Source organism: Pelobates fuscus, chromosome 4, assembly GCF_036172605.1.
Source record: "Pelobates fuscus isolate aPelFus1 chromosome 4, aPelFus1.pri, whole genome shotgun sequence".
In the NCBI taxonomy this organism is placed as follows: domain Eukaryota; kingdom Metazoa; phylum Chordata; class Amphibia; order Anura; family Pelobatidae; genus Pelobates; species Pelobates fuscus.
The window spans coordinates 66,971,035-67,026,989 of record NC_086320.1 but is presented as its reverse complement, the minus strand read 5'-3'; the positions used below and the strand labels follow the sequence as shown (position 1 = coordinate 67,026,989).

Genomic DNA, 55,955 nt, shown 5'->3' with positions numbered 1-55,955 from the left:
ACAAGGAACGGGACATGGCTAGCTTGGTATCCAACCTTGTGCAAATGGGGAGTTTGCGGTTGTGCAAATGGACTGTTTGCGGTTGTTTGCGGTGCGTTAAATGGGGAGTTTGGTCTGTCACTGTGAAGCGGGCGTAACCCTTACACTACCTGATCGATACAACATCATACCTGATGTTTTAAAGCACATTATTCCAAACAATTTAGGAATGTTAGGTGATTATGGATTAAAACCAGACTCTGCATCAACTATGTAATTTTCCATGGGAGTTTTGCCATGGATCCCCCTCCGGCATGCCACAGTCCAGGTGTTAGTCCCCTTGAAACAACTTTTCCATCACTATTGTGGCCAGAAAGAGTCCCTGTGGGTTTTAAAATTCGCCTGCCTATTGAAGTCTATGGAGGTTCGTCCTTTTCGCCCGTTTGCGAAAATCTGCGGAATTTCGCGTTCGCGAACGGAAAATTTTATGTTCGCGACATCACTACATATGAACCTTAAAATATATTTGCACCATCATACTTTAGATATTTATTAAGTGTGAAATGTCTGGGTTTTTTTTTCCTCCAATACTATGTAAAAGCACCATTAATACATTTTTTTTTTAATTCTCTCTTTTTACATGAAAAAAAAAAATCACATTTACTAAAAGGCTTACACACCTGTGGCCAAATAAATGTTTTAATTTACCAGATGGGATTTCCAAGTTAAATGCAGACACGTATTAAAAATGATTTAAGGACTGCAACCAACCTACCACAGCCTTGAAGTCAAGTTCTTTGATGCACAGTTTGAGGTGGCACCCAGATATCCACACAATCATTGAAAACCACTACCATAATTGGTGCATCAAATGCTTGTTCCACCTAACTGATATTTAAACTTTTGTAAATGTAAGTTGAAAAATGTTGGCCTCAATTTAATATTTTTGGACAAACTTTTCAAATTGACATTAATGTATTGCATGTGTAACTGTGGGGCTCAACCCCATCTGCATTGCACACTACCAATACTGGACATGTCCCCACTGAATAGGGAATACCCAAGCACTAGCCTTGAGAACTGGGTTAAAGGCATTACATACTGATGAATACTGATATGTTTGTTGTGAGGATGTAAGTCGTACCTTACTTATTCCAGAGTCTCCTTTACTAGCTGAACCCCCTGCCACTTCTGTTCTGGTTTCAGATTCAGTTTAACCCCTTAAGGACACATGACGGGTGTGACACGTCATGATTCCCTTTTATTCCAGAAGCTTGGTCCTTAAGGGGTTAAAGTTTCAATTCAGAGTGTATTGGAGCTCCTATATTTTTAACATATTGACACCATTGCTATTCATGCCTAAATTGCTAAAGGTTAAATGTTTGAAATGCATTCTATAGGTTTCCATGGTAACTTATTTCTCTTTAGCATTCTGTTCCAGAGTATCATTCATCTTTCCAAAATGAATATGGCCCTTAGTATGTAGACTGAGATGCTGGGAAATAGTTATCAAGGTGTCCTAAAAAGTACCAAAATACTAAAATTGGGACAATCACTATAAAAACCATTGGAACCAGCCGGCGTATTTCACTGGTGACTCCTCCCTTTTACATTTTTGCATCACTTTTTCAAACAGTACACTTTGATAAATCCTCCATATTATTATGTTGCTTAGATGAACTGCAATTAAAATAAACACAGAAAGCAAACAGGCCTATCTGAGCCAGCGACAGATGTATTAAATGCGCAGTCCAAGCAACCAGACTTTATAGGTGTTAAAAGTCCTTCATAATGTAGGTTCCTGCAGTGAAATGGGGTAAATCCCAAACCGTGTAGCTCCACTTTCCTATTGGCATAGGCATATCAGCTAGGCAGTTGCAGCTAAGTGCGCTTGTTGTTTTAATTTAGCTTTGAGTTACCAAGAGAACCCTTACACCTGTTACTTAGAGAGGAGAGTTCGTTTCAGCTAGTAGTATCAGCATATGTGCTACGTGTAATATATCCCTGTCCTCTTTTCACCCTTATTGAGTGGAATTTTAAAAGCAGAGAGAGTGAAAATATATATTTTTTTCTTTCGCCTTTCATAGGTCCCAGCTTATTTGTGTGAATTCTAACACCACGTGGGGTATTTCAGGTGATATCCCTGCATGCAGACAGCTAGGCTGTGTAATACAAGATGCAGGGTTCACACATACTGTGCTCTGTATTAACCCCTTAAGGACCACATTTCTGGAATAAAAGGGAATCATGACGTGCCACTCATGTCATGTGTCCTTACGGGGTTAAACTGCTCGTGTAGTGTATGGAGGAGCAGGGAGACTGGTTCTGCAGCATGAAGCATTAACACACACACTTACACCATCAGGGTAATCAATCTAAGTGCTGCTTGGATGCCAAGTACTGCAGGTGGTATTAGGAGTGCAAGTGGGTAGTGTCTGTATGTATAATGCCACAGAGTATGTGAATTATGTTTTTCTGCTTACCCCTGCAGCACTAGTTACTCCAGAAAATACATTTACTTGAGTGAGAGAACAGGGTAGTGTCACTATTTTAAAATCTAAAAAGGTATTATTGCCCCCTAAATACCCCACTGGAGTGAGTAGAACACACCTTAGCTAAGGATTTAGGTCTTATTTAGGATTATACTATTGTTGTACTGCTTGCAGCCAATATGATTTGTTATTACCTTTGGATTGTGGATGAATAGCCATCCATGGGCTTTACAAAGCTTTCTGACCTGCGTCAGGTCTCAAATTTATTGCACAGAAAGGTCCATTTCCACTTTGCTATTAAGAAGTGCATTATGACAGAGGCTACAGAGGTACCTGCTAGGTGCTAGTTGGCTAGGTTTTATTTCTTAAAGTAAAGATTATTTGCAGACCATAGATCCATACAAATTATTCTGTCCTAGCAAAAATCCATGTAAAGTAAATTTCTACAAAACAGCAGCTCAAAGGATCTAATTCATTTTTAAAAAAACAGCACTTTTATTTAATTAATTTTCAAGGAAAACATGCACAAAATATAACTATATGTGTGAATATTTCATTTGTAATGTGTGCAGTATTTCTTTTATATAACGTATAATAAACCGTGAAGTGATTAATATACCCATGTTCATGCAAAATTTAAAAAAAAGTATTTTTTTTGTATAGCCTATAGTAATGCCTAATACATTTTGCATTTTTTTTGTAACCCCCTTTCCCTAACATACCTTTTGCAATCAAGTTAAATAATTTCAAATGTAAGCTTAGTGTCAACACAGTCTAAGTCAAACCCTGACAATGCAGTGTCCTAATTCACTCTGCAGTCATCGTTCATGGGCACAGAGTTGGAAAGGCTGGGGGCTGAAATTAAATGTAAACACTGGGTCATCCCGAGGAGATGGCTGCTTTGGGGGGATGCGGAATTCAAATCTTTGGAGAAGGGAAGTAAAGAAGACAAATAGTTCCATTCTTGCCAAATGCTCTCCAAGGCAAATACGCCGACCTGTTAGAATGGACAAGAAAGCAGTAGAATTAGTATTTCAGTCTACTTCGCCAGAAAGGGGGTTAGCAACAGATAGACAGCTCCTCAACTGATGAACTACACTGTTTGACTGAGCACAGGTAAGCTATGGATCTTTCGAGTTGTAGTGAAACAATTGTCTAACTATCACTAATTTTAAACTTTTATTTTAAAGAAATATTACAACACAGAAAGTACCACCCCCAGCATTTTTGGGTTTATTGACACCCTTCTGTTATCTTCATATTGTATAAGCATCAGTATTAAATCAAGGGTGCAGCAAAGAGTTTAAAGCTGCAACTGTGCTATGTGTGCCATAGCTCTTTGGAGATCTTTACTTTGTTGATCAAGCTTGGAGGATGGAGAGCTTTGCCATAGGTAATTTGGTGGTCTTTTCCCTGCATAATTCTGGCAAGCAATATCTGAGAAACAGCTACAGTGATCATCTGTCAGCATAACCTTGGCATCTCTGTTACACCGTGAAGTATGCCAAGAAAAAGCAGAAAAGATATAGCCAAGTTGCCATGGGCCTCATTCTACTGCTCCATTCCTAGGCCATCATCGATACCACACCGCTATACCCCACTCAAACAGAAAAGGAAAAATGTTATTCAGCAGTAATGGGTTGGCCACCAATATATTCTGAACAAGGAGTTTTGTTCATCAACACTGTACATAAAACACACCAAAAAACAAAACAAAACATTTATTTCTAAATATAATATGAGGGCAAATTTTGTAAGGTCACTCGCAAACTGTATGTTAGAAAGGCTGACTCTTCATTTAAAACTGTGTAATACAGTGTAAAAACTATATAAAAGGTTTTGCCAGGGAAGACACAATAAGTGTCCGTTAGTAGCATAAGTAGAACGGTATGACGTTTACATAAATATAAAATCAATGAAAAAGTATCTTACCAGCAGAAAATGGAATAAATGATTCTCTTTTCATGAAATTTCCTTGGGCATTCAAGAAATGTTCTGGATAAAACTGATATGGCTTCTCCCAGACCGTCTCATCCTTTAATACGGACATCAGATTGGGTATTATTGTAGTACCCTAAACAAACAGACACAAAAAAGAGTAAAAATAAACCATAATTATATCTTATGTGTTGAAAGATGACTACTATTCAACCAGCGTAGTAGTGAATATTCTCCAGGGGCTTGAAAAGTTCTTATTTCTAGGGAATCTTCATTAAATGAGAGGCTCCGATAATTTTCTGTACCCAAACAAGGATTGTATTGTTTGCAACCTTCACGTACCACTGGTGTCAATATACTGGAAATTATCAGTGAAAGAAATAACTGAATTAATTTGTAGCACAGCAAGTTATGGCCCACCTTGCCCAGTCTGTCTGTGGCTCACATATCACAATCTGCAGTGAGTGCTTAAAGTCATATCCAACCTTTCTTCACTTACCGATCATGCTGTGCTCCAAAATTAGATGCTGGGCAGAGGAACATGAATGCTCTCTACCTCTGTACTGCAGAGCCACACTAAAATTAAAGTAGGAAAGATTCACAAGACAGAAAGGGGAACATACAGAGAATATAAAGGGAATGGAGAGAATGGGGGTAGATATGCTAAACACAGGGATGTAGACAAACAGAGAGTAGACAGAATAAGGGGGTTGGAGTGGACAGACTGATAATGGGAGGGTGTAAGGAACAGATCAAGAATGGGTCAAGTACAGACAGAAAAATGGGGCAATAAACAGAGTATGTGTGTGGACTTGGACAGACAGAGTGTGATGGGGTTGAGTCAATAGTATACCAGTCAGAATAGGTTACGCTTTGGAATCTATAGCTGTACATTAAGTGTCAAGGGGGTGCATCCTTTGCCTTGCCAAATACCCAAAGCACGCCTCTACTCTACTCACAAAATTACTGGCAAATGGATGAAAAAAATGTTATAATAAATATTCCAAATGTATTGATTTTTTTGTATGCTAATGAAGTAAGAGTGATAACCTGTAAATCATGTACTAGAATGTAAAATGAAAACAAGTTAAATTAAAATCCCTGACTTTCTGACAATAATCTCATTTTCATAAAGCTGTTGTATGTATATCGCTGTATACTCATTACTGCCTGAGCCCCTTTAAAGGTTAGCACTGGGATACCAAGTATATTCTGAAACTGAAAATGTATCTTCACATAACCGAGAGTTCCATCCCTGCTGTTTGTTTCTATTTGTCTGCCACCTGGTGGCTCTCTGTCTAACTTCTGGTTTTTATAGCCTTCTGTGCTTAACAAGCATTTTCAGATAGATCACACCTTCCAACAGTTCCAAATCTGGTAGAGAGTTAGTACTCACGCGTTTTAATTTGGTCAAATTAAACTTTAAGTTATTTTTATTTGAAAAAAAAAATCCAAAACGTTTAATTGAAATATTGGATGAATCATAAACATAAGGTAAAAAAACAAACAAACAAAAAAGAAAACATATTGCCATAGAAGCAGAAATCTCATGGGATTGCATTTTTGTATAATGCAAAAAAGTTTTTAAGGCTGTGAAAAATATAAAATTTTCTAATTATTATTATTATTATTATTATTGCCATTTATATAGCGCCAACAGATTCCGTAGCGCTTTACAATATTTTGAGAGGGGGGGGGATGTAACAATAAATAAGACAATTACAAGAAAACTTACAGGAATAATAGGTTGAAGAGGACCCTGCTCAAATGAGCTTACAGTCTATAGGAAGTGGGGTATTAGAAACATTAGGATAGGAAATATCAAGTAGGAGTGAAGCAGAGCTGGAGGAGAGAGCAAAGCACTATCCCATAGGGACAGGTATGTAAGGGAGAGATTACTCTGGGAGGCCATACGCTTTCCTGAAGAGATGGGATTTAAGGCCCTTCTTAAATGATTGAAGACTAGGGGAGAGTCTGATGGCAGTAGGCAAGTTATTCCATAGGAGAGGAGCCGCCCGTGAGAAGTCCTGCAAGCGTGAGTTGGCCGTACGGGTGCGAGCAGCGGTCAGGAGGTGGTCGCGGGCAGAGCGGAGGGTACGAGGAGGGGCATACCTCTGGATCAGTGAAGAGATATAAGAGGGGCTGGAATTGTTCAGTGCTTAATAAAACCTTATATACATCGGTGCTTTTTATATCTGCCTTTCGGCAACAAATGAATCTGTCTTAACCACTTTTTATGACTTTTTCCTTGTATATCATGATTTGCTCATTATAAATGAATGGCCTGCAACCAAAGAGTTAGTAAAAAATAATCAAACAGATTTACAAAATTAGAAGACAAAAGAGTAATTAGAAGGAAATGTGAAATCTGCTTGCCTGCAACAGATAGCCTGTCAATCTTATAAAAATAAATAGTTGGAAAGAATAGACTTTTATGCTTGTGTGAATTTATATATGTTCCAAGATTAGCGCACTTCAGGATTTACAATTTAAATTTGACGCAAATTCATGAAAACCAAATTCCGTTCTTACTGGACATTTTTCAAGACAAAGTTAGAGTGAAAAATGCATTTAAAGGGACTCTATAGTCACCATATAAAAGCAAGAAAGACAGGTCCCCCAGCCTTCCTTCTTGCTTTTATATGAACTTTCATTCATTAAAAAAAAAAAATCGGTGTTTTTATATTAAAAACTTACCTCCGTTCCAGCGCCGAGCTCCCCGCTAGGCCGCGCCCCCTTTTTCATCAAAATGACGAAATCGCGGGGCCCAATGGGACGGCTTCGCGCTGCACCAATCGCGTTCTTCATAGAGCGGCATTGAATGCCGCCCTATGAAGAACCTGAGCGCTTTACCGCGCATGTGCGCGGAATGCGCGTTCGCGAGCTGAGCTGTCTGACTGACAGCTCAGCTCGCTTTCTAAAATTATCAATAATAATTATCAATAAAATTTAGGGCCCCCACCCGCCCTGTGCGGCGGGTGGGGGCCCTAAAATTATCAATGAGGGGGGGGACCTACTGTCCCCCCCCGGCCCCCACCCCTGAGCGGCGGGTGGGGGCCCTACAATTATCAATAAGGGGGGGACCTACTGCCCCCCCCGGCCCCCACCCCTGAGCGGCGGGTGGGGGCCCTAAAATGATCAGTAAGGGGGGGACCTACTTTCCCCCCCCGGCCCCCACCCCTGTGCGGCGGGTGGGGGCCCTACAATTATCAATAAGGGGGGGACCTACTGCCCCCCCCGGCCCCCACCCCTGAGCGGCGGGTGGGGGCCCTAAAATGATCAGTAAGGGGGGGACCTACTGTCCCCCCCCGGCCCCCACCCCTGTGCGGCGGGTGGGGGCCCTAAAATTATCAATGAGGGGGGGGACCTACTGTCCCCCCCCGGCCCCCACCCCTGAGCGGCGGGTGGGGGCCCTACAATTATCAATAAGGGGGGGACCTACTGCCCCCCCCGGCCCCCACCCCTGAGCGGCGGGTGGGGGCCCTAAAATGATCAGTAAGGGGGGGACCTACTGTCCCCCCCCGGCCCCCACCCCTGTGCGGCGGGTGGGGGCCCTAAAATTATCAATGAGGGGGGGGACCTACTGTCCCCCCCCGGCCCCCACCCCTGAGCGGCGGGTGGGGGCCCTACAATTATCAATAAGGGGGGGACCTACTGCCCCCCCCGGCCCCCACCCCTGAGCGGCGGGTGGGGGCCCTAAAATGATCAGTAAGGGGGGGACCTACTGTCCCCCCCCGGCCCCCACCCCTGAGCGGCGGGTGGGGGCCCTACAATTATCAATAAGGGGGGGACCTACTGCCCCCCCCGGCCCCCACCCCTGAGCGGCGGGTGGGGGCCCTAAAATGATCAGTAAGGGGGGGACCTACTGTCCCCCCCCGGCCCCCACCCCTGTGCGGCGGGTGGGGGCCCTAAAATGATCAATAAGGGGGGGGACCTACTGTCCCCCCCCCCGGCCCCCACCCCTGTGCGGCGGGTGGGGGCCCTAAAATGATCAATAAGGGGGGGGACCTACTGTCCCCCCCCCCCGGCCCCCACCTCTGAGCGGCGGGTGGGGGCCCTAAAATGATCAATAAGGGGGGGGACCTACTGTCCCCCCCCCCCCCGGCCCCCACCCCTGTGCGGCGGGTGGGGGCCCTAAAATGATCAATAAGGGGGGGACCTACTGTCCCCCCCCCCGGCCCCCACCCCTGAGCAGCGGGTGGGGGCCCTAAAATTATCAATAAGGGGGGGGGACCTACTGTCCCCCCCCCGGCCCCCACCCCTGAGCGGCGGGTGGGGGCCCTAAAATTATCAATAAGGGGGGGACCTATTGTCCCCCCCGGCCCCCACCCCTGAGCGGTGGGTGGGGGCCCTAAATACAAAGGGGGGGGGACCCTAGTTAACCCTCCCCCCCCCCAAAAAAAATATCTCCCTACCTACCCCCCTCACCCTAAAAATAATGAGGGGGGACCATTAACTAAAAACCTGTAAAAAAATGAGATAAAATCAACTTACCATTCAATGTTTTCTTTCTTCTAAAATCTTCTTTCTTCAGCCCCAAAAAAGGCCAAATAAAAATCCATAATAACCGACGCAATTAAAAAAAAAATAAAAAAATAAAATAAAAAATAATCCATCTTCACCCATGGAGGGCTCCGCGCAGACTGAGCTCCGCAGGGCGGGGGAAGGCTTATAAAGCCTTGCCCCGCCCTGCAATTAGGCTAAGAACACTCGGATTGGTGGGTTTAAGCCAATCAGAGTGCTCTTTGTCATTTTACAAGCGTGGGAAAGTTCTTTGGAATTTTTCCACGCTTGTAAAATGACACAGAGCACTGTGATTGGATGGATTTCAAGCCATCCAATCACAGTGCTCTGTGTCATTTTACAAGCGTGGGAAAGTTCTTTGGAATTTTCCCACGCTTGTAAAATGACACAGAGCAATGTGATTGGATGGCTTGAAATCCATCCAATCACAGTGCTCTGTGTCATTTTACAAGCGTGGGAAAATTCCAAAGAACTTTCCCACGCTTGTAAAATGACAAAGAGCACTGTGATTGGATGGATTTCAAGCCATCCAATCACAGTGCTCTTTGTCATTTTACAAGCGTGGGAAAGTTCTTTGGAATTTTCCCACGCTTGTAAAATGACACAGAGCAATGTGATTGGATGGCTTGAAATCCATCCAATCACAGTGCTCTGTGTCATTTTACAAGCGTGGGAAAATTCCAAAGAACTTTCCCACGCTTGTAAAATGACAAAGAGCACTCTGATTGGCTTAAACCCACCAATCAGAGTGTTCTTAGCCTAATTGCAGGGCGGGGCAAGGCTTTATAAGCCTTCCCCCGCCCTGCGGAGCTCAGTCTGCGCGGAGCCCTCCATGGGTGAAGATGGATTATTTTTTTTTGCGCTCGTTTTTTTTTTTTTTTTTTTTTAATTGCGTCGGTTATTATGGATTTTAATTTGGCCTTTTTTGGGGCTGAAGAAAGAAGATTTTAGAAGAAAGAAAACATCGAATGGCAAGTTGTTTTTATCGTATTTTTTTTTTCTTTACAGGTTTTTAGTTAAAGGGTCCCCCCTCATTATTTTTAGGGTGAGGGGGGTAGGTAGGGAGATACGTTTTTTTTTTTTTGGGGGGGGGGGGGGGAGAGGGTTAACTAGGGTCCCCACCCCCTTTGTATTTAGGGCCCCCACCCACCGCTCAGGGGTGGGGGCCGGGGGGGACAATAGGTCCCCCCCTATTGATAATTTTAGGGCCCCCACCCACCGCTCAGGGGTGGGGGCCGGGGGGGGGCAGTAGGTCCCCCCCCATTATTGTGAATTTTAGGGCCCCCACCCGCCGCACAGGGGTGGGGGCCGGGGGGGGGGGCAGTAGGCCCCCCCCCTTATTGTGAATTTTAGGGCCCCCACCCGCCGCACAGGGGTGGGGGCCGGGGGGGGGCAGTATGTCCCCCCCTTATTTTTTATTTTAAGGCCCCCACCCGCTGCACAGGGGTGGGGGCCGGGGGGGGGGGCAATAGGTCCCCCCTTATTGATAATTTTAGGGCCCCCACCCGCCGCACAGGGGTGGGGGCCGGGGGGGGGCAGTATGTCCCCCCCTTATTTTTTATTTTAAGGCCCCCACCCACCGCACAGGGGTGGGGGCCGGGGGGGGACAATAGGTCCCCCCTTATTGATAATTTTAGTGCCCCCACCCGCCGCACAGGGGTGGGGGCCGGGGGGGCAGTATGTGCCACCCTTATTTTTAGGGCCCCCACTCACCGCTCAGGGGTGGGGGCCGGGGGGGGGGGGAGGAGAGTAGGTTCCCCCCCCCCCCCTTCAACCACTATTGTGGCCAGACAGCATCCCTGTGGGTTCGGGCTTCAGCTGTCAGCTGAAGCCACGCCCACAGCAGTGCTGACAGGCTGTCAGCACACAAAGCGCGTTCACAGTGCTTTGTGTGCTGATAGCCCGTCTGATGCATTCACCCAGAATGCATCGGACGAGAGGCCTTTTTAGGGCCTCTGAACTCGGAAGTCCCTCTGGTGGCCGTCTGATTGACTGCAACAAGAGGTGTTCCAAGCTTCCAATGTAAACACTGCATTTTCTCAGAAAATACAGTGCTTACAAGAAAAAGGCTCCGGGTAGCTGTAGCACTCACCTAAACAACCTCATTAAGCTGAAGTTGTTCAGGTGACTATAGTGTCCCTTTAAGTACCTGTTGCTCTCATCTTGGAACTTTTACATCTGTGGCTGGACCTTTGCACAGAGGCACTGACAAGACTGGGGAGCTTTGGAGCAGGGCATACGAGTTCTTATATATTATCACATAAGTAGGAAGGGACAAATTTGTGACCCCAGAAAAAGATGGGTAAAAAACAAAACAAAACAAAAAAACAGGGGTTGAGGCGGAAGAAAAGGCACAGTAAGAAATATATTTAAGCAAATATGAGAAAACCAACAACAAAACGAGGAAGGGACATCAGAAAACAAAAGTGATCTCAACACATTTTATGGATAATCTCTCAAAGTTTGTATGTGGTCAGATAACTCTGGTCATTATAACTGTCCATGCTAATAGGTTTATGAATGTTCTCTTACCTTGGGTATATCGTAGCCTTGAATTTTGGTGTCTTTACAGGTCATATGAAACAGAGCCATCGGCAGAATATTTCCATACCGCTGAGTTTCATGGATTACTGCATTGGTATAGGGCATGTTCAGCTGGTCTTCTACGGAGGGTATTCTGTTAGATCCAATCACTTTATCTATTTCTTCGTGGACTCGACCTACACAAGACCAAAAGATATATTATTCTCATAAATAAATAATAGTTTGCGTATAAATAAAAAATAAAAGAATAAAAAAACTTTATTTAAATATTCCAAAATGGATGTGAGTGTGTTGTGAAAGTCCCAACTAATTCATAATTCATGGGGAATGCATCAAACTTGATAATAGTTGACACGTCTTCATGATATAATTACATTTGAGATAATGCTACAATTTCAGGGTGATCAACAATCAACTCTGAATAAGACACCTTAAGAGACAGCAGAACAAATAGCCATGCGCGAAAAGGTATCTGATGTGCACTCAAATTCTCTATAATTCTTTTGTAAGAATATGTATATTAGTATGAAGATGTACACAAATCAAATGGACCAGACTAATTTAGAAGAATAAAGACAGGCGATGATCAGTTAAATACCACTCCCTTTAGTGGCCAAAACCCAATATATATGTATATCCCCACAGCAGCAGTCAAAAATTATACAAATTAAACCCTAATTGAAAAAAAAATTATATTGTTACTAAATATGTAGTAATATGAGAAATTAAACACATCAGTAGTGTCATGAATTGCAATGTAACAAAAAGGATAAATGAGAAACAAAAACAAAAAAATGTAGGAGATACAATTGTCAATTAGCAAATACAGTATTATATATGCACGTATATATGCACTTTGATGTATGACCGGCTGCATAACGGATAATAAGTTCACTAATTTGGAATTTTGTCTTTTTATATATTTTTTTGTTACATGGGCCTCAATTTAATAAGCTCCAAAAATATCCATAGACTTTAAAGGGCCACTGTAGTCACCAGAACAATTACAGCTTAATGTAGTTGTTCTGGTGAGTATAATGTCCCTGCAGGCATTTTCATGCAAACATCGTATTTTCAGAGAAAAGGCAGTGTTTACATTAAAGTCTAGGAACACATCCAGTGGCCACTCCTCAGATAGCCACTGGAGATGCTTCCTGGAGCAGTGCTCCACAGTAGGCAGTGCTGCCGTTCAGAGTCTTCACGCTCTGCATGGAGACGCTGAACTTTCCTCATAGATATGCATTGATTCAATGCATCTCTGTGAGAAGATGCTGATTTGCCTGGCCAGCATTTGGTCCCAACCCACCCCGCCTCCTTGGCGATCTCAGCCAATCCAATGCTTTACCTATGATAAGCATTGGATTGGGTGAGATCCTCAATTCTGATGATGTCAGCCAAAGAGGCGGACCAGGGCCAGCGCCAGCAGACAAGTACAGCATTTGAAAAACAATTTTGTTTTAACCCTTTCTACGGAATTAATGGGGGGCAAGTCACCTAAGTGGTGGTTTTAACCCTATAATGTTCCTTTAATGGTGACTTCTGCAAACGCTTGAAAACTTTTCTAACTGTATTGAATTATTTGGAAAGTTTATCAAATTGAGGCCATAACAGTCTTGAGTCATCCTATCAAAATATTTTTTTGCAGCAATGATTTGCATATATCTTGCCAAAGATACCTACCTCCTTGATATATACTGAAGAAAAATATACAATTTCTCCCCTTTCCATATCTTCAGTAAATCTATACTTTCACTTTGTGAACTTTGGGGGTTTTGTTTTGCTATATTTGGCAATTGCTTTTTTTTTTTAGTCCATTTAATAGCCTTTTTGCAGGCATTATTTACTACCTTATATCTTATATAGTGTGCCTCTGATTTACCCGATTTAAATGCCATTTTCTTATTTTTGGTTTACCATCCTACCATCTCTGGCCACATTAGTTTCAGTTTGTTTCTTTTATATTTATTACCCATATGGTGTATACTGAGAAGTGTACCTTTCTCATATTTGCTCTAAGACACCATGTTGTGATCACTATTTCCCAAATGCTCCCCTACTTGAATGTTTGACAAAAGCTCAACATTGTTCATTAAAACCAGATCAACACACACGCATCTATTCTAGTTGATGTTATTATCATGTTTGATATGGTGTAATTTGCCAATTACCCTTGCTGAACTACTAGTCGCTTTATTCCGATTTATGTCCAGTTAATTAAAATCTCCAATAATTAAAATGTTATCTAAATGTTCAGCTTTCCCATTTTGTTCAAACAGCTATTCTTCCTGTACCTCATTATGAGTTTCTTATATAATATTTCTTTACTTTGCCTTTTCATATAACAAAACTGGAGAGTTTCATTTCTCATGTCACTACAAATAGAATTTAATTTTGATGTTTAAATGTTTGCCTTTTTATATTTTTGAGTGCTGCTGGAAGCGAGGGGTTGGGGGAGGGGATAGGAGGGGAGAGGGGGGAAGTCTAAAAATACGTATTTTGCAACTTGTATATCTGTGTGTGTGTGGGAATGTGTATGAGGGTGTCAATGTGTATGTGTATCGGTGTGTTCGCGTGTAGCTGCATTTATTCCAGCATTCATACACAATCATCAACAATACACACTGCTACAATCCTACAATCAAACACAAACACTACACTCAAAACACACCCCTATGTTAACATTGTATACAAACATACTCCTACATCAAACAACAAAACTATACTTAATTAGACCCCTTCATTCAAAATCAAAATCTCATGCACACACCCGGGAAACGTACTGTAGTATTCATTAATGGACAAACTTACAGCAGTATTGTTTAATGGGTTCCTGGCTTGGCATATGTTTAATGGGCAAACAGATGGTGGCATGTTCTGAGGGGCAAAGCAACACTGTTCTGTGCATGCACTTTATTAGGTCTAATATATATTTTTGCTAGTGCTGTGCTTGGTTGAGAAAAGGTTGAGGAGTACTTGTTTTAAGCACGCCACCATTGGACTCTGAAGCAGTGAAAACTTGCTCTCTGGAGTGATGAATCACGCTTTACTATCTTGCAGTCTGAGGTAGGAATCTGGGTGTGGTAGATGGCAGAAGCACAATTCCTACCAGAATGTATAGTGCCTACTGTAATAATTTTTTTTTTTTTTTTTTTTTTTAAGGAACCCTTTAGTTTTAATAAGGGTCATCTTAATGCTACATGATACAAAGATATAAACACATATTTCTGTTCCAGCATGGCTGTGCCCCTGTACACAAAGTGAGGTCCATGAAGACATGGTTTGACAAATTTGGCATTAGAGGAACTAGCGTGGCATGTAGAGAGAGAGAAACATAGAAACATAGAAACATAGAATGTGACAGCAGATAAGAACCATTCGGCCCATCTAGTCTGCCCAATTTTCAAAATACTTTCATTAGTCTCTGGCCTTATCTTATAGTTAGGATAGCCTTATGCCTATCCCACGCATGCTTAAACTCCTTTACTGCGTTAACCTCTACCACTTCAGCTGGAAGGCTATTCCATGCATCCACTACCCTCTCAGTAAAGTAATACTTCCTGATATTATTTTTAAACCTTTGTCCCTCTAATTTAAGAATATGTCCTCTTGTTGTGGTAGTTTTTCTTCTTTTAAATATAGTTTCCTCCTTTACTGTGTTGATTCCCATTATGTATTTAAATGTTTCTACCTTATCCCCCCTGTCTCGTCTTTCCTCCAAGCTATACATGTTAAGATCCTTTAACCTTTCCTGGTAGGTTTTATCCTGCAATCCATGAACCAGTTTAGTAGCCCTTCTCTGAACTCTCTCTAAGGTATCAATATCCTTCTGAAGATACGGTCTCCAGTACTGCGTACAATACTCCAAGTGAGGTCTCACCAGTGTTCTGTACAATGGCATGAGCACTTCCCTCTTTCTACTGCTAATACCTCTCCCTATACAACCAAGCATTCTACTAGCATTTCCTGATGCTCTATTACATTGTCTGCCTACCTTTAAGTCATCAGAAATAATCACCCCTAAATCCCTTTCCTCAGATGTTGAGGTTAGGACTCTATCAAATATTCTGTACTCTGCCCTTGTGTTTTTACGTCCAAGATGCATTATCTTGCACTTATCCACATTAAATGTCAGTTGCCATTTTTCTAGTTTACCTAAATCATTAGCCATTTGGCTTATCCCTCCTGGAACATCAATCCTGTTACATATCTTAGTATCATCAGCAAAAAGACATGCCTTACCATCAAGACCTTCTGCAATATCACTAATAAAAATATTAAAGAGAATGGGTCCAAGTACAGATCCCTGAGGTAGCCCACTGGTGACAAGCTCAAGCTTCGAATATACTCCATTGACTACAACCCTCTGTTGCCTGTCACTCAGCCACTGCCTCACCCATTCAACAATATTGGAACCCAAACTTAAAGATTGCAGTTTATTGATAAGCCTTCTATGTGCAACAGTGTCAAAAGCCTTACTGAAATCTAGGTAAGCAATGTCTACTGCACCACCCTGATCTATAATTTTAGTTACCCATTTAAAAAAAATCAATAAGATTAGTTAGGCATGATCTCCCTGAAGTAAACCCATGTTGTCTCTGATCTTGAAATCCATGTGTTTTTAGATGTTCAACAATCCTATCCTTTAACATGGTTTCCATCACTTTCCCCACTAATGAAGTAAGGCTTACTGACCTATAGTTGCCCGACTCCTCCCTATTACCTTTCTTGTGAATGGGCACAACATTCACCAACTTCCAATCTTCTGGGACTACTCCTGTTATCAATGATTGGTTAAATCAATCTGTTAATGGCTTTGCTAGTACACCACTAAGCTCATTTAATAGCATTGGGTGTATTCCATCAGGTCCCATTGACTTATTTGTCTTTACGTTTGACAGTTGAAATAGAACCTCTTCCTCTGTAAACTCACGTGTAATAAATAACTCATTTGTCCTTTTTCTTAACTGAGGTCCCTCTCCTTCATTTTCATCTGTAAATACCCAACAAAAATATTCATTGAGGCAGTCAGCTAGACCTTTATCCTCTTCTACATACCTTCCTTCTTTTGTTTTTAATCTAACTAATCCTTGTTTTACTTTTCTTTTCTCATTTATGTATCTAAAAAAAGTTTTGTCCCCCTTTTTTAGAGTCCTGACCTCAACCTCATTGAATACCTCTGGGATAAACGGTAATGCCAATTTCTATTCAGACCTTTTCGTCCAACATCAGTGCTTGATCCCACATATGCTATTTTGGCTACATTTTCATAAACTCCCACAATATTGTCAAAAGTATTCTCGTAAGAGTGGTATAGCTACAAGGGGGAGATCAAATTTCATAGTATCGCCCATGGTTTCGGAATAGGATGTCCAACAAGCTCGCATAAGTGTTAGATTCAAGTGTCCACACACTTTTGGTCATATTGTGTAATAAAATATATAATAGTTAAAGGCAGACACAACTAGGCAATTACTTACATTGAATGTGTGGATGCAGAAGCATCATTAAAAGAGCCCATCGCAATGTGTTGGATGTTGTTTCTGTTCCACCAATAAAAAGATCAGAAATTGTGCACATAAGGGAGAGATCGTTGAAGCTACTTTGGGAGTCATTTTTATTCTGAGGACACAAAACAAATACTATGTAGTCTCAGACTAATTTATAGTTATTTTAAATATGGATGTAGAAAGTAGAATATCAGCTTGCAAACAAAGACTAAAACAACCGCACACATAGTCCAAGATAGCACTTCAAAACATTTATATTAAATATTTTTAAAAAGGGTTCACAAATTGTGGAAATATGCAATAAATAAATAAAATAAAAAAGTCTTAGAGTGGGGGAAAAATCCATATATCTGGTTTACTTTATTTTAAAGGAAAACCAATACTTCTCTGCAAATATGTGGTCCATCTCTCTACTATAAATGTTCACACCAAATCAATCAGAACGTTCGCACCTGCAATGTAAGTGTGTAACCGCAAGGGAAGGAATTAATGAGTGATCCCCAGGGTGGCCGCCATTTCGTATAGACGAACGCCACCCAGGGGGAGCATTCATATCCGAAAGGAGAAACTTCCCTTGCGGGGTCTTCACACCGGGATTCCATTAACGAGTTCCTGAGGTTGGTGGGGACACTGGTCGGGTACTGGCGGATCAGATGGCCCTACCTGCTCCTAACGGAGCTATAATCACTGTTCTCCCTACCCGAGCGCTACAAGGCCAGGCTCGTAGCTGCCCAGAGAGCACTCTCCCTGGGGCTACTTAAGTGGAGATAGCCACCGGAGAGAAGCACAAGCCCCAGTGGAAACCTTAGAGCTGTGAGTCAGCTTCACAGCCGCAGAGTCCCGCTGGCCATCTGGAAATCCGTGCCGACCAATCGGAAAAGGAGCTCCAATTCAAACTAGGTTTGCACAATTTTCCTGATGGGTCGGCACAAGTGAGTGCTGATTGGCTGCTGCGGGGCACAGGTGTTCAATCAGAGAAGAAGCGCCTGAATGGGTTTTGCGACCTTCCTCCGGATTGGGTAGCAAAACCCCTCTCCTCCCTGAGCGCTGATTGGTGTGATTTGGTTCGCGCCTTTTTCTGGATTGGCTGTTTCTTGGTTAAGGCGCAAAGTTTGAATTTACCGGACTAAACCAAGCAAAGCTGTGGAACTAATTTCAGGGATGTACAGAGCCTCGAGCACAAGCATTGTACAATAGTTTCTCAGGCTCTGTACATCCGATAGCCCTGCTATTTGCAGGGACCCTAGTTTGGACCCGGGGCTATCTAGTGATATATGTTTTACATGTGTGACCCCTTCCTTCCCGGGGCGTGGAGCCCCAAAGCTTTTCCCCTGTGTGTAATATGTTTTAATGTATGTAACTGTGTACTGTTGGTTTTTCCCAGAGCGGGAGATGGTTATCTGCAAACCATCCCCTCTCCTGCCTGGGACAAAGGAAAGTGTACTGAAAGAGTGGAGACCCGCTGCGGGAATCTGTGTATAAAATGAAGCTGTACCAATAAAGGATTGTCAGAGTTGTACCTCCAGAGCTGTGTTTTGCCCAGTTACAGGGGGAAATAAAGGGTTAATCACCGCGTTCGCTGTCCCAGCGTGTAGAGGATGCAGCAGGGAAGTAAGGAGTGAGTAGCTCCCAGGACCATGTCCCGTCCAACCCCCAGGGAGCGAACAGAGCTAGTTCCCCTATCCAGCCACAGCTAGAAAGTGGACACATGGCGGAAGTACCCAGCCAGGGTATAGGGAGCTCCACCCACAGACATCATCTACAAGAATTCTCTGTGTGATCCTTCATTCAAAAAGGGAAGTTTTTTTGATTCAGCACTGAGTGACTGCTGGAAGGAAATGTCTTCCTCAAAATAAGAGAAAGGAACAGTGGAAGAAAGAATTATTTTCTGACTGTTCTGTGAAACAGGGTTATTGTCTCACAGACCAGGTCAGATCATAGCATATCATAGATAACATCACCCAATCTTCTGGACAAACTATATGGCCACGTTCTATGTGTTTTGTCCCTCAAACCTCTTCAGGGCATTCCAATAAATCGATGCTCAGATTGGTGAATACAGTAAAAACAAAAATAAAACTCTGATACAACAGAGAACATGCATACCATACCGTCAAAAGGTACTGAAAGAATGATTTCTTTATCTAGATGAAGATTTGATTAGTACCTTATATCATTGTAAGGTGCCAAATAACAAATAAACCCACAAGTTTTTTTTTTTCTATTATTATATTTGGAGTTTATTTGTGAATTGGTGTGAGTCTGCAAGGGTCTCTTAGATTTTGAGATTACTAGTTGATGACCTTAAGAATGGTTTAAGGACCTCAACTTTAAAAGTGCAGATTTTAACCCTCTGTCTCTAGTTATTGGTAGTTTCATTCATGAAAACACTTCAACGAAACCACAGAGCAAGCTAACAGCAACTATTCGAAGAAGCAAATTCCCCTGGCACATTTCAAAATACTGATATTTGAGAGGCTCTTGGTTTGTTCCAAAACTAAAATTTGATAATAGTATTGATTTCTCACTATATTGAAAAATGTATATATGTTTTTTGTATAACATTATCATTAGATTATTATTATTATTAAGTGGAGGATCATTAACTGCAAATATGGTTTTATGTTAACATGATACAGAGCACAATAATTTGTGTGACTGCTTTGTAACATATTTAAAGAGTTAAAGACACTAGGGTTTGCCGCACAATTTGAATTTCATATCTCATCACTAGAATTACGTACTTCAATCAATATGTAACTCAAGTATTACAAGGAAATGAATCCTTGTTCTAAACCAGGAGTGGTTCCCATGGAAAAGAAAAAAAAAAGTATGCATAAAACACTTGGAAAACACATAAAAACTATAATGCATGTAACGTGTGTGTACAATAGTCAGTACTAGTCACACAATGTTCTAATTCCTAATAAAAGTAGCACATACGAGTCCAAAAAGTTTCCAATAATCTAAACTAGTTACAATAGGCTCCTGCTATAATAGCAGATGGAGTCGCTCTTGTTTCAAGCGGAGATAGTATAGTACCTACACTGTAGTATTATTCTTATAACATAGGTACAAATATCTTCTTGTTGAATGGTATTATTAGACCACTAAACAGGGTCCAATAGAAAATTGCAGCAACAATCTAGAAAAGAGAACAAAAAGAAGCCATTGCACTCTCTATATATTTTATTGAAATACCATTAAAGATTAAAAATACTCAAATATTCCCATCTGATATCAGGCACGTAGAAATAATGTATAAGCAAGTCCTTCTTTGGTGTGAGCGAATTTCCCATTCTCTCCTCTACTCCCGCCGAGCCTCTGATGAAGTAAAGGTATCTTCACGAAACGCGTAAGGCCGTTTTGCATCCGCCGTAAAACAGATACCAAAGATTATGGCGCAGTGGAATGCAGGAGCAGCCCTATTGTGGAACGCATGCAGCGTTTTGATATCTACACACAGGCTCAACTTTCCTCTTGGCCAGCGGGAGTAGAGGAGAGGATGGCACGTCCGCTTACACCAAAGAAGGACTTGCTTATACAATATTTCTACGTGCCTGATATCAGATGGGAATCTGTGAGTGTTTATTATCTTTTAATAGTATTTCAATAAAATATTGAGAGAGCACTATGATTCCTTTTTATTCTCTTTTCTAGAGTGTTGCTGCAATTTTCTATTGGACCCTTTTAAGTGGTCTAATAATCCATTCACTAAGAAGATATTTGTACCTATGTTATAAGATTGATACTACAGTGTAGGTACTATACTATCTAGGTGTACACACCTTACCTCCTTTATAGTTTTAATGTTTTCTTCTGAGTGTTTTATGCCTACTTATTTTTTTATAATATAAAAGTACTTTTTTTTTTCCTGGGCAACACTCCTGGTATAAAATGAGGATTAATTTCCTTGTAATACTTGAGTTAGCTATTTTATTTCAGCTCGGGGTGGAGGCTTGAGATACCGGTAGAGTACAGTGCATAGGATCATTTTTTTAATTGATCAAGTTTGAACTATTTATTTATTTCCTTCTCATTACCACATAGTTTCCCTCTCCAACTTTTAGAATGAGGTATTCACTTTTCGGATACCTTTTTTTCAATTTTACTGCTAATTTTGAATCAATATGGATTGCCAATTAATTTTTTAAATACTTAGCACATAAGATATGTGTCCTTACTTTCTCCATTTCTTCAAAAAACGCATCAATGAAGTCTCTTTTTATGTTGGCGTCCCAGGTCTCTCTATGTCGGTTGATTATTTCATTTAGACATTCAATATAAGCTCTTTGCTGAGTGAATAGTTTTTGATGAGGACCAGGAATCTTCATGAGCCACGGGAAGAATTTATACAACTAAAAACACATAGGAAACAACATATCAAAAATAAAAAATCCACCAGGGTACAGGATTTGAGTAAAATCACAATGTTAATAATATTTAGCCATATCACCTGGGGCATAACACCATTTGAAAGTTCAAACGTTTCCCTTAACAGAGTAAGAATTTTCCGAAACGTTTTGTCACTGTAATCAAATCGTTCTCCGAAAATAACCGAACAGATAACATTGCTCACGGCATTATTAAGCAGCAGGAGAGGGTCAAACGCACATTCTGAGGAGCAAGTCAACAATATTGTTAATTATTTTGTAGACACATATAATATTTTTACAGAGATACAATAAGGAGAAAGAGAGAGATAGAGAGAGAGAGGGCGAGACAGAGTAAAAAAAGAGAGAGAGAGAAAGCATTTTTTTTTAAATAGTTGTTTATAAAATGCGTAGCACTTTCTCAATAAAAAAAAAAAATGTTCAAGACCAGGATTATTCCTAGCCCATCTGATAGCTATACAAAGATGTTTTATTTTTAATACAATTTAAACTTAGTTGTAACTATGTGTGTTATGCAACTAATTCTTCTCTCTTGATCATCCTGGACATAGCTAAATGTCTGATCCTTTCCTCCACAGTGACAAATTTTTCTGAGATTCTGTGCATTCCTGATTAAAGCCATTTTGGCACCTTTGCTATATGTTTGTTTAACCGTAACTTCCTGTTTTCTTTTTAAGTGCACCCACGCATATAGGTAGCTTTATTTCTTTATTTATTTTTAAGGACAAAAATGGCTTTCTTCTGATTCTCCATTTAAGAAGGAACATTCTAGGGAACACGTCCTGGAGGAGTAACAGCTATAAACCAAGTTAAAAAGCTACATAAGGCCAGTAGTTAAATACTTAGTGTAATAGGCAAGGTAGGTATAGGGCTCCAGGCTGATTTAACATTTAATGACACTGGCCACATATCTGCCACACACTGGTTGCCTTAGGGCAGTGGTTCCCAACCCAGTCCTCAAGTACCCCCTAACACACCAGGATTTAGGGATTACCCAGTTGTATCTAAGTTGTTTTTAGAATAAAAAAAAAAAACAACAACACTTTAGATGCAACAGGGTAATCCCTAATCCTGGACTGGTAGTGGGTACTTGAGGACTGGGTTGAGAACCCCTGCCTTAGGGCATAGGAGAGTTGCAATATTGAAATCAATGATGATCCCTTATTAAAACAGCGGCACAATTCAGAGCCGAAATTCTATCGATCCGGCTTCCAGTATTTGACCATCTCTCACTCCAAACATTTCCTCCCTCGAGGTATTACCCATGTCAATCCCTGTAATCAAGCTTCCAGGGGAGAAAAAAGACAGATAGCTTGGAATTCTACACGTCTTGGTTTTACATACACACACACGTATAATATATTTACACATTATCCTGTTTTATATTTCTATTTTGGTAAGGGATGTGATCATATAATTAAAAAAGGGTTTCGTTTATTTTTCTTTTTTTTTTTTTAATTAGTCTTACCTTTCTCTGCACTGAAAGCGGAGCATAGAAAACCAGCTTCCTCTCTGACGCGCTCTTCAACTGATTTCTTCCCCATCCCAAAATCCCTTAATGTACTAAGTGTAAATCGTCTTCGTTCTTTCCAGTGCTGGTTATAGTTACAAAAAACAACACCTAGACAGGAGTAACACTTTGGGAATGAGTCATATATTCCAACATATTGGATAACTTCAGTACATCAAAAAAAAAAAAAAGACTGATATCACCTTATTTAAAAAAAAAAACTAAAAACAACAATATATATATATATATATATATATATATGCCATTCCAGCATATGTAGACCCCCTTATATAAATATGTAACATTGCTAAAGTAATTCTGTAAGTTCCGCCTTGCTACATTGAAGGTATAAGAAGACATTTTGTAATAATACATTTTCTTATTTAAAATGAGTAATTCATCTGTAAATGGACTGCAGATAAATACAATTAAAGGACATTTCTTATTCTTCTGGTTTAAGAATAATGTTATCATCTAAAGAGATATATACGTTATAATTAATATAGCCAGACTTTTGAAAGGAATGTATTTAATGTAGAGTAAGGATTGAGTTATACCAGTTGTATCAAGTAGGTTGTGGTGTGCTGAAACCAACGAGCGGGTAGGCCTAAAAACAGCCCATTAAATAAGCATAAAAAAGGAGTTGGGTGGGATTCCAAATTGTAGGCCGAACGTCGGGAGGAAGCTGGGAGGAGGGGGTAGATATAAGCCAGCAACAAACCCTTCCCATAACTCCTTCACATTGTGTATATATAAAACTTAATACAAAGCAAAATTTATTTAAAATAATCCTTTGCCCAAAAACAAAAGAGCATGATTGATTTATCTTGTGCAGACCGGTCTACAAACACTAAAGTTTACACACTTTACATTCTCAATGAGACAGTGAAAATGTTGAATAGGAGGTGACAACAGTGGAACCGGATCTACCTTGCATTGAACTGCCCTCTCCCCCTCGTTATAAGGAATACAGTGAGAGGGGAAAAGCATTTGATCCCCTGCTGATTTTGAATGTTTGTCCACTGACAAAGAAATGATAAGTCTATAATTTTAATGGTTGGTGTATTTTAACAGTGAGACATAATAAGACATTTAAAAAATCCAGAAAAACGCATATCAATGAGTGATATATGTATTTGATCCCCTATTAACCAGCAAGATTTCTGACTCCTATGTGTCTTTTATACAGGTAATGAGCTGAGATTAGGAGCACTCTCTTAAAGGGAGTGCTCCTAATCTCAGCTCGTTACCTGTATAAAAGATGTCTGTCCACAGAAGCAAATCAATCAGATTCCAAACTCTCCACCATGGTCAAGACCACAGAGCTGTCTAAGGATGTCAGGGACATGATTGTAGACCTACACAAGGCTGGAAAGGGCTACAAGACCATCGCCAAGCAACTTGGTGAGAAGGTGACAACAGTTGGTGCCATTATTTGCAAATGGAATAAACACAAAATAACTGTCAGTCTCCCTGTCACGGTTCTAGAAGTGCCCAACAGGGGATTTGAAACTTGGGTACCTTACGGTCCTGGGCCTGCTTTACTACCTGTAAGCCACAGCAGCTCCTATTCCTCTGAGTGTTTCTAGCCCTGTTCTATCTGACTATGTCTCCAGCACTAGGGGGTTGGACTTTTCCTGTGACTACTCCTGTCCATCTCAGTCCACCTGAAGCAGATGCCTAATTAGCCAGGTTTAAAACACTGCCTCTCTCTGAGGGCAGCGCCAGTTCATTGACTCTGATTCCTGTATTTGTGTTCTTGATCCAGTGTTCTCCAGACGGCTCCTGACCCTGGCTTATCTCCATTTATCCCGACCTCTGGCATCCTCTGACCTTGGCTTACCCGCGTTTATCCTGACCTCTGGCATCCTCTGACTTTGACTTCTCCTCGAAGATCCTTCTGCTTATGTCCTTGCCTGTACTGCGACTTGGAGCTATATCCTGCACAACCCCCGTGCTCAGTCTCACAGGCCTGGTGGCTTCTTATCTGGTCACCTTGGTCTGTGTTTATTTGCAAGGGTGAGCGTCTATCTCTGTATACTGGACTCCACATCAGGTAAGATTCCTGACACTCCCTCAGTCTGGTGCTCCATGCACCTTGTGGAGTTTTAGTGATCATGAGAACGGTGAGGAATCAGCCCAGCCCTACACAGGGGGATCTTGTTAATGATCTCAAGGCAACTGGGACCATAGTCACCAAGAAAACAATTGGTAACACACTATGCCGTAAATGACAAAAATCCTGCAGCGCCCGCAAGGTCCCCCTGCTCAAGAAAGCACATGTACAGGCCCGTCTGAAGTTTTACAATGAACATCTGAACAGGGCAAATTTCCCGGTGGGCTGGCATACTATCGGGCCGGTGCGCAGCCGCCTACTGAGCACCGGTCTGTGGGCCGCACGGCGCAATTACAGTGTAACCGGCAGGAGGGGTTGCGCTCCCCTCCTGGCGGTCACAGAATGTAGTGTGGCTGAGCAGGCAAACCGCAGTAGAGGAGCTTCTGTTCCCCTACCCGGTCTGTCAGGAAGTGCTCACAGAGAGCACAGAACTGCTTCCTGTCAGACCAGGTCTGCCTGCTCGGCCACGCTACAACAAGGTACAGGGAGAGCTGGGGGGGAGGACTAATGGGACTGGGAAGGGGATATAAGGACATATGGAGGGCTGTGAGGGGGTATAAGGAAACATGGAGGGCTGGAAGAGGTATAAGGACACATAGAGGGCTGGGAGGGGGGCTAATATAACACTTGGGGGGCTCATGGGACTGAGGGGGCTAAAGGCACTGGCGGATCCAGGGGGGGACAATGGGGCAATTGCCCCTCCCCCCCCCCCCAGATTCTCCCCTGCCTGCCAAAGCAGGGCTGGCATTGTCCAAGTGCCAGCCCTGCAATGTGCCTGCGGACCGGGGAGATCTTCCTCCCCGGTCCGCAGGCACCGCGCTGGCAGCCGGCAGGGGAGGGAGAGGGAGAGGCAACGCTCCAAATCTCGGGAGAGTGAACTCTAGCCCTGGAGCGCGGGCTAGAGTTCAGTCCTACCACTGGGACCACCAATGAATCCCCACTTTAATTTTATACATTCTTTATTTATTTATATCAAAAAGCCCCCCCACCCTCCTCACCACACATTCACACATTGCCCCCCATAAACAGCCCCCACACACACACACTGTCCCCCATACACACACTGCCCCCCCACACACACACTGCCCCCCAGACACATACACTGCCCCCCCACACACACACATACATTGCCCCCCATACACACACGCCCCCCCATACACACACGGCCCCCCCATACACACACTGCCCCCCCTACACACACTGCCCCCCATACACACACTGCCCCCCCATACACACACTGTCCCCCATACACACACTGCCCCCACACACACATACACTGCCCCCCGATAACACATATACTGCACCCCCACACACACATATACTGCACCCCCACACACACTGCACCCTTCACATTACACTTTTGCTCCTATGCCCTACTACAGCCCCATATCCCAGCAGATCCCAGGTAAGTTGTCAAACTGTTCTTAAATGGTTTGACTACTTACTCTGAGAGGGGGTCCCGGCACTATTGACACCATAACCACTACACAGAGAAAATCACTTTCTTGCCTTGCTGCACTTTTAGCGCCCCTTCATTGTATAACCATTTCTTTACTCTTAACATAATGTTTATTCACCTTCATGCCTATTGCCTTACTCTTTCAGCAAAAAAATAAATAAAAATTAAAGGTTGCTAGGCCTAGACCCACTGGCTTACATCAACTTATGTTAAACTGGAGCAGCTACATATGGATCGAAATCTGTCTCGTCACTGTTGAACCAACCAAACTTCAATCCATCTGGTCAGCTCAACATGCCAGTCTTGACCTGCAGACCGGGAACATCCCAAAGAAACTTCAGTTTGGGAGATGCTCTGCTAGCACTACACAGCCAGCCCACTGAGCCCAGTACTACTCCAGTCAGTCCTGACTCCTACCTTTTTTTTCACCGGCTGTCCCGGACCCGATCACAGCAGTCAGCAGGCTAGGTTTTCTCCTCCAGGTCCTCCTAGGTTTTCCTCCTGCAGCGTCTGTCACCACTGGCTCCCTCTCTCCTCTCTGTCCTGTGTCACCTGCCGCCGCTGCCAGCTTCTTCTTGCTGCTGCCTGGGCTGGTCTGGTGTGGTTCTCTCCCGCGCTCAGCGCTGCGCTGGGCGGCCGCTGCACTGTCCCTCCCCCATATAGTCCCTCGCTATCTCTTCGCACCCACCGCACCGCATGCCTGGCACCCCCCCCCCCCTCCACAGTGGGCGGCGACCCGGCAGCTCGGATCGGATTCGCACAGCCAGCACTGCAGAGAGAGTGAGTGAGCCAGGCAGGGGCAGAGAGCTGCGAGTGCGAGCGCGCCCCCAGTGGTGTATCCTGGTTTTGTGCTGCCCTAGGCAGGACAAAACTCAGGCGCCCCCCTCCCGCCCGCGCCACTCCCACCCAACCCTTCCCCCGCCACCCCCACCCAACCCTTCCCCCACCTTCTAAATACACACACACACATTTGCTGACAGATACGCATACACTAGCTAGCAGACACATACACGCACTAACAGACACACACACACTAACAGACATATATACACACACTAACAGACATGCACACTAACAGACATACACACACTAACAGACACACACACACACACACTAACAGACATACATACACACCAGCAGACACACACACACTAACAGACATACATACACACACACACTAACAGACATACATACACACTAGCAGACACACACACACACTAACAGACACATACACACACTAACAGATACACACACACTAACAGACATACATACACACACTAACAGACACACACACACACACACACACACACTAACAGACACACACACACTAACAGACATACATACACACACTAACAGACATACATACACACACTAACAGACACACACACACATACACACACACACACTAACAGATACATACACACTAGCAGACACACACACACACTAACAGATACACACACACTAACAGACATACATACACACACTAACAGACACACACACATTAACAGACATACATACACACATACACTAACAGACATACACACACACTCACATTTTTAACACGTTTTTTTTAAATGTAACCCCCCAGCATCCTTACCTTTGGAAATGCTGGGGGGAGGGGGTTTTCTTCCTCCCTGGTGGTCCAGTGGCTGCTGGGCGGGCGGCATTGGCGGGCGGCAGGCTGGCGAGGGAGCACTTCCCCTGAGCTGTCTGCTCAGCTCCCTCGCGCGTCACAGAGTGAGGCCGGGAGCCGGAATATGACGTCATATTCCGGCTCCCAGCCTCACTCTGCGGCGCACGAGGGAGCTGAGCAGACAGCTCAGAGGAAGTGCTCCCTCGCCGGCCGCCCACCAATGCCGCCCGCCCAGCCTAGCAGCCCGCCGGCATGTCTGTTAGCCGCAAGGCTAACAAGACATTTGCCTTGGGCATTTGGGGGCGGCTTTTTTTGCCGCCCCCTGGAAAATGCCGCCCAAGGCAAATGCCTTGTTTGCCTCGTGGCTAATACGCCCCTGGCGCCCCCCCAGATGTTGCCCCCGGTGCGGCCGGCCCCCCTGCACCCCCCACGCTACGCCTCTGCTGGGAGGGCTATAGGGACACATGGAGGGCTGGGAGGGCTATAGGGACACACGTGTGGGCTACTGAGACATATGGAAGACTGGAGAGGGTGGAATGAGACACATGGAGGGCTGAGGGTAATGAGACACATGGAGGCGTGTGGGGAGAAAGAGACAGATGGGTTGGGAAAGGGGAACAGAAGACACACAGAGGTGCTGGGGCCTGGGAAAGAGACTCACAGAATGGCTGGGGAAGGGGAGAAAGAGACAAAGGGGCTGGGCAAAAGAGACACATGAAGGGGGTTTGGGGGAGAAAGACACAAACAAAATGCAGCTTCACTTGTGTCTCCTGCTCTACCTGTAGCTCAGAGTCGACCAGTGAGAGAAAAACTTTGTATTAAAGGGACACTATAGTCACCAGAACTACTACAGTTTAATGTAGTGGTTCTGGTGTCTATAGCCTGTCCCTGTAGGCTGAGCACTGTAGAAAAGAGAAAAGGCAGTGTTTACATTGCTGCCTAGGAACATCTCTAGTGACAGTCACTTGGCCACTAGAACTGCTTCCTAGTCCAGTGCTGCACAGTGTGCAGCACCTATGTTGAGTGTCTCCACGCTCTGCATGGAGGCGCTGAGCGCTCCCCATAGAATTGCATTGATGCAATGCATCTCTATGAGGAGATGCTGATTGGTGGGGTGAAGCGCAGCATTTTGCCACACATGTGAAATAGTCCCCCAATTCTTTCCTATGAGATCATCCAGTTGTCAGCCAAAGATAACATTTTTACTGCTGTGCAATAGCATACATTTACCATTTCAGTCCCATTTCCAAACTTTTCTTAATATATTAAGGTAGTTGTACTAAAACATTGATTATATGCAAATGCACACCTGCTTACAATAAAGCCGCTCTTTTGTTTATTTTGAAGCCCTATGAGTGCTTTATTTCATGTTTGAGTGACAGTTTTCTGTGTTAGGTTTTATTTTTTCCTGCCAGGACTGCTTTTTATTCCCAGTTCAGCCCTGCATATGAATGATTCAGAGGTAAACTGGGTGAAAATGTTGTGGTCAGATGAGACCAAAAACAAGCTCTTTGGCATCAACTCGCCGTGTTAGGAGGAGAAGGAATGCTGCCCATGACCCCAAGAACACCATACCCACCATCAAACATGGAGGTGGAAACATTATGCTTTGGGGGTGTTTTTCTGCTAAGGGGACAGGACGACTGCACTGCATCAAATGGACGATGGATGGGGGCATTTCCGTCAAATCTTGGGTGAGAACAACCACCTCTAAGCCAGGGTATTGAAAAATGGGTCGTGGGTGGGTATTCCAGCATGACAATGACCCAAAACACACAGCAAGGCAACAAAGGAGTGGTTCAAGAAGAAGCAGATTTAGGTCCTGGAGTTCCCTAGCCAGTCTCCAGACCCTAATCTCATAGAAAATCTGTGGAGGGAGCTGAAGGTTCAAGTTGCCAAACGTCAGCCTCGAAACCTTAATGAATTGGAGAAGATCTGCAAAGAAGAAGATCTGCAAAGAATATAGGGACAAAATCCCTCCGGAGAGGTGTGCAAACCTGGTGGCCAACTAAAAGAAACGTCTGACCTCTGTGATTGCCAACAAGGGTTTTGCTACCAAGTACTAAGTCGAAGGGGTCAAATACTTATTTCACTCATTGACATGCAAATTAATTTATAACTTTTTTTGACATGCATTTTTCTGGATTTTTTAAGGTTATTCTGTCTCTGTTAAAATATACCTACCATTAAAATTATAGACTGATCATTTCTTTGTCAGTGGGCAAACGTTCAAAATTAGCAGGGGGTCGAATATTTTTTTCCCCTCACTGTAGGTGTTTATGTTTGTTTATGTTTGTATTAATTTTTTTTTTTTTAAATTTCAAGTATTGAAACTGCTTGAGATAGTTAGAAAGGATAACAAAAAAATCCATAAAAGGACTATCTATATTTTCTTATCTATGAAGGTAATCATGTATAAGCAAAGCAAGCCCTGGTTTTACGTTCTGGAAACAAACTCATCTACGAGTTTATCATTTGGACTGCAGAGAGTTTGAAGATTCTTTTACCAAGCTGTGAGATGACAAACATTTAATGTGGACTCACTTCTTGGTGCTGCCAAATCAAAAAGTATTCTTGGTAATCACGGCAAAGAAACTTACCATTATTAAATCCATGATGATCAAAAATAGGTGTGGGGGGTCTGTCAGAGGTATCCTCTGATTTTGTGACAAGTGCTTCTTTTACAGCATCATACCCATTTAACACGATCATGTTCTCTGAAAACATCTGTAGACTGAATACATTCCCATATTTGTTCCTCATCTGAAATCACAAAACAACTTCTTACTAACTAAACAATTTCACAATGCAATTACCTATGCTGTCTGCATTTGAAATCTCGAAAGATCCATTACATTACGATTGTAAAATATGCAATTCTTTTAAAGACACTTTTTTATTTTATTTTTTTACACACAGTCCAGACTTTATGTAACATGTGATTAAATAATATGTTTCCCCAATATGATATCCAACCATAGTCACAAAACTTGCGCAAGGTGAGAAAATTTGGCTTGGCTGCACCACTTTCCCACCAGTGTTTTTAGAGCTGCTACTTAGTATCGTATATATTTTTTATTTATTTTATTGTCAGCGCCATTTATACTAGTAATTTTGGAGTGTATATAACTTCTATCTAAACAGAAATTAGGAATGCAATTAAAGTCTCCACCTATTATTAAGGCACCCTTTACAAGGTTTTCCATTCTAGAAATTACATTATTTATAAATTTGAAAGGGGAGATATTTGAAGCATATACATGTATTAGAGTATACAAAATATCAATTATTTTAACTAGTATGATTTGATATTGCCCATTAATATCCTTGTCCTGAAATATTAATTTGACTTTTAGCTTTCTAGAGAATATTAAAGGCACCCCTCTTCTTTTTTTTTTTTTTTTTTTTTTTACCTCCTTCAAAGTTTGAAAAAAAAAAACAGAGGGAATTTCATGAATTTCCAGAATTTAATAGGGTCTTCTTCTGACCATTGTGATTTCTGAATAAACTTCACATTTACATTCTGGTCTCTCAGAAGGTTATATAAACATCCTTTCTAAAAAATGTTTGCAGAGACAAGTTGGAGAAAACTGCATTCCAAACCAGTGACTATTTTGTTTAACGTTTTGCAAATTCTGTTTTCAATACTTTTATATGGTTTAGTAAAAGTCTTTAAATATGCTACATCATTTAAACAATTTAAAAATTCCACCATTGCATTTGCATTATTGCAAATTTACCTTCAACAGTGTCTCTGGGAAATTGTTGAAATCCAAACTGAACAGATTCCCAACAAAGGGCATTGGGTAAGGGCCAGGAGGGTAACTCTGTTTTCTTCTTCTGTGCTTCACCACATCCAAAACCAGGAAGAGTGCAAGCCCTATAAGAAAAGGGTTCCAGAATGAAGGTAAAATCCATTGCGTCGAAAGAATCTCCATGTTTAGACTGTCTTTCTTCTCTCCAGGAGTGTGGTTTAAATCTGAAAAGAGGTCGTTTAAAATCAAAGTCAAAACATTAATTGTCTTTTCCCTTCCTCTCAAATTAAATTATATATTGTATGTGTATGTGTGTGTATATATATATATATTCACTTTCTATCTTCAGTGATTTAAAGCTTTTCTGCTTTAAGAAATGTTCAATTCTGCTCGCCCACGTATTCCCAGCCCAATAAAGAGACGTCACATACTGAAGCCAATAGTACAATGATTTTACTTTGGCCAACCTCCAGATAGTACAAAGTGTATCACCATTCTTCTAGGGCTCGCCTGTTCAGAAACAGCAGTGTAGTTTTGGATTACAGTTTCAGTATATATATGTAATAATGTCCAGTGCTTACGTTAGCAACAAAATAAACCTGATACTATACCTTAAAAACCAAACACTGAGGTATTAAGAAGTACCCTTGGAATTTAAACTTTGGGGACTTTTATTAACCCTTCCTAGAGTTAGAGTTAGAGTTACACTAAGTCCATTTTATTTCTGCTTCTATGTTCTTCTTTAGGTTTTTTTTATCCCCCTCTCACCTCCTATCAACCACCCCCTTCTCTCACTTCCTGCCCCCCCACACTCTCTCTCAGCTCCTGTCTCCCCCCACACTCTCTCTCAGCTCCTGCCCCCCCCTCTCTCAGCTCCTGCCCCCCCCCCACTCTCTCCCAGCTCCTGCCCCCCACACTCTCTCTAAGCTCCTGTCTCCCCCCACACTCTCTCTCTCAGCTCCTGTCTCCCCCCACACTCTCTCTCAGCTTCTGTCTCCCCCACACTCTCCCTCTCAGCTTCTGTCTCTCCCCACACTCTCCCTCTCAGCTTCTGTCTCTCCCCACACTCTCCCTCTCAGCTTCTGTCTCTCCCCACACTCTCTCTCAGCTCCTGTCTCCCCCACACTCTCTCTCAGCTCCTGCCCCCTCACACTCTCTCTCAGCTCCTGTCCCCCCACACTCTCTCTCAGCTCCTGTCTCCCCCCACACTCTCTCTCAGCTTCTGTCTCCCCCCACACTCTCCCTCTCAGCCTATGTCTCCCCCCACACTCTCTCAGCTCCTGTCTCCCCCCACACTATCTCAGCTCCTGTCTCCCCCCACACTCTCTCAGCTCCTGTCTCCCCACACTCTCTCTCAGCTCCTGTCTCCCCCGCACACTCTCTCTCAGCTCCTGTCTCCCCCACACTCTCTCTCAGTTCCTGTCTCCCCCCCTTCCTCAGCTCCTGTCCCCCTCCTTCCTCAGCTCCTCTCCCCCTTCCTCAGCTCCTCTCCCCCACCTTCCTCAGCTCCTCTCCCCCACCTTCCTCAGCTTCTGTCCCCCCCCCCCCTTCCTCGGCTCCTGTCCCCCCCACCATAGCCCCATAACATCCTCACTGCAGCTCCTCTCCCCAATTGCAACCAATATCACCCATACCACAGACCCTTTCCAAAATTTTAGCCATTAACCTACTTCAGCCCCTATCCCCCCACTACATTTCCTAACCCCCCAATTACAGCCCCAGTTCCCCCACACACACTCTCAGCTCCTGCCCCCACACACACTCTCAGCTCCTGTCTCCCCCCACACTCTCTCTCAGCTCCTGTCTCCCCCCACACTCTCTCTCAGCTCCTGTCTCCCCCCACACTCTCTCTCAGCTCCTGTCTCCCCCCACACTCTCTCTCAGCTCCTGTCTCCCCCCACACTCTCTCTCAGCTCCTGTCTCCCCCCACACTCTCCCTCTCAGCTCCTGTCTCCCCCCACACTCTCCCTCTCAGCTCCTGTCTCCCCCCACACTCTCCCTCTCAGCTCCTGTCTCCCCCCACACTCTCCCTCTCAGCTCCTGTCTCCCCCCCACACTCTCTCTCAGCTCCTGTCTCCCCCCACACTCTCTCTCAGCTCCTGTCTCCCCCCTTCCTCAGCTCCTGTCCCCCTCCTTCCTCAGCTCCTCTCCCCCTTCCTCAGCTCCTCTCCCCCACCTTCCTCAGCTTCTGTCCCCCACCTTCCTCAGCTTCTGTCCCCCCCCTTCCTCGGCTCCTGTCCCCCCCACCACAGCCCCATAACATCCTCACTGCAGCTCCTCTCCCCAATTGCAACCAATATCACCCATACCACAGACCCTTTCCAAAATTTTAGCCATTAACCTACTTCAGCCCCTATCCCCCACTACATTTCCTAACCCCTCAATTACAGCCCCAGTCCCCCCCACACACTCTCAGCTCCTGTCTCCCCCCACACTCTCTCTCAGCTCCTGTCCCCCCACACACACACTCTCTCTCAGCTCCTGCCCCCCCACACACACTCTCTCTCAGCTCCTGTCCCCCCCACACACACACTCTCTCTCAGCTCCTGCCCCCCCCCACACACACACTCTCTCAGCTCCTTTGCCCCCCCACACATTCTCTCTCAGCTCCTTTGCCCCCCACAATCTCTCAGCTCCTGTGCCCCCACACACTCTCAGCTCCTGTGCCCCCACACACTCTCAGCTCCTGTGCCCCCACACACTCTCAGCTCCTGTGCCCCCACACACTCTCAGCTCCTGTGCCCACACACACTCTCAGCTCCTGTGCCCCCACACACACTCTCAGCTCCTGCTCCCTCCACACTCTCTCTCAGCTCCTGTCTCCCCCCACACTCTCTCTCAGCTCCTGTCTCCCCCCACACTCTCTCTCAGCTCCTGTCTCCCCCCACACTCTCTCTCAGCTCCTGTCTCCCCCCACACTCTCTCTCAGCTCCTGCCCCCCCACACATACACACTCTCTCTCAGCTCCTGTCCCCCCACACTCTCAGCTCCTGTGTCCCCCACACTCTCAGCTCCTGTGCCCCCACACTCTCAGCTCCTGTGCCCCCCACACTCTCAGCTCCTGCCCCCCACACACACTCTCAGCTCCTGCTCCCTCCACACTCTCTCTCAGCTCCTATCCCCCCCCCCCCACACACACACACTCTCTCAGCTCCTGTCCCCCCCACACTCTCTCTCAGCTCCTTTCCCCCCCCACACACACACTCTCTCTGCTCCTTTGCCCCCCACAATCTCTCAGCTCCTGTGCCCCCACGCACTCTCAGCTCCTGTGCCCCCCCACACACACACACACACACTCTCTCTCAGCTCCTGTCCCCCCCACACTCTCTCTCAGCTCCTTTTCCCCCCCACACACACACTCTCTCTGCTCCTTTGCCCCCCCACAATCTCTCAGCTCCTGTGCCCTCACACACTCTCAGCTCCTGTGCCCACCACACACTCAGCTCCTGTCCCCACCCCAAACACTCTCCCTCAGCTCCTGTCCCCATCCCACACACTCTCTCTCAGTCTCCGTTCCCACCACACACAGACTCTCTCTCAGTCTCTGCCCCCCCACACACAGACTCTCTCTCAGTCTCTGTCCCCCCCACTCTCAGCCTCAGCTCCTATCTCCCTCCCTTAGCTCCTGTCCCCCCCTTCCTCAGCTCCTGTCCCCCCTCACACACTCTCTCTCAGCTCCTGTCCCCCACACACTCTCTCTCAGCTCCTGTCCCCACACACACAGACTCTCTCTCAGTCTCTGCCCCCCTCCCCACTCTCAGCCTCAGCTCGTCCCCCCCACTCTCAGCCTCAGCTCCTGCCCCCCCACTCTCAGCCTCAGCTCCTGCCCCCCCCACTCTCAGCCTCAGCTCCTGTCCCCCCTTCCTCAGCTCCTATCCCCCCTTCCACAGCTCCTGTCCCCCCCTCAGCCCCATGGCCCGCACCACAACCCCATAACATCCTCACTGCAGCTCCTCTCCCCCAAATTGCAACCAATATTACCCACACCACAGCCCCTTTCCCAAATTGTAGCCATCAATCTACTTCAGCCCCTATCCCCCCACTACATTTCCTAACCTTCCAATTACAGCTCATACCTTTCACTACAGCCCTCCCCCTTTAGCCCCTGTCTACTGTGTTTTAAGGTGTAAAGTGTGTGTATATGAGTATGTCTGTGTGGGTGTCAGTAGGTATGTCTGTGTGTGCAGGTATGTCTGTATTTGCCAGTTTGTCTGTAACAGTGTGTCTGTATGTGTGCGCGCGAGTGTGCCTGTCAGTGAGTGTGTGTTTGTTAGTGTGTGTCAAATCAGCAAGTGTGTGTGCCTGTCAGTGAGCGTGTCTGTTTAGGTGACTGCCCCCCCTTCCAATCACATGGGAAAGGTGTTTTTACTCTCCTCTTGGTGCAACGGGCCACTTGACTGGGACTGGATTTTGGCCACCAGGCCTAAGGCTGCCAGCCCTCCCCTGCCTCCTCCTGTTAATGTCGAGGGCCAGGAGAAATATGAGGTGGCAGCTGAGCACGATTCCCATCTCCTTAGGGGTTGTTTCCAGTATTTGGTTCATTGGAAGGGTATGGTCCTGAGGAGCGCACCTTGGTTTCCACACGTGATGTTCATGCTCCTCGCATTTTACGTGCGTTCCACTCCCGCTTTCCTGCCAAGCCTGGTCCTCCACCTCTGTTGAGCTGCTCTTCAGGGGGGGTACTGTAGCATTATTTACCCAATCCACAAGCTGCCCTGGTTCCCTGCTTGAGCCAACGAGTCGCTCATTTTAATTCTTTAAATATACTAGAACAGAAAAAAATAAAAAATTATATATATATATATATATATATATATACACACACACACACACATACACACACACATACACACACACGTGACGAATTGCTCTTCACTGCTGGGTTTTGGAGAGGCATGCTTGCCAGCCTCTTGCCCTGTGAGTATGGCCCCTGGGGTGCATTGCCGTTTAAAAACTATTTGGGCTTCTTGGATTTTAAGACACTGTTTCTGGCCCTTTAAATTCTATTGGAAAGGATTTGCATTTCCGAAGTGGCACTTCGGAAACTGTCGAAGTAGCTGCCATTCGACATACGAACATTGTAATTCAGTTGAATGCATTCAGCGGTGTTTGGTCATCGAGTTCATGGAACTCAAATCGGACACGCGACGGCACGACCACAACTGAACTTTACCTTCTCCAACACTTCTACGCTTCGATGGGAGTCGAACGGTGTTCGACAATTCGAACACCACTTTAACTATTTGAACGAACGGGTCCCGTTGGTGCATTTGAACGGAACTTAGTAATGGAAATAGACCGGCCGCACAGCCTAATTCTCTGGAACTGTTTTGGGCATGAAAATGTACGTGCGGTTGGTCAAATGTGACTTCCACATAACTTTTGAACCCCTGCTCTGATCTGGGTGATTTTTGGATATGTTGTTCATCCAGATCAGAGCTATCTAGGGATGTATAAATCATGGGGATAGGTTTGTGTTTTGGGGTGTTTCTGGACTTTGGGTAAAACAAAATGTATTTTCTGCCTGTGGATAATTAAGTTATTCCATTAGCTAGCTTAATTATATCACAGGTAGAGGGGAGAGCTTGCTGACTGTTTGTGGGAGTGTTACTGTGTTAATTATTGTTCCTATTGATTTGTGTACCTTTTGTCCCTGTGTTCCATCAGGTCCAGGGGGTGTGCCTCTTGCCTGAAAATGTGTATAAAAGAAATGCCTTTGTGCTCAATAAACCAGACCTCCTTACCCTCAACTCGCAGCCTCTTCTCATGTTGTAGGGACCAGCTATAACTGCTATATCACTGCTAGCTCTTGTAAGCGCTCTCTTCAGCTATACAGCTATACTCTCCTGGAGGAGAGGTCCTTCCCACATGGTCCTGGATCGAGGTTGAATCAGGGAGGGAGGGAGGGAAGGAGACGCCGAGACCCCAACCAAGCTACGGCGGTTCCTGGAGTCTGCGCTTGCTATGGTGTCCAGTGCAGTGCTGATGGTCCTTGGTAAGTGCTAGGAGCATCGATTGGCGGACGATCCGTCACAATACATATCCACCAGAAGGAGCTCACATATTTGCAATTTTAACGCCCAGACATAAAGACATGGAAAAGTACGGAAAGTCAATTCCCTAGACCAGTGATGGCGAACAGGTGGCACGCTGGGCCCTCTCTGTGGGCACGCGGCCATAGGTTCACCATCAATGCAGAGTAGGCACCTGCCTGCCCGGGTCGGGAGGCATCTGTGATGCAGCTCCCCTGTCCTCCTGCGCGATGCTGTGTGGAGCATTGCTGAGCGTTACCATGGCAACGCTCCACACAGCATCGCGCGGGACGACAGGGGAGCTGATTCACAGATCCCTCCCCCTGCAGTGCTTACCACCACCGGACCACCAGGGATGGCAGTGCCGCCCCCCCCTATTAAAGGTAAGAAGGGGGGGTGATACTGACACACAGCACCCGCACCCCTACCCCCTAAGCACCCCTACCCCCCAAGCCCCCTTATCCCGCCAGCAGTACCCCTCCCCCCACAGCAGTATCCCTACCACCCCCAGCAGTACCCCTACCACCCCCAGCAGTACCCCTTCCCCCCCACAGCAGTACCCCTACCACCCCCCAGCAGTACCCCTTCCCCCCCACAGCAGTACCCCTACCACCCCCAGCAGTACCCCTACCACCCCCACAACAGTACCCCTACCCCCACAGCAGTACCCCTACCCCCCACCAAAGTACCCCTACCCCCCAGCAGTACCCCTATCCCCCCAGCAGTACCCCTACCCCCAGCAGTACCCCTACCTCCATCAGCACCCCTACCCCCCCAGCAGTACCCCTACCACCCCCAGCAGTACCCCTACCCCCCAGCAGTACCCCTTCCCCCCACAGCAGTACCCCTTCCCCCCACAGCAGTACCCCTACCCCCCACAAAAGTACCCCTACCCCCCAGCACCCCTATCCCCCCAGCAGTACCCCTACCACCCCAGAAGTACCCTTACCCCCCAAGCAGTACCCCTACCACCCCAGAAGTACCCTTACCCCCCCAAGCAGTACCCCTACCTCCGTCAGCACCCTATCCCCCCAGCAGTACCCCTACCACCCCCAGCAGTTCCCTTACCCCCCCAGAAGTACCCCACCCCCCCAGCAGTACCCCTACCCCCCACAGCAGTACCCCTACCTCCGTCAGCACCCCTATCCCCCCAGCAGTACCCCTACCACCCCCAGCAGTTCCCTTACCCCCCCCCCAGAAGTACCCCACCCCCCCAGCAGTACCCCACCCCCCAGCAGTACCCCTACCCCCCACAGCAGTACCCCTACCTCCGTCAGCACCCCTATCCCCCCAGCAGTACCCCTACCACCCCCAGCAGTATCCCTACCCCCCAGCAGTTCCCTATCCCCCCAGAAGTACCCCACCCCCCCAGCAGTACCCCTACCCCACACAGCAGTACCCCTACTCCCCCACAACAGTACCCCTACCCCCCACAGCAGTACCCCTACCTCCCCACAACAGTACCCCTACCTCCCCACAGCAGTACCCCTTCCCCCCCACAGCAGTACCCCTACCCCCCACAAAAGTACCCCTACCCCCAGCACCCCTATCCCCCCAGCAGTACCCCTACCACCCCAGAAGTACCCTTACCCCCCAAGCAGTACCCCTACCACCCCAGAAGTACCCTTACCCCCCCAAGCAGTACCCCTACCTCCATCAGCACCCCTATCCCCCCAGCAGTACCCCTACCACCCCCAGCAGTTCCCTTACCACCCCAGAAGTACCCCACCCCCCAGCAGTACCCCTACCCCCCACAGCAGTACCCCTACCCCCCACAGCACCCCTACCCCCCCACAGCACCCTTACCCCCGCCCAGCACCCCTACCCCCACACAGCACCCCTACCCCCACACAGCACCCCTCATACACACACACACACAGCACCCCTCTCACACACACACACACCGCACCCCTCTCACACACACACACACAGCAGCCCCCACACACACACACAGCACCCCCCCCCCACACACACACACACAGCACCCCTCATACACACACACACAGCACCCCCCCCCCCACACACACACAGCACCCCCCCCCCACACACACACACACACACACACAGCACCCCCCCACACACACACACACAGCACCCCCCCACACACACACACACAGCACCCCCCCACACACAGCACACACACACACACAGCACCCCCCCACACACAGCACCCCCCCACACACACACACAGCACCCCCCACACACACACACACACACACACAGCACCCCCCACACACAGCACCCCCCCCCCACACAGCACCCCCCACACACACAGCACCCCACACACAGCACCCCCCACACACACACACAGCACCCCTCATACACACACACACAGCACCCCTCATACACACACACACACACACAGCACCCCTCATAAACACACAGCACCCCCCCCCACACACACACACAGCACCCCTCATACACAGCACCCCCACGCACACACGCACCCCCACGCGCACACGCAATTGCCGTGTTGGCACTTTAAGGAAAAAAAGTTGGCATGTATTGCGGTTTGGGCACTCAGGCTCAAAAAGGTTCGCCATCACTGCCCTAGACTAATCAGTGGCGCAGAGAATATCCGTAAGTGACCCACCGGCTTCTAGAACTGCTGAAGCAACAACACCCCAAACCGAATGAGCCCCAAAAGGAACTCGCCACGCCAGCCAATGAAAGAAGCCATTGAATCAAACAAGCGATCATAGGTGCAGAAACAGCCCTAAAACGGTCGAACATAGGAAAATCAGATCCAGGAGATCTCAAAGGGAATTTGAAACTCCAAAGGGTGTAGTTGCCAATCACTGGCGTCTCTCCAGTGTCAAGAAAACCAGTCCTCTAATATATTGTCCTGTTCCGGAAGGTATTCTGCTACAATCAACAAATTCTTGTCCAGACAATATTGGTAGAGATCCTTTGTCAGATCTGACAGAAGTTTGGATCGAAAACCTCCCAATCTCTTTATGTAGTGTACTGTCGAGACATTGTCCATGCGTAGAAGCAGCGAGCAATGACTCATCCCTTTGGTGAAGCTGCAAATGCCGAACGACCCTGCAATAAGTTCAAAACATTTGATGTAAAGGGCCTTCTCCTCTAGTGTCCAGAGTCCTCTTGTTGCCGTGCCATCGCAAGCAGCGCCCCAGCCCAGACAACTGGCGTCCGATTCCAGGATGAAGTCTGGCCGGGATCCGAATATCGCCTTGCCGTTCCAAGCCTCCATGTGTCGAAGTCACCAGTGGAGTTCCAGGTGGGCTTCGTAGAAGACCGATGACCTGAGATATTGCGCCTTTAGGAGTTGGAGAGCCCGATAGTGCAGGGGTCCCTGGAATATTGAATGGAGGATGACAACAGTCCTATCATGCGTGCCAGGTCCCTCAACGTGGCCTGTGAGTTGTGTGGCAGACGCCTGATATTCTTTCTGATAGCGGATACCTTGGACATCAGAAGGCGGAGCACAGCCAGAACCAAATCCACACCGAATCCCAAGTACTGGACTGACTGAGAAGGAGTCAGTTACGATTTCTCCACGTTGATGACAAATTTCAGGTTCTAAAGTAGGTGGATTGTGAGTGACGTCTGCCAACGCAGGACGTCCGGATCCTGAACCATCCAGATAGACGATCGATCTGATCCCTCTGACTCTCAAAATCATCATGACCGGCTGCAACAACTTGGTGAAGCACCAAGGAGCCGAACTGAGACCGAACGTAAGGCATGTGAACTGCCAGATTTTCCCTTGCCAGGGGAACTGGAGAAAGCGCCTGTTGTCGCGATGGATCGGTACCGTGAGATAGGGGTCCTTCAGATCCAGTCTGGAGAACCAGTCCCCTTCGCAGAGCAGGTAGAAGGATGCCCTCCATCTTGAAGTGTTGATAGACAACATATGCGTTGAGGGCCCGCAGGTTGATCACAGGATGGAAATCTCCTGTTTTCTTCCTTACGAGGAAGATATTGCTCAAGATGCAAGGGGGGCCTGTCGCCCTCTCCACTGCACCCGTGTCCAGCAGGGACAGTATTTCCGAATGAACCATGCCAGAAGCCTCCTCGTGCATACCGCGTGAACCAAGCCTCCTCATGCATACGTATCGGCCGTGGGGCAGAAGCTTGTATCTGAGGTTCGACAAAGTCGATCTGAAATCCGAACACAAAACGCACGGGTCTCTAGTGATGGCCCTCCACTGAGGAAAAAAAAGTGAGACAGTCTGCCCGCAATGGGCAAGTTTGGCAAATAAGGAATGACTCTTACCTGATGCGAATCTGGCCCGTGAAGAGGCAGCGTCTCGGCCTCTGGAGGACCCTCGGGGAAACAGCGGGCAATACTGGTATCGGGATGAGGATGATGAGAACGATTCCGAGATGCGGGGCCTCATGCACCTGAAGGCAGCTCTGGTGGCGCAGCCCCTCTGCCGACCAACCCTGGAGGAAAAACGGTCCCCTGACCGGAAGACCCTCCTGAGAGACAGTTGAGCCTTGTTTAGGGACGTATAGATGGATACGTGGTGGTTCAGCTCCTTCATGAAGGCATCACTGAAGAGGAGACCTTTGGCATCCAGACCCAATTCTTAGAGGCCAAGTCAGCCAGTTTGCCATCCAGCTTGTACAGGGCCGCCTTGCGGCGTTCTGAGTTTAGTGTCACATTGGCATTGCCCAGGAGACAGATAGCGCTTTGGACCCACTTCCAAAGGAGAGGGCATCCACCGGAGCTCCACCGTGTAGGGCATCATCTTCCATCTGTAAAATCTGGGTCAGCGGACCACTGAGAATGAGCAGTTTATACTGGGCTGAGCGTAGGCTCTGTTCCAGGCATTTGCGAGGGTCAGGCCCGCACTGGTCATCGGGCATACCAGGCAAATGCCTGGTGGGCCGCGATGGCCATGGGCCGAGGCTGGCAGGGGAGATCACAGGATGGCCCATACAGAGCCGGCGCTATCAAAGATCTCCCTCACCGGCCCACAGGCACGGATATGTGGCCGGAGGGAGGCAGGGGAGGACCTGGGGAGCTCTAGCTAGCAGTTCCGCTGGGTTCCTCTTGCGAGGTCTCACCACTAAGACCACCAGGGATGGCAGCACGGCTCTCCCTCCCCTCCCAGGCTAAAGGTAAGAATATAATTTATTTATTTTTTATAAAAAATAAAAAAAGTAAATAAAAACATTCACACACACAAAGAAATGTGTGAAGGGTGCAACGTGTGTGTAAGAGGGGTGCGGTGTGTGTGTGGGGCCGACTGTCCGACTGCGGGCAGACTGTCTCACTTTTTTTATATATATATTGTGACAAAAGTACTCCTTTCCCTTGGTACCTTGTCCTGGTATTGGGGTGTTACACACAGTCTTTTCAGGCTTTAGAGACACTTCACACGCTGGATGAGGTAAATTAACTTGCTCTTTTATTGAGGTTCCAAAATAAATGCACAGTAAGGTATAAAGGTAACAAAAATATATAAAACAAAAGCCTTGCTCTTCTGAGCACTAACTAAACAAAATAATCAGCTAACTGGGTTGGATGGCTTGTCCATTTCCCAACATAAACATAAGCATAAACAACCTTACTGTTTCAGGGTTTTCAGCTCTCTGTTTCCACTCACAGAAACCAAACACAATCTCCCTCCTTCCTTGGCAGGGGAGTACTTAATAGCACCGGTAATTGGTAATCCTTTTCAGGTGAGTTAAATTAGGATTCAAACTCTGGAACTGGACTTCTCACCTGTAGGTTCCAAGCAACTTCCAAAATGTGGAGTGGAGCACTGGCCCACCCTACTCTCCAAGTACTCCACCCCAGGGCCCAAATATACACGTATTTAAAGTGCAACATTCATTATAACATTACACATTTCCCTGGGGCTAATTACACAAAGTAGGAACCTTGCAAAATCTGGGGAGGTATATAGATTCCCTCCAGCACAATTCCTTGCTTTCGGTCACACATCCTCCCCCCCCCCCAGCTCAGACCTATTGGGTCGAGCGACCATGGACATTAGCGAGTGCATCCGCGAAAGACCATCTGCATTTCCCTGTTTACTCCCAGCCCTATGCTCTATGGAGAAATTATAGGGTTGCAAGCTAAGGAACCAGCGGGTTACTCTACTATTTTTCTCCCTGTTTTGGCTCATCCAAGTAAGGGGTGCATGGTCTGTCACTAGTCTGAATTTTCTTCCCAAGAGATAGTATTTAAGTGTGTCTACTGCCCACTTTAAAGCCAGACACTCCTTCTCAACAATGGAATAGTTTCTTTCTTGGGGATTAAGCTTCCTGCTTAAATATAATATGGGGTGCTCCTCACCCTGAATTTCCTGAGAGAGAACAGCACCTAGTCCTACATCAGAGGCATCTGTCTGTAAAATACATTCTTTAGAAAAATCAGATGTTACCAACACTGGTTGGGCACAAATGGCTTCTTTAAGCTTTCTGAATGCTTGTTCAGTCTCTGGGGACCATTTTACCACTACTGGAGCATTAGCTTTAGTAAGGTCAGTTAATGGGCTTCCAATTGTAGCAAAATTGGATATAAATCTCCTGTAATAGCCAATGAGGCCAAGAAATGTTCTCACCTGTTTCTTAGTCAGTGGTCTCGGCCAATTTCGTATGGCTTCAATTTTAGCAACTTGGGGTTTCACTAGTCCCCTACCAATAGAGTAGCCCAAATATTTTGCTTCCTCTAGGCCAATTGTACACTTATTGGGGTTAGCAGTTAAGCCGGCATTTTGTATTGAGTTAAGGACAGCCTGTACTTTTGGAAGGTGAGATTCCCAATCCTCACTGTGTACTACAACATCATCCAAGTATGCAGCTGCATAGCGCACATGCGGCTTTAGTATTCTGTCCATCATTCTTTGGAATGTGGCAGGGGCACCATGCAAGCCGAAAGGCAAAACTCTGTACTGAAATAGGCCATCAGGAGTAGAAAATGCGGTCTTTTCTTTTGCTCGCTCTGTGAGTGGTACTTGCCAATAACCTTTGGTTAAATCTAGTGTAGTGAGGTACCGAGCTCTCCCAAGTCGTTCTACTAGCTCATCAACTCTAGGCATGGGGTATGCATCAAACTTAGAAATAGCATTCAGTTTGCGATAATCATTACAAAACCGTACTGTATTATCAGGCTTTGGTACCAGCACAATTGGACTGCTCCAGTCACTTTGTGACTCCTCAATGACTCCAAGATCTAACATTTTCTTAACCTCTGCTCTGATAGCTTCTCTGCGAGCCTCGGGTATTCTGTATGGTTTGAGATTGACCCTTTTTCCTGGTTCTGTCAAAATGTCATGTTTAATCACACTAGTCCTTCCTGGGACTGGGGAGAATACCTCTTTATTTAATCTAATAAACTCCTTAACTTCCCTTGTCTGGTGTATTGACAGGGTCTCTGAGATATTTACTTCGGGGTCAATATTACACTTATCAGGGAAGGTTGAAGCCTCTGTAGTAACCAGAATTTCCCTTTCTTTCCATGGTTTTAGCAAATTGACATGGTATATTTGCACTTCCTTTCTTCTACCTGGTTGCCTTACTTTATAATTTACCTCTCCTACTCTTTCAATAATCTCATATGGCCCATGCCAAGTTGCCAGGAATTTGTTCTCTACTGTGGGAACCAGGACTAATACTCTGTCTCCTGGTTGAAATACTCGAATTCTAGCATTCTTATTATAGCTATTCTGCTGATTTTGTTGAGCCTTTTGCATGTGTTCTCTGACTATTGGCATAATGGCTTCAATACGTTCCTGCATCTGAGTTATGTGTTCTATTACACTGCGATGTGGGTTTGCTTCTTGTTCCCAAGTTTCCTTTGCTATGTCAAGTAATCCCCTGGGGTGTCTGCCATCTAATAATTCAAAAGGTGAGAAACCCGTAGAAGCTTGGGGTACTTCTCTAATGGCAAACATTAAATAGGGCAATAGAAAGTCCCAGTTTTTCCCATCTTTATCAGTTACTTTGCGCAGCATAGCTTTTAACGTTTTATTAAATCGCTCAACCAAACCATCGGTTTGTGGGTGATAAACAGAGGTTTTGAGGTGTCTAATGTGAAGGAGCTTGCAGAGTTCCTTTGTAACCTTGGACATGAATGGAGTACCCTGATCTGATAGGATCTCCTTGGGAATCCCAACCCGGCTAAACATCATCATTAACTCTTTAGCAATGGACTTTGCTGAGGTTGTGCGCATAGGTATTGCCTCAGGGTAACGGGTAGCATAGTCTAGTACTACTAATATATACTGATGCCCCCTACTGGATTTTACCAGAGGACCCACAAAATCCATAGCAACACGTTCAAAAGGCACTTCAATAACAGGCAAGGGTACTAAAGGGCTACGGTAAGCCGTAAAGGGCGCAGTGACCTGACATTCAGGGCATGACGAACAGTAGTTCTTGATAGCTGCGATTACTCCAGGCCAATAAAATCTCCTCAAAACACGCTCTCTTGTTTTGTCAACCCCTAGGTGAGCCCCCAAAACATGGCTATGTGCAAGGTTTAACACAGTGCGCCAATAGGCTTGTGGTACTAACAGCTGCTTTGTAATAACGGACTCTTTTTTTCTCAACTCTGTACAACAGATCATTATCCATTTCAAAATAAGGGTAAGTAAGAGAATTCCCTGGATTGACAGGTGATCCATTCCTTATAGAAATATTATTCCTGGCTACCAATAATGTTGGGTCAGACCACTGTGCACTTCTGAAGTTACCAGGCCTAACCTCTAAATCAGCTAACTCTATATTTGGTTCAGAGCTTCTAGAAGGTCCCGCATTAGTTTGTTCTGGGTTTTCACCAACTAATGTTTTTATAGGGGAATGCTGCATATTGTTAGGCTCATCATCATGATCTCTCTCATCTGCCAGAGTATTTGCAAAAGGAAATTCATCATTCTGTTCAACTGATGGGTTTTCAAAACATGCCCATAGGTCTAGAAAATGGGGAAAATCCCTTCCAATAATCATCTTATGTGCCAGTTTTGGTACCAGCCCCACTCTGCAGTTTACAGTACCACACCGGGTTTTAACAAGTATATCTGCAGTAGGGTAGTTATGTATATCCCTGTGCACACAAGCAATATCAACTTTTCCAGAGTTAACAATATGAGTATCCTGTAATAAGGATTGGTCTAGAAGGGTAACCATACTCCCTGAATCTAGCAATGCCTGTATATTTTTTCCCTCCACATTCACGGTACACCCAGGGTGACTATTCAAATAACCATTTTTTCCACAGAACATACAACCTGTGAATAAAGTGCAATTCCTTCCCAATTACCAAAATTGGTTCAACATTTTCAGGACAGTCTTTTGCAATATGTCCAAAGTTTCTGCATTTAAAGCATTTTATACCATAATTAGTACGTTTTGATTCATTTGTAGGCTCTTCCCACCTCCCAAAGTCTTTTTCTCTTTTAACAATGTATCTTGGGTAATAAAACCCTGTTCTCTCATCAAAAGACCCCCTTTTCCCTGGAACAGTCTTACCAGATTTGCTGGGGCTGTAGGTTTTCAGATTCTTGGGTCTCTCTTGGCCAGGAGGTTGAAGCAGTTCTCCCGCTGCTATATACCGTTCAACCAATTCAACCAATTGGTCTGCTGTTTGGGGATTGCTCTGACTGACCCACCGACGAAGTCCAATAGGTAAGCCTCTTAGGAATCTTTCCATCACCAGTTGCTCCACAATGCGGCTGGGTGAGTTGATCTCTGGCTGCAACCATTTTCTGGCAAGGTGTATCAAGTCAAACATCTGTGAACGAATCGCTTTATCCAGGCTGTAAGTCCACGAATGAAATCTCTGGGCACGGACGGCTGTTGTCACCCCCAGGCGTGCCAGTATTTCTGCTTTCAGCTTCTTGTAGTCACTGGCTTCCGCTGGTTCCAGATCATAGCATGCTTTCTGGGATTCACCAGTAAGAAATGGTGCTAGCAGACTTGCCCATTCCACTTCCAGCCAACCTTCTCGCTCAGCGGTTCGCTCAAATGCCATCAGGTAGGCCTCTACATCATCTGTGGATACCACCTTTTGCAAGTAGTGACTCACTCTGATCACCTTTGGACATTGTGGTGATTCTGTGGCATCCCTGGCAAGCCTTTGTGATAGACTCTGGATCTCCTGCTGTATGGCACATGTGGCATGCTGCTGCTCCTCTCTGAGCAATTGATGAGCTGCTGCCTGTGTTGCTTCAACTTGCTTGAATAAAGCATCTGTATTTTCCTTTTGAGCCAGTACAAGCTGCTGCAGTATTGAAATGCTCTCTTGCTGTATTGCATTAGTCTCTGCAGTCCTCCTGTTTGTCTCTTGCTGTACAGCAGTGGACTGGAGCAAAGCTTTCATGACAGCCTCCATTTTCTCAGCAGTCTCTTTCTTCCTACTTACAGACTTTGCCATGTGCTGCCCGCATCCTCCACCATATGTGACAAAAGTACTCCTTTCCCTTGGTACCTTGTCCTGGGATTGGGGTGTTACACACAGTCTTTTCAGGCTTTAGAGACACTTCACACGCTGGATGAGGTGAATTAACTTGCTCTTTTATTGAGGTTCCAAAATAAATGCACAGTAAGGTATAAAGGTAACAAAAATATATAAAACAAAAGCCTTGCTCTTCTGAGCACTAACTAAACAAAATAATCAGCTAACTTGTGGTGGAATCTCGGTAAAAATAAATTTAGTAGGCCGAGATTACCACGTGGCATGTGTACGTGCATATGCTGACGTATCGATCAGTTGGTTGCACGAGGCAAGATACGATCAGTAGTGTACGGAGCATGTGCAAGAATACAGGATGTAGTATTCCCCCTCCTCCATTGTGCTGGACAAGCCATGCGGTCAAGCAGGAAGTTAATTCTTATTTGTATTGATTGGTCAAGAGAATGTGCGGGTGGAGCTTAATATGGGAGGAGTTATGTGCCTATATAAGGAGCCTGCACTATTGTCCGGGACTCAGAACTTGTGGTATTTTGGTGACGCTAGTCCCTCTGAGTCCCGATCGGTGATCCAATAAAGAATCTCTTCCTTCCTGAAGAAACCTGTGTCCATCTCTCTGTGCTTGGCTTCCGTCAGTTTCTCCGGTATCATTTGGTGCATTGGCCGGGAAGCTCATCGTTCAACGGTAGCTGAGAGGCAGAGGCGTGAGACGGTCTATCTTTGCCCACGTTCTCTACGGCTGCACCCCTGAACTTCTGCGTGGACCTCCCTTCGTCTCGGCGCCACTGGTCTGTTGTCCAGGAGATCATCGGCCTCTACGTGAGAAGTGCTGGGGTGTCCCCGTCGATGAGTGTGAACTCAGGTTCAGGAACGAGGAGGTAAGACAACTGCTGTTTTAGACGGCAGGACCCACTAGGGGTATACCGATTGTGCGGTAGGCCCAAAGGGGTTTGAATCTGTGTATCTGCCCCCTCTGTCGGAGGGAAGGAGCGAAGGCGCACCGCTCGATCGAACGCTCTTTAGTCAGACCGTTTGATTTTGTTAGTCAGGCGGGGTCCTGGTGTAAATAGCCCTAGCCGGACACCGGTGTCTTGTCTAGACTAGCGTTCTAGGGTGTATATTACGTTCGCTAGGTCGGAGGGACCGGGAGACTAAGCGGCGCCTGTGTAAATTCGGTTCGCTAGCTCTCAACCTATCTGGGCTAAGTGGGAAGGCGTGTAAATTTGGAACCCACTAGACTTTTGATAGTGCGACTAAGAGGCGCCTGTGTAAATTCGGTTCTCTAGCTCGCTATATGTGGTGATTGGGCAGTGTGGCTAACCAAAACGGGTGTATATAGTTTTAGGTAGTCCATTCAAGGTACTGGCCAATAGTTTAGTTGGGAATTGTAAATGTGTTAAAGATTGTTTAGTAAAGTGTATATCTTGTTAGATAGCGCGAGCTCAGCCGTCTAGCGAGAGTGTTAATAGTATGTTGCTGTATCATAGTGCACGGTACCATAACCCTGTATATTTACTGACACTGTATATAAGTACTAATCATTGTCGTCCATTGCATGTTTAACACCATAACCACTAATAATTGTATTGTGACCTTAACTTGTGCTTTGACCTATGCTAACCGTATTGTAACCGCTATTTGTAAAAGACGATGTTACTGGGGTGTGTTATAGACGGGTAATTCGGATATAGAGAATTATAGCGTGGGTGACTGTATAGTTACGCCAAAGGGCATAATATTGATTATCTAGTGACTGGTGTAACAGCTGTGTGTGTACGGGAATTCCCTGAGTGTTTATTGTTATTGTGTACGTTTCACTTGGTAACCGTACCACGTGGTGCTGTTGCCAGAGGAAACGGGTGTGACTGTTGAATAGTACGCGTGTATAGTATTCGTTGTCGACGACGTTCCATTGTTAAGTATGGGTGCGTCGCAGTCAACGATTCCGGATCCCTTAGGTTGTATGGTGAAGAATTTTAAAAAGGGATTTAAAACTTGTGATTTTGGGGTTAAAATGTCTCCTGTACGTTTGGTCACTTTGTGTACTAGGGAGTGGCCTACTTTGGTTGCGGCATGGCCGCCACGTGGCAGTTTGGATCCAACTCTGGTACAGCGCTTACACGTGGCTGTATCAGGTAGGCCTGAACTTTACGGCCAGTTTCCTTATATTGATTGTTGGAGACAGGCCGTAAATGACTCGCCAAAATGGCTCCAGACATGCCACGAGGAGCAGTGTCGCCTCATGGTAGCTAGGACTTGTTCGTCCACTAGGACTGGTGTTAGGCCCATTTTGGACACGCCCCCTGAGTCCGAGATCCCTTTGCCGCCCCCTTACTTTCCGTTAAGAGGAAGTGACGCAAATGCAGGAAGTCCTGCAACCCTCCCCTCATTACCCCCATCCACTTCCGCTTCCTCCTCCAGTACAGGATCCACCCCCCCTCGTACTAAATCTCCCCTTCCGGAATCAGAACCAATCCCCATTAAAACCGAATATCCTGATTTGGCGCCACTTCAGACTTCCGGTCAAGCTTCATCTAGCTCGGCTCGAAGTGTTTTGTTTACAACCTTTTCCCAAAACCAAGCTCCCACATCCCCATACCCTATTTCTCCCCGACTGGAACCTATGACTGACGCCCCTCCACGTAGCCCCATACAGACCCGACAGCTGACCGGTGCCCAACAATTAAAACACTATCAGATGCCTCTTCGTCTGAATCCTGGGCCAGCCTATATCGATGCCGCAGGCCAAATGGCACATGCTGACCCAGTCTTTGTATATGTCCCATTCACGACAACCGATCTCTTAAATTGGAAGACCCACAATTCCTCGTATACTGAGAAACCACAAGCTATGACTGATCTGTTCACCTCAATAGTACAGACACATAACCCGACATGGGCTGATTGCCAGCAGTTATTAATGACTTTATTCAACAATGAGGAAAGGACAAGAATTAATCAAGCGGCCATTAAAGCACTAGAGGATAAAGCCCGTACTTTAAACCAAGCCAATCCATCAGCATGGGCCGCAACACATTATCCCAACACCGATCCCGATTGGAATGTAAATGGTGCTGATATGGTTCAACTCAGGGCCTATAGAGACGCTATAATTGCTGGCATGAAAGCCGGAGGAAAGAAAGCTATTAACATGTCGAAGACAGTTGAGGTGATTCAGAAAAGCGATGAAGCGCCCAGTGTCTTTTATGACCGATTATTGGAGGCATACCGCTTGTATACCCCCTTTAATCCGGAAGACGCAGACAATTCCCGAATGGTGAACTCCGCCTTTGTCAGCCAAGCTTACGGAGATATTAAGCGCAAGCTACAAAAGTTAGAAGGGTTTGCAGGTATGTCAATCACCCAACTAATGGAGGTAGCTAATAAGGTTTATATGAATAGGGAAACAGAAAGTAAGAAAGAGGAAGAGCGCAAGATGCGTAAAAAGGCTGATATGCTAGCGGTAGCGATCGCAGGCGTAGATAGACGGGGCCCAGATAGAGGCGATAGTAGATGGAATAGGGAGCCTTTGAGTAGGAATCAATGCGCATATTGCAAGGAAGAAGGGCATTGGAGGAACGAATGTCCGCAAAGAGAGCAGTACGAGAGAGACCTACCCAGGGCAGGCTACGGAAACTTTAGAGGCAGAGCGAGAGGTAGAGGAGGCCCCGGAGGGAGTAATGGTAATAGAGGGAATAATGGGAACAGAGGAAGTGTTAGGGAAGACAGGTATATTCCAGCAGCGCAAAGGTCCCGCGATAGAGAAGGTAGGGACTTTGTAGGATTGGCTGACACGGTCATGGAGGACTATTGATACCGACCGGGCTCCATCCCCCTTGGTCGAGCGGAGCCTATGGTCGATGTATCAATAGGGGGAAAAAGGAGTGCGTTCATGATCGACACTGGTGCTGAACATTCAGTAGTGACTAATCTAGTTGCTCCTCCATCTGGAAGGACTATTACTGTGATAGGAGCAACTGGAAGAAGTGCTGAAAAACCGGTTCTTAAAAGTCGACTCTGTACATTGGGAGGCCACGTAGTAAAACATCAATTCCTTTATATGCCTGAATGTCCAGTCCAATTGCTGGGACGTGATATGCTATCAAAATTACAAGCGCAGATTACGTTCCTACCAAATGGAACAACATCCTTAAAGTTTAATGGACCTTCAGGTATCATGACATTATCCGTACCAAAGGAAGAAGAGTGGCGACTTTATACAGCGTTGACTAGCCAAAACCCTAGGAGTGATGAGACATTATTTAACATACCAGGAGTTTGGGCAGAGAACAACCCACCAGGACTGGCCCGCAATATTCCACCTATAAAAATTGAACTAAAACTTGGGGTTTATCCAGTGAGCCTAAGACAATACCACATCCCGCAGAAGGCTAAGAAGAACATCCAATCCTATCTGGATAAGTTCATACGGTATGGTATCCTAAAATTCTGTACTTCCCCCTGGAACACCCCATTGCTGCCTGTTCAAAAGCCCGGTACAGATGAGTATCGACCTGTGCAGGACTTGAGAGCAGTCAATGATGCGGTTGTTAGTATACATCCAGTTGTACCCAATCCATATAACCTGCTTGCTTTAATTCCGGGCGGGGCTACCTACTTTACAGTCTTAGACCTCAAAGATGCCTTCTTTTGCCTCCGAATTGCCGCAGAAAGTCAATGTATTTTCGCTTTCCAATGGGAGAACGCTGTAACGGGCTCAAAACGCCAAATGACTTGGACAAGACTGCCCCAAGGGTTTAAAAATTCACCTACCCTATTTGGTTCAGCCCTAAGTCAAGATCTACTGGATTTCGAGTCCATCCCAGGAGAGTGTGTATTGTTACAATATGTAGATGACTTGTTGATAGCAGCAGTTACAAAAGAAATCTGTCAGCAAGCAACGCACGATCTACTACACATTCTCTGGAAGGCAGGATACAAGGTGTCTAGAAAGAAGGCTCAGTTGTGTTTGCCAACTGTCAAATATCTGGGATTCCATATCTCTGAAGGTCAAAGAATTATGGGGCCAGAGAGAAAAGAAGCTGTCTGCCAAATACCAATACCCAAGAATAGAAGACAAGTGCGAGAATTCTTGGGGGCAGCAGGCTTCTGTAGGATATGGATTCCCAGCTACGCGATACTGGCAAAACCTCTGTACGCAGCTATAAAAGGTACAGAGCACGACTCCTTCTTATGGACCCAAGAACAGCAAACGGCATTTGAAGATGTGAAGAAAGCTTTGATGAGTGCCCCAGCATTAGGTCTACCTGATCACACACGACCATTCTACCTGTATGTACACGAGCAAAGAAGAATGGCTGTGGGAGTATTGACACAGTACTTGGGATCATGGCAAAGACCTGTTGCCTACATGTCTAAGCAATTGGATGCAGTGGCCAGCGGACTTCCACCTTGTCTAAGAGCCGTAGCTGCAGCCGCCCTGCTAGTAGCTGAAGCCGATAAACTCACTCTGGGTCAAGAACTTTATGTACGAGTCCCACATGCAGTACAGACGTTGTTGGATTACAAAGGAAATCATTGGTTTAGTAACAGCCGTATGACCAAGTATCAAGCAATGTTGTGTGAAAACCCCAGAGTGCATTTAGAGACTGTAAACACCTTAAATCCAGCTACCCTTTTGCCACAACCTACTGAAAGTCAACATGATTGTTTGGAAGTAATGGATGAAGTATTCTCAAGTAGACCAGATCTTCGTGATTTTCCCATCCAGAACCCCGATGTTCAATATTATACCGACGGCAGTAGTTATGTGAAAGAAGGGATCCGCTATGCAGGATATGCAGTAACAACAATAGACAAGGTGATAGAAGCTCGGCCACTGGCGAAAGGAACATCAGCACAAAAGGCAGAATTGATAGCACTGACACGAGCGTTACAATTGGCTGAAGGTTTAAGAGTGAACATCTACACGGACTCCAAATATGCGTTTTTAACCACTCATGCCCACGGAGCTTTGTATAAAGAAAGAGGACTACTGAATTCAGAAGGCAAAGAAATCAAATACGCAGCTGAAATCCTACAACTATTAGAAGCAGTGTGGGAGCCGAAAGAAGTCGGTATCATACATTGTCGAGCGCATCTGAGAGGAGATGGTGATGTAACTAAGGGAAATCGGATGGCAGATAGTGCAGCTAAGCGTGCTGCTGAATCAGGAAGACAGGAGTATGTGGGGCATATAGCTGCTCTTATACCAACTCCACTGTCCCAATGGACTCCAGTTTATACAGCTCAAGAAGAGGAGTGGTTAAAGACTGAACCAGGAAAGTATTTGGAGAACAAGTGGTATCAGCTAGAAGATGGAAGAATAGTCATACCAGCATCACTAGCGGTAGAAATTGTCCAAAATTATCATAACGGGACACATTCTGGGAGAGACAGTACTGAAGAATCTCTCAGAAAACATTTCTACATACCAAGATTGTCCAACTTGACTCAGGCCATTGTACGAAGATGTGTAACGTGTGCTAAAAATAATGCAAGACAAGGACCAGTAAAGCCACCAGGAGTCCAGTTTATGGGGGGACTCCCCATGTCCGATTTACAAATTGACTTTACAGTGATGCCTAAATCGGGTGGACATCGTTACCTGCTGGTAATTGTGTGCACCTATTCAGGCTGGGTAGAAGCATGTCCTACTCGTACAGAGAAAGCAGGAGAAGTTGTGAGATTCCTGCTACGAGAAATAATACCCCGATATGGACTACCCTGTTCTATAGGATCGGACAATGGTCCAGCTTTTGTTCATCAGTGCCTACAACAACTGACTCATATGCTTGGTATAAAGTGGAGGCTTCATACTGCATATAGACCCCAGAGCTCTGGTAAGGTAGAGAGAATGAATAGAACTATTAAGAACCAGTTGGCTAAAATGTGTCAGGAAACCCAACTTAAGTGGAACGTTCTCTTACCCATAGCTCTATTGCGAATCCGCAGTACCCCTACCAGAAGGATGGGCCTCTCTCCTTTTGAAATCATGTATGGGCGACCACCTCCCGTACTTGGTAACTTAAGGGGGGATTTGAGTCAGTTGGGAGAAGGAATTACCCGGCAGCAGGTTGTAGAGTTGGGTAAGACTATGGAGGAGGTACAGAAATGGGTACAAGATAGATTACCTGTGAATATTTATCCCCCTGTTCATAATTATCATCCAGGAGATCAAGTGTGGATTAAAGAGTGGAATAATGTACCGTTAGGGCCCAAGTGGAGAGGTCCTTATGTTGTTCTTTTGTCTACCCCTACAGCGATAAAAGTAGCCGAAGTGACTCCGTGGATACATCACTCCAGGGTTAAACCAGCAGCAGTCGATTCTTGGCAAGTTACAGCAGATCCAGAGAATCCCTGCAAGATCCGGTTAAAACGCACTACTCAGTCGGAGTAACGAGGAACTATTGTGGATTACAAATTTTATTGTTACAGGGATTTGGTGAAGTGAGTGTTTTTAGACGGCCATAATAAAGCCTGTCCGCTCACCAGCACATAGTATATAAGCCAGGGAAAGTCTCGAAGGGACTCCTGTGAAGACGAGCAGAACTCCATTCCCTGCAGCCCTTACATCCTGGAAGCTGAGGTGCCTTCGCACGGACGAAGACTGAGGATGACGGCGAAAGATGTGTTTTTGATAGTGTTTATTTATGTGTGTTTTTATATTCAGGAAGGTAGAG

At 45.6% G+C, this 55,955-nt stretch overlaps 1 protein-coding gene across 1 annotated transcript; it reads right to left on the bottom strand.

Moving 5' to 3' along the window:
• Window positions 1–3,043: 3,043 nt before the first annotated feature.
• LOC134607783 (cytochrome P450 2D3-like) lies at window positions 3,044–32,234 on the bottom strand. Its single transcript, XM_063450335.1, has 10 exons — window positions 32,188–32,234; window positions 31,837–32,075; window positions 30,697–30,859; window positions 22,847–22,999; window positions 21,441–21,601; window positions 21,169–21,342; window positions 16,955–17,096; window positions 11,466–11,653; window positions 4,404–4,545; window positions 3,044–3,468 (listed from the first exon to the last, which is right to left on the bottom strand). The coding sequence occupies exons 2-10, from the start codon at window positions 32,032–32,034 to the stop codon at window positions 3,290–3,292; spliced, it is 1,500 nt and encodes a 499-aa protein (XP_063306405.1). The 5' UTR covers window positions 32,035–32,075; window positions 32,188–32,234; the 3' UTR covers window positions 3,044–3,289.
• Window positions 32,235–55,955: the final 23,721 nt, after the last annotated feature.

Coding starts and splice junctions, on each gene's coding strand:
- LOC134607783 (XM_063450335.1), bottom strand. CDS start 32,034: ATGGAGATTCTTTCGACGCAATGGATTTTACCTTCATTCTGGAACCCT. Junction 21,343..21,440: donor CAAATGGTGTTATGCCCCAG/GTGATATGGCTA, acceptor ATGTGTTTTTAG/TTGTATAAATTCTTCCCGTG. Junction 4,546..11,465: donor AAGGCTACGATATACCCAAG/GTAAGAGAACAT, acceptor CTGTTTGTTTAG/GGTACTACAATAATACCCAA.